At 44.1% G+C, this 72,089-nt stretch overlaps 1 protein-coding gene across 1 annotated transcript; it reads right to left on the bottom strand.

Moving 5' to 3' along the window:
• Window positions 1-46,591: 46,591 nt before the first annotated feature.
• Window positions 46,592-59,985, bottom strand: TNFSF15 (TNF superfamily member 15). The gene is made up of 4 exons (XM_085320015.1): window positions 59,614-59,985; window positions 52,871-52,922; window positions 52,225-52,272; window positions 46,592-47,190 (listed from the first exon to the last, which is right to left on the bottom strand). The coding sequence occupies exons 1-4, from the start codon at window positions 59,809-59,811 to the stop codon at window positions 46,763-46,765; spliced, it is 726 nt and encodes a 241-aa protein (XP_085176141.1). The 5' UTR covers window positions 59,812-59,985; the 3' UTR covers window positions 46,592-46,762.
• Between the last annotated feature and the right edge of the window lie 12,104 nt (window positions 59,986-72,089).

Below are 72,089 nucleotides of genomic sequence, written 5' to 3'. Positions count from 1 at the left end.
AGCAGCCGAATGCACCAGAGCAAGGAGCCTTGCAGGAGGTGCATTTGTGTGGGAGCTTGTGGTCAGGAAGGTCTCCTCTCCATCCCTTGCAATCAGCAGATGTCTGTGCCCGAAGTACCAGCTCAGCACTGATTGGGATCTTCTTTCCCAGCACTCCCATACCCTGCAGCATGTGTAGGCAGTGCAGCATCTGTGTTGCCTCAGGTCAAAATCCAGATGTGCTCAGCAGCTGGGAGTTCATTTCAGTCTCTGGCCGAGGAGCCTACTGTTAGTGATCCAGTGGGTCCCAGCCAAGATTCAACTGTCCCTTATGATGTCCCTTCTATTCTGAAGGCATTTTGGGTCAACACCAAGGATGGGCTGGGTAAATGGTCAAGTTACTGGACTGGCAAGATGCTCATTTTCAGTCTTTGACCTTACTTCCTTGGTACTAAACCCCAGTCATCCTTCTTTATATCAGAGATATTTACACTTCACAGAGGTGTGGAAAAGATACATTTATCAGCAATATTCACAAAGTCTGTGGCTATTTCTCCAATCAGTCAGATTTCTGTGAAAGGATGAATAATAGGTGCTAAGGACAGTGAGGAAAACAAAGCATCTTTGCAAAAATCCCCTCTATGTGCAAACAGAGACAGAACACACTAAATTATCCTGCAGAGACTTAGACTTAATCCTTTCTGTAACCAAGTGACTATTGTGCCCTTTGAGCAGAAAGGGACCTGATGGTGCTGAAGATAGGGCAGGGCCTGACTCGGAGATGTCTTCCAACGTAACACTGCAGAAAGAGCAAGAAAGAAAAGAAACCAGAACAAGTGACAAAGTGACTAATTTGCCCAGGAGGATGTTGCCTGAGTAAGCACAATCAGTCATTTCAGGATTCAGAACTCTGAAAAGCCTTTTCTCATGTGGTTATCTTGAAGGTCACAATGGCAGGATGTGCTGGGAAGAAGTCCCAAGGCTCAGCTATGAACTTAACCTCAGAACAACAAAAATTCATTGTTTGTTGAATTTCCCCTTTACCTATTTTTATGTTCCTAGCTAGGCTTTGGCCCCTGTACCTGTTCTCTGTGACGCCACTTGCAACCGAAGAAAGGATGGGGGACTTTTATGCGGACCACAAGGGTACAGATGACATTTCTACTCATTGTCATTGTTGTTGTTTGATTTTTTAATAAGAAAAAAACAACTAAATGAATGGAAAGATGGGGTGGAATTTTTTTTGTTGCTTAATATTTCCAGGCATTTTCTGAAATGATTTAATGGGTGACTACTGAAGTCATTTGTGGTAAATGGTAAAAGGCATCAGACTCAGAAACTCTCCAAATAGGTGGCTCTCCCAAGGTCCCTGTGCTACTATTTCTAGGGTCCCAGAAGCATAAATCAAGAGTCCTTGCACTGAGGTATCCCCTGGCACCATCTACAAAGCCTTGGCCATAGCACGTGCATTCCCATCTAGTGTGTGCAGAGCTGCCTGTTGGGAAAGTTTTCACTAAATGCAAGAAATTCTGATCTTGGCAGTTCCTAGAGGGGCATGTACTCGTTGGTGTTGGTATTGGCAGGTCTCAAAAGAAAAAAATCCTCTGCTGTGGAGAATGACAGCACAACTTTCACCTCCAAGGGAAGGACAGAGACCTCAGCCTTGCTGCCAGCTGATCAGTGCAGGGGCAAAGCTAGCTACTTCCCATAGGGCTGCAAAACTGACCTGACAGCAAAATGATGAGTAAAAAAATAGATGGGAGTCTGACTTCAGCAGCTTTGACTTTGGAAGCTTTCCTGCCCATGGTTATAAGTGATTTTTTTTTTTTCCTCCTCGGCTCAAAACTGATTAGAAAATAAGTAGAAGCTGGAGATATTTCAACATCCACATGTCATTGTAGCCTTATTCAATGTTTTCCTACTAGTGACCTGCACATCATGTTCTAGAGCAACAGGAAATTTCATGTTCACCCTGTTAGAGGCACCATAAGATATTGGATAATACTTTCTATTCTTGTGAGGTGTGAAATGCAATCACTTCTGCTAGACTTTCTAAGAGTGTAAAATTACCAATTCTCATGAAATCTCTGCACCAGGAGCTGAGCCCTACCTCCTCGTGCTGACAACACAGCCCACATAGACATGTTCTCGTTTATCTGTTAGAAATTTGCTTGTCACTTAATTGACTTGCTTCTTGCTCTCGTGTCACACAGTGCAGAGAAGTAACTTCTCAGCTCAGCAAACAGCATGTTAGAGAGCGGAAATCCTATCTTGTTTAGGCTCTTGTCTCTTAATTGCTCTCAATTTCAGAGCAGAAAGACCACATCCAAAATAGGAGGCAAGATTTGCTCAGTGTGCTTATTTCTGAGCTTGACTGTGTCTTTTAGACCAATTCAACCTCTTGGCCCAAGCTCTGAGTTCCTCTAAAGCATGGAAATGTCCTGGGAGCAGGGGTCTGAAGTCAGTCAGGTGTTCTGGRTGAGTTCAAGATACTTCTACATGCACAGATTCTACGTGAGTGAACAAAAGTTGTAAATGTTCCTCCTCTGGCCTCACACGAAGTCAGACAGGTATGCATGCTATCACTCAGCATGGAGATACTAGTAGAGTCCCTCTTTTACCCCATCCCCTTCAATGCAAAGCTGAGAAAACTAATTTATATTTCAGCTACTGCCTTTGCCCTGCAGCAGAGCAGGAGCAGTTAGGTACCCAGCCCTAAGCTCAGAAGTATTATCTAGTATCAGAATATTGGTGATTTCACCTTATTTTAGAAGGAAAGGAATGTAGATGCGTCCACCAAGCCAGGTAAGATTTAGGTTGTGGTTATTCAAGGTTTACAGCAATAAGTTACCACTAGGTTAGAAGTTATAAACCGCTGATTTATTTTACTAAACCACATCACACTGGATATTTGCCCTCAGCCCTTGGCACAAGGCCTCTGCAAATGCAACAATGCTCATGGGCAATTGCTGGAGCCGAGGGCAATGAACTGAGCCATGCTGATGCAGAGTAGCTGGAAAAGGAAGTCCCAATCACCTCTCCTTGGCTGTGTTCTTCACTCACCTGGTGAAGGTTGGAGAGGACGGGGTACAACCCTTCAAAGTTAAAGTGACGCAGGGTATTACGATGCCAGTAGAGATTTACTGTTAGCAGCACTCATAAACCTTCCTTTGCTCATGGTGGTGAGCTGTGGAAATGTGTATGGGCATCAGATGTTGCTGCAGTGGGGTAATTTTTCAATGGGAGCAGCTTCTGCAGTGTTCACTAGGAATGTGAAGCTTCCAAAAGGTCTGTCCGGAAGTGGCTCTGCAAGGGGTGTGTGTGTGTGTATGTGTGTGTAGCTCTCTGATACACTTCAGAGGTATGGAGATGTCCCTGAAGGACAGGGCAGGCAGGGTGTGCGGAGAAAGTTGGTCACAGGATGCTCAAAATTTAGGATCATACTCCTGCTCAGGGTCATACCTAGGCAGAAGTTTGGCTCACTTGTTTCTAAAATCCCTGAACTGGGACCCTGTTCCCTTTTCCCCTTAATCAGTGATGCAGCCAGCTCTAGAGCTAGCTCTAGTCAACTCTAAGCTTCTGATGGCAGGTTCCTGCGAATCAGGAAAACCAGCATGTTACCAGAGTGGGACTGCACCAGTCTCACCTGGGGCCTCTCAGGTATACACTGGTAGTGGTCACCTTGCAGGGCCCGTGACTGGGGAGCAGGAGCAGATGGGGAGGTTTTGGGGATGTGGACACCTGCCTGTAAGGAGCAAGGAGAAGTGCTGATGGCTGGCCAGCTCACTCGCTGATTTTTATTTCCTTGTTTTGGCTGTGACTGGAAGCCAAACTGCTTAAAAAGTAACATGGTGAAGGCCCCCCTCTGCCTGGTTGAACTCCACTGAGATCAAGGGGTTGCAATGAGCCTGGCCTAAAGTTTTACTTTATTTTTAGCCTGACTGGAAGCAGAAAGAAATAGAAATTTTGTAATTGAGCAATTTCCGGACTAGTTTTGCAAACTCTGGAAAATTCTGCGGCTCAGGTAAACATGTAAAGTGCCAGAAACTTCACACATCTCCATGGTTTCCTATCACTTCTGTCTACCTTTAGCCACAGTGAATAGAGGTGAAGGGCTAAGGCAGTAGTTTGTGATTTAGGAGACCTGAGTGCAAGTCAATGTTTTGGCACAGACTGTGTGTATACTGAGTCCAAGATCTTGTGACCTTCTGTCCCCTGGCGGTAGCCCCAGCTGAGGCCAGTATGCAGGGATAAACTCAAATTAGGAAGCTCTCAGGTACTTTAGAGGTGGTAGATGTGTAAATGCCAGCTATAAATAGCTATCGTGCTAACAGCATAAGCAAGACACGTTTTAGTCTTTACCGTGCGCATGCGGCTGTGGCTTGACAGTAAAGCTGACACATTGGGAAATAATTCTTCCAGTTACGTCAGAGCCAGGAAATTCTCACAATCAGAGAAACATCAGATGAGCCTTTCCATTACAGGACACCCCCACCGTTCACTTGGTTCAGCACTCTCCTCATCCAAGTGACTGTGCCAGGCTTTGCAAGCATTCGTTATGGCAGGCTTGAAATACATATATATATATWTTTTTCCTGGAGCTGGGATGCCCAGAGGCTGCGGGTAGTGAAATGCCAGTTGGCTTTTGGGGATGCTGCTTATAGACAGCTGTGAGGCTGCTTTGCTCTTCTGCTAACTTTGCTAGTTTGCAACTAGGTGCGGCAGCCACCAGCTTGAGAGGTCACTGTTTCCGTCAGCATCCCTGCTGACTGCGGTGTCGGTGCTAGACTGGGGCACGGCTTAGCACAAACGCAAAGCAAAAAGCTCCTCCTAATGAGTCTCAATGCTATTTATTGAGTCCTTGAAACTTTTTTCTTTTTAACTAATCTCCACCATGATTCAGAGCTTGTTGGATTTTTGCTGCACTTGCACCCTGGGGCTGCTCCCGATTTACACTGGTGCTGGTACAAGCAGAACTAAGCCCTTTGTTGTCTTAGTTTCTTTCCCCAGCCTGYTCCTCCAGTTGCCTCTCTGCAGAGTAGCAGCTTCTTCACTGCTCTGGGCTGGGCTGTCTTAAGGACACCCTCCTAGACGTGCTACGGGCCCTGCTCAACGGTAAGATGCTTCTTTCTCTCTCTGCAGCCCTGAAGGGAGTAGCCATGTCCTACCTCTATTTTGGCTGTCTGAATGGACATCTGGGACTGGGCTTTGAATACACTTTAAAGCTCCCTACCCTGTCATTCAGCTTTGTTAGTCTAAATTTCAGTGAGACTTTCTTTGCCCATTTCCCTTCTCCACTTCCCGTAAGCTGCTGTGTTCCCTGTGTTGCTGGCACTTCTACTTCAGCCAACCAGCCCACCTGCATTTTCTACCCATATTTTAATCATTTCTCAGTCTTCAGTAACCCCTGTTGTTAGCTGAGCCTGCAGAGCCTGGGTAGAAGGTGCTAACCAGCCCTGAGGGCAAGACCAGTGTCATCCTCTGTCACGTGGTGATGGGAACAGCCTGGTCATGACAAGAGCTGCTTGGCGCGTGGTACTCGCGCTGCCCTCTCTGCTTGGCCTCCCACACTATCATGTCTCCTAGTTCTTGTTCTTGGTGAAGCATATTTTTTTCTCCCCCCTCCCGCCTCGTCCTACTTTTTTTTTTCCCTTAGTCACTCCATAACTAAGCATAACTAAAGCAGCAGAGCTCTTGGGCTAGAACATACAGCTGGTGCTAACTGCTCTGCAGTTCCACCAACCGAAAACAAAGATGTTGAACTGGCTGCTTTTTGCTGGCAGTTGTCACATACCCAGAGTGGTGCAACCTTAAAAAAAAAACAGGTCTGGATGCCGCTGACAAAAATTTCCTTGGCTGTCTGGTGATGCTTCTGGTGATATTTCCTGCTGAGACCTTGCCAGCCTACAGGTGATTCCCCTTTCCACTAGGTACACACAGAACAATGAAAGTTGAACCCAGTCTGATCAATTTGATTAGATCCAAATATCTCAAATGGATGAATGAGATATTAACTATTGCCTGGAAACAGTGAYTTGGAATCTCAATTTGCAACATAGGCAATGGGAAGTATAACACCACTAAGCCCTAGGCTGAATTTTCTTCTTCTTTCATACTGAGCCATATGTTTATGGTTTTTAATATATACACATACACATATCTGTCAATGTGGTTTCCCAAGGAGAGACAACTCCCTTTTTCCCCTCACTTATTGGTCTCTCTATATAACTATAAATAAATTTATCTCTTTTCCAACTTTCTTCCTAAGGGAAGAGAGCTCCTTCAAATGTTAGCTCACTGTGCACTAACACCGAGCAGCAGTATAGGAGGGAGAAGGAAAGGTTTGCTAACACTTTCTTGTGAAATTCATTTTTCTGCCAAGAATAACACAAAGTGATTTTTTTGTGTTCCACACTAGTGTCTTTCCTATGCTTAAAAAGAAYGTAAGTCATCCAATGATCTTGAATTGCATTGCTGCACAAACTCTATCCACCTTATCACAAGTGAAAATAGCAGTTTCCTGTGATGGGGTTATCTGTTACTCACATGCATATGGATTACTGGAATACACCTGTGTGTTTTTGACATTACTTGCAGATTGGAAATGTTTCACAAATACTAGCACCAGCAGTTACTCACTTATCTACTTCACTGTGGCTTTTTTGCATGCTTTCAATCATTTATTCAAGGAGAAGAAAAACTTTATCACTCAGCCATCCGTGCCACACAAATAGCAAATCTTTGATGGAAACGACAAGAAGAAAAACTTTATCACTCAGACATTCATCCAAACAGACTTATAGGAATGAATAGGTCAGCTGGCATCTGGACTAATTGAGAGATAACTTGTTGATCCCCCAAATGAGAATTAAACCTGATTCTCTAGTGCTTTGCCCATCCGTCATGAAAGAGACCAGCAGAAAGTCAATAAAAACCACTTCCACTAGTGGAAGTGGAAAACTCTGATTTGATTCATTTCACACCTGTTTTGCACAGATGCATTTCTTCCAAAAGGCATACAGCAGTGCAAAACCTGTCTCAGTCCTTGATAACAAATTTTAGCTAACAGTACTTCCATAAAACCCATTAGATAAATGAGAACAGTAATATCACTGCAGGTTCCTTACACTGTTTCCCCTTGTGCTGTGAAGACAGAGTGAAGGTCTTCGGGACTTGATCTTTATTTCTATAATGACCCCTTCAGCATCTTGATTCTTGCCTTCACTTCTGAAGATACTTTGTCGCTGTTATCTCCACTTGTCCTTTCAATCCGGTAGTTGAACAGGACCGACTTCTCATTGCCCTGATCCCACAAATGTCCCACCACCTTCTCGTTGAAGCAACGGTGAATGAAGAGATGACAGGAAACCCAGAGACTTTCTCGGCTGGGCATGAGACCTTTTCTTGGTGGTTTCTCACCCTGCGGTGAAGACGGATGCAGACGTGGAGACTACTCACATGGCAGCAGRTGCTGGAGCGTGAGCTCCTAGGATCACTGTATGACTGATACAGTTAACTGCTTTGCTTTCCTTTCTCACCCACAAAAACAAGTGTGATTGTTGATTCTTTCACTTTTAAGCTCAGTGGCTGAATTTGTCAGCTTGAACAAGTACAAGGTGTTTGGCATTCACAATCTAGACTTCGCACTCTAAATCCTGGCTTTGAATACCTTTTATTGTTTAAAGTGAAGCATGATACAGATTTGATTATTGAGGCAGCAGTAGGGAAGATTTGCTTCCAACGGGGCAATTTTTTTCTTTGCAGTGGACTGCTTAGCAAATAACAGATCATTTGTAGACAAACAGGTGTACACACACATGCGCACACACACACGCGCACACACACACACACACAAACCAAACAAAACCCACTATGCTGGTGGTTTTCCAGCAGCAGGTACCACTGCTGGAATTTCTTTAATCATGAAGAACAAATCCAAATGGTTTCACAGGACTTTTGAGGTGTAAATGACTCACATCAGGTTTTACCACCCAATCCCAGTTCGTATGGCCCCTCTTTTCAACAGGGCCTCCAGGATGAGCATCATCTTGCCTACCTCATGCACCCGTTTAGAAGACAAATTGCTCTCTGAACAAGCTACTTGCTCTGGCTATACAAGGAACTGAAATTTATAAGGACAAGGCAGGCAAGTGCAGGATAGATGCCTAACTCCGAGCGGCTGTTCAGGGAGGATGAGTCATGTCCCCCATGCAGATCCCTGAGGAGCGTTGCTGCAGCCTGGGGATGGCCACAGTGCTGTGAGTCACTGAATCACAGAATGGGTAAGGTTGGAAGGGACCTCTGGAGATCATCTAGTCCAACCTCCCTGCTCAAGCAGGGTCACCTACAGCATGTTAGACAGGGTTGCATCCAGATGGGCTTTGAATATCTCCAGAGAAGGAGACTCCACAACCTCTCTGGGCAACCTGTTCCAGTGCTCTGTCACTCCCACAGTGAAGAAATTCCCCCTCACATTCAGGTGGAACTTCCTATGATTCAGTTTGTCCCCATTGCCTCTTATTCTTTTCACAGAATCACAGAATCACAGAATGGGTAAGGTTGGAAGGGACCTCTGGAGATCATCTAGTCCAACTGCCCCTGCTCAAGCAGGGTCACCTACAGTATGTTAGACAAGAGTCCAGTGGCTGCAAAACTGCAGAGCTTTCTCCCAGCTGCCGCTCCAGTTTCAGGGCTCAATGCCTGGAGCTGAGGTCTTGCTGGATCTGAAAGGGAAGGGCTGAAAGGTCTGTGCTGTTCACTGGAGAGCTCCTCTGCTCACACAAGCATTGCCTGTTGACTTCAGCAGTTACCTCCAATTTACTCTCATGGGTGGCCATTAGCTGAGGTGATTCTCCTCCTTTTTAACATGACAATACGTATTTAATTTATATTATATTATGAATAAATACAAAATGTAAAGCCAAACTACTCAAAGGGTGATTCGAGTAAATCCTCTGACAGACTCTCAGTCCCATTCAGTTTCTGAGCAGCTGGCAAAGGGCATGGGGGTTTCCTCTGCACAGCACATTGCCCTGCTCAAGGAAGTACCTGGCCTTACAACTGCCCCCAGCATGCTTGCAGAGAAAACAAAAATCTCTAATACAAACTCAAGCATCTTTCATCTGAACTCATTTTTTCATGTCTACRTGCATTACCTCAACAGTCTGAAATGTGAGTGGGGATAGGTTCATGCATTTCCTGGCACCTGAGTGCTTCCAGGGGCTGTGTGTGATTCACCTCTTTCACTCCTGCCCATCCCCAACTCTTTTCCTGAGGGAGATCCAATCTGGCTTATTGCCTAAATGTCCTTGTGATAAGGATCAATCTTTGGCTTTGCAGCAATTGGAGCAGATGCAAAGACTGAAGGGCTTCTACTACTTTCTTGTCCTGGGCAAGTGTGGGAGGGCTTAGCAATAGCTTGGGAGAAACACAGAGGGACTTTTGGGGCTGTCACGGGGCTGATCTAAATGGCCTCATGTCACACAAGCAAGCACCAGATACACCCGTGATAAGTAATATGGGGAATAACAGCCCCACGTTATTCCCCATAATAACGTACCTGCCCTAGTATTTCTGCATCCAGATTAGTTTAGTGAGAGGACGGAAACTGGAGAGGTGCCAGCATGTTAAGAAACACCTCCTTCCTGCCTTCAGGACAGTCATGTGTTACCTTGGATGGGTTGTCCTGCCTGTTTCATAGGGAGTTTCTCTAAGGAGAATACTGCCTTCTCACGAYGGCCCGGTCTTCATCTTCCTGCCGAGCTTGCCTTTTTTTTTTTTTAATTTAGATGAACTGGTTAACCAGGCCCTTCAGACACCTGTCCAGATGTCCTGAATGAAGCCACAGCTCCAGTGATGCCAACAGTGATGTTTCCAGTTGCATGATAGAGTCAAAATTTCCCCTTCCTGTTCCTAAATGAAGAGTGACTTGAGTTTGATTAGTTGGGTTTAATATAATTTACTTTATCTAAAGTAACATAGGTCTGATTAAATTTGGACGGTGTGCATGCATGCAAACTTCTCTGACTACTTAATTCAGTTGATGGCTACAGCTGAAGTTAGAGCAGTGCAACCCATGCTCTCTGAGGCTCTTTGCATCTTGAGATTCTCCCTCACCTTGAACATCCCTCCTTAAATAAAACATCCTGTGGTACTTAAGCAACCACTGCCAGCACTAAGGCTGCTTTTGGAACTGCAGTGCAAAGCCCTTGCCTAGATGGATGCATTGAATCTCTAYTGGAGCCAGTTAGACAATGTTGGCTCTGGTATTTTCACTTGCAAGGTCTTCTGTACTTAGATCTTCACGTGATTGCACGCACTGCTGTGTGTAAGCAATTTGTTAAAATGCTGGGCTTTGTTCTGTAAGTGTTTCTTTGTTCATTGATGCTTTGCTAATTCTGCTAGAATTTTTGTAGATGTTAAAAAAAACAACCGGAGGGAAAAGCTGTGGGCTTGTGCCCTCTCTTGCTTCTTTATCAGGTATGAAAAAGGCCTGAAAGGGCTTCTTAAAACTTTAGTTCTTGTCGGTTGTGGCAGCCTTCTCTTTTACTCTGGAAATGCAAAGACTGATGGAGAGTTAATGAAAGTGTGACATCTTGGCAAAGAGACTTCTGTCAGACTGTTTCAGGTTGTTTGCTTTAGTGGTTATTCTACCTGAAACATTTCACATTTTGTTCGGACTTCTAGGCTGCAGTTCTGTCAGCTGAGTCATGGTAACACTTAGTGCTAATTAAAACTAAGGAAGATGTTTTTTTATGAATATTTTATTCATTGAAATTCAAAATTCAGGTCAAACAAAACAATCTGTCAACTTCTGCATTTTTTTCTAAAGCCAAAGTACAACCTTTCAATATTTTTCAATATAAAATGTTTCAATGTTACATTTCAAAATGAGGCTTCAGTGTTAAATTTAGATATGTACTCATGTAAAATAAAAAAGTTTAATTCCCCTCAGAGCACTTTGACTGAAAACAGTTTTCCTGGCCTGCTTAGGACAAAACAAAGCAAAACAAAACAAACAAACAAAAAATTTACAATGGCTTTGACCTGAATTTTACATTAATCATAAAAAAAGAATTTATTTAGTAAGCCAAAAATGCAGTTTCTTCTTGCCACCTCTACCTGTAAAATAAAGTACATTCAGGTGCAAAAACTGAGACATTTTGATGTGGATGAGTAATTTGGGACAGCAAGTTTATTGCATCTCCCAGGATCTGCTTTGTGCATGTGATCTTGCCCTGAGTTGCGTGGGAAGCCCTATGTTTTAGAGATTTCTGCCTGATTTTTGTAATTCCAGCTAAAGTGCCCTAAGCTGGTTCCCAGAGGAGCAGGGAAGGGAGGAGGATTCCAGTGCAATGCYGGCAGGGAAAGAAGGGAGCAGAGGGATGGGGAGGCCCGTGTGGGAAGCCTCTTGGGTGTTCCCTGGGGGTTTTGGAGCAGCTCTGGCTTGGAGATGGAGGTTGCAGGTGTTGGTGTCCATTCGTGCCTGCTGCAGCTCTGACCCTGTGATGGGGAGTGCTGGCAGGGAGCTGAGCACAGTTCAGGTCACCAAAGTGGCTTTATCAGGGAGGAAAAGAGGGAAGAGCAAATGGATCCTCTTTTCCTTAGTGCAGTTAGACCCGAGATCTCAGCTGGTTCTCAATAGTGGTTATGTACGAACAGCCTTCAGTCCAATCCAGTTTCAAACAGAACTCCCAAATTTTGCTGTAGTCTCCTGCTACTTTCTGCAGCATTTTCACATTTTGCTGCTGTGAAGTTACGTGTATCTGTATCATATTTGCAGGAAGCACCACACACCTGGCCTCTCAAGATCTGATTCATCTGAATCTTAATCCTGGCCATCCCACTGTTGACAGACCTAAGCAAACCAGACCAGCTCTGCAGGCTAATGTTGCAGGACCCTGGGGTTACAGATAGGAGAGAAGCCTAGTRTTCATTCATGGCTATACAGAAGTAATTTAGGAAAGATATCCAGGTCTATCTCCAAAGTAGGCCAGCTTCGAGGGCTAAATCACTGTTGTCAATGGCCTTTAGCAAAAAAGCATCCACCTCCCCATCAGCCACAGGATTTGAATGCAGCAGAGCCACAGAGCATCAAACCGCACCGCCCTCGTCCCTTCCTCATTTCTGGTAAGCGGGAGCCTGGTTGCTACATTCTTCTCGGGTACAGGCTGCGTGAGTTGTGGAGAGGTTGAAAAGCAACAAGAAAACCCTCTGCCCTGCCGCACTGCTGAGCCCCACGGCGAGAGCAGCAGTGGCCCTGCGTACCCAGTGCTGTCTGTGCTTTGGCATTGACGTACCTGCTTCTTGTTCAGCAGGAACTGTTGTCCTGTCAACTGGGAAAGGAGAGGGGAAGGACAGTATAGAAGACCTTTGCAGGACTGGATCCTGCTAGTAAGGTTCTCCTGGAGGAAACAATAGTAGAGTATTTATGAGAAACTAATTCCATCTTCCCCACCATGCTTCTGCTGTCTCTAGTCTGCTCTTGCAGTCTGTCTACAGAGGGGGGAGCTGTGAGAGCTCCTCTGCCTCTGCCAGGGAAAAGAAAGACTTGCAGTAGAGCAAACTGGCTGAGAGGAACCCTCCTCTGACCCTTCCTGCAGCAAGGGCTCCTCAGTGTTCATTGAACCCTGGCCTAGACACAACAAATAGCAACCTGGGGATTTCACAGTCTCATAGGTATGTAAAAAGCCATGTCCCAGCCTGTGCAGGTACAGATTTTCTCTGTACAGAAGGCAGACAAGGCCTTGGGATGGAGGAGCAGCAGGGTGCTGGCTGCTTGTCCATGGGRTGTCTCAGCATCTTGGAGACTGCTGGTGATGGATTACTGTCTTGTAGCACTTGTGTAACTGGGTCACACTCCAGGCACTTGTTGTGGCTGTCTCTCTACAAGCCACAGCAGGAGGATGGTCATTTTTTCATAGAGTTGACATACTCCAGGTGTTTTCTCCATGTTCAGTGATCCAGCAGCAGAAGTTTTAACAGTTTTCTCCTCTTTAAACTGCATCAGGAACAGCATTAGGTTATGGTGTGTAGGCCTGCATGCTTGACTAGACCTTCAAATTTTAACATTTTTCTTTCTTGGTCTTCGCATGCTCAGATGTCTTCCAGACTAATCAGCCCAGAGCAGCAGTAGGATGCAGGGAAGAGCATAGTGGTACCCAGACGCTTGGAAACAACACCTACTGGTCAGAGAATCACAGAAAATGGGCTTGGAAGAGCAATTATGTCTTCTCTGGGAAGGATCAAGTAAACCAATATATTCCTAAGGGAAGTTTGTAAATCCTGATCTCAAAACCTGCCACGAGGAGGTCCACTCTGCCCACACAATCTATACCAACACATTTCTGTTCTTACCACCACAATGTTTTGTAGTGCCCAATTTCTCTTTCTTCCTTGCTACTGTTTAACCATGTCACTCTCTGGTACATCCCAAGAAGATGAACCAGGAGAATATGCCATTGGCAGGTTCCCACTCTGTATTAGCAAAACTCCCAGGAACTACAGAGAAAAAAAAAATCCGGTGAGGAACTAGACCAGGGGAATCACACCATAAGAGTGATGGTCTGACATGCCAGAGGAGTGACATCTTAGGTTGTCATCACTCATGCTTGTTGATGAGCCAAGGTTGTACAACTTGGCTTTATTCTCTGACTTTCCCAAAGAGCGGGTAGATCTCTGGGCTCCAGCATGGTCTCATGCTGCTGGTGAATGGGGCTAGCAGATACCTGGCCCTAGAACTCTTATAGAAAGATGGGGCCTTCTCATGTCAGTTATTGGCCCAAAAGAGAACCAACATTTCTCGGATGGACAACTGCTGTTTATTAACCCAGTCCCATCTCAGGTTAAGGGTCTGAATCCCAGAGGAGTGCCCCTCTAAACGCTCCTCTTGAACACAGTTGCCTCCTCCCTTTCTCCCCTTTGTCTTGATTCATTCTCCAGACCCCTGAGCTCCAYTTCCAGCCTATCCACCTACGTATTCTTCCCAGTCTTCTCATTTCCAAATACGTCTTTACTTGAACGAGTCTGGCAGCCTGATTTCTATCAATATTAATAGCTTTGGATTGCTTTTCCTCAGGCCTGGAACTTTGCTTTTACTAACAAAATTTATCTTCATGAGAAATATTGACAGACTGGAGATTCATCCGGWCATCTCTTGTAATTGCTTTTTCCCTTTTTGCTCAGTGGTAAGTAATGGGTTTGTTATCAGCAAAAGAGTAGCAGGATCAATGGGAAAGTTATATTTTCAATTTTTATTATTAAACTATTATTACAAACAATTTATAAACTGAGATGAGCATCAGGAGCAGAAGAAAGAGTTGCAGGAGCCCTCTGTTTTTCTTAGGCCATGTGGATTGTTTCCAAGGTATGGGCTGGGGTAAATCAGTCAAGAAATGGAGTATTATACCAGCCGAGAAGGATGTGCCCCCCGTCTCCGGGGCATGCAGTGTGAAATGCAAGTGCTCTCTGAGCGAATGCCAAGAGTTGTGCTAACCCTGAGCTCTGAGGTTCCCTGGAGCATTACAAATGCCTGAGAAAARAGATGGATAGATGAAGATCTCCAGGATTTACAGGGTACAGAGCATTGCAGTGTGGTTCTCCCTCTAGTGTCTGGCTGGAAACTACAGGCATATTTTTGAAGCTGGCTGATGTCTGGGCCAGGGAAGGCGAAAGACAGCTCAGCAGCTGTTAAGTCCCTGGTGGCTAGGGTGACACATTAGTCTTCTTRGGCCCACATGGCTAGCCTGCTTCTTTTAAAAGCAGAAATAGTTGTTTGTTCACCAAGATTTGATTTTCTGAGTRTAAGAGGAGACAGAATGGTTGACAGCTTCTTGGCTTGCTGTTTCAAGCTCCCTCAGCCCTCAAGCTCATTCTGTCTGCCAGGGCTGCAGGGTGAGGCTGACAGTGCTTCTTCAGGTTTCTGTTCTTCACTGTCTTCCTCTGATCCTTCCTCTTTGATTTTGAAGCCCTTTGAGCTGTCACGTCACAGGTGATATGAGGGTCTCCCCTCGCATGTATCTCTGTTCTGGGATTCGTGCCAGGGAGAGGTAGCTGCTGTTGTTTGATTCTCTGGTGTATAAAGAAGGTTTCAAAGAAAAGGCTGTGATGTAATTTCAGATAAAAGTGACTAAATCGATACAGTTTAATTTGACCCCCAAGAAAGAAGCACAACATTCGCCTTTCTTCCTTTCCTTCCCCACAGAAGGCATCTGTGGTACAATTACTCATGGCTAGAGGGTCTAACATGGACTCAATAGTTGTATGAGTTGTTTCTAATTTTATACCGATGTATAAGCTCCTTCTTTTGAGGGGGGGTGACTCTCCAAAGTTAACATGTTTTGCATTGCTGGTTCCTACAAGATTTGTTTTCTATTTTATTTCACCTAAGCAGAAGAGGCTTCTTTCAGCAGGTGTCTCAAGAAGGTCTGTTCTTCCCTCGAGATTTGCCCTTTGCAAGAAGCCTCTATGTTTGATTGCTTGGGGAAGCAAAGGGAGGCCAGGCCAGGAGCAGGCACAAGTCCCTGTAAACATCAAGGGACTCTCAGCTTTCCTGTTCTCACTACCGGGTTTTGTAATACACAAATAAATATTCTTTGTGAAACAGAAACAGAGCACTTTACCACCACATGTGAGCAAGTTTCTCAGAACTGGTTGTGCTCGGTACTCAAGGCAGAGCAGCTGTTTTGGAAAAATGTTGCATTTCCTTGAGCTGTTTCTGAGTTCAACACTGGGCCTAAGCAKGCCCATTGGTAGTACATGCTTCTTCTTGCAAGGCTGCAGCTTTGKCACTTGTACCTGCTAGGCATGACAGGTAAAGAGGGCGCTGGGCAACACCCCTACCACCAACCTTTTGAACATTTCCTAGCCTGTTTGACAGCAATTGCCTTAAACTGCCAGAGCTGTGGTACAGCTGCAGGGGGGATTTTACTCTGCCCTTTCCCAGAAACCTCCTCATGTTCTGAATCTCTTGGTCAAAACTGCTGTTAACATCCGACATGTCTTCCAGGACTGAGAGAGTCATTTGACATGTACCAAGATGACTTAATTTAATTTTCTGGAGTCTGCAGAGCACCCAGCTCCATTAGCTTTATCTTAGCATGAGAAAGMATGTCTTAGAGATGATGGGCAGCCACGCTGCACCTCCTTCCCAACCTCTTCCTCCATAATGGCTCCTGTCCCTTTGCTGCTGGTAACAGGGAGGGATCCTCTATTTCAAGCACATGTTGGACCAGTCTAGTAAAACTCAGATCACTCCTTCCCAGAAGGACCCCTTCAGACATCTGACTGCAAAATCTTCCAGACTCTCTTAGTTTTCATTCAAGCACCTAGTGCTGTGCAGGGGCAATTCTGGTAAGGATGGCTGCAGCTCAGCTTCCCTTCTTTCCCCTCTTTCTTTGTGGCATTTCTGAGTGTGCCTGGTCCATGCCCTGAGCCAGGTTCCCCTTTCTGTGCTGACTGCCTGGAAGATGCATTCAGGAAGCAAGCAGTTCTGCTGCAGGGGTTTTGCAACTCTGACTTCTGCTCCTTTCAACAGTTTCAGCTAATTTTGTCTTTCCTTTGTGGAAACTGGGACATGGTATGACTACTGAAGGAATACTGGTCACAAGAGTAGCTAGCACCAATGGTGTGGTTGGTCTCAACCTTCTCTGTAAAGCATTTTATACCTTAAAGCATTTACCCACAAATCATTCCTGGTCTTTGGCTACRGGAACTTTCCCAGGTCGGATGTGTAAGATGTCATTCCCTTCAGTGAAGAGTTACATGAAGCTGTAGACTATTATTAAACAGTATTTTCTGACTGTCTTGATTATTATTTTGATACAAATGTTTAGCAAAACCAAAATAACATCTGGAAACTTCTTGGAATTGCTGCATTTTCATCATCAGGGAAAGGGAGCTTTGAACACGTTTCCCCCCACCCCTGGCCCAGCTAGTTTGAATGGTAACGTCAATTAAGCAAACTTCAATTTTTTTTTATGCGTAATTACTCCCAAGTTGCAGACACAGGAAGTCATACCTGAGACAGTATAGGCTGTGTCATATATTGAYGGTAACATGTCCTAACAGCAGCAATGCCAACCCAGCCACACGGCCAGGTCCAAACACCCAGCCCTGGGCTGTAGTTTCCTCCCAGCCACCAGTACCAAGTATTCCTCACGTGAAGTTCTTACTGTTACCACAAAATTAATAGTGCGTAAATACTGACTCATGCCTTGGCAGTCTGTGAAATCGCCTACTCAGCTGTGCATTGGCCTGCTTGGAGGGGCAGCTTTTGTCCCAGGAGCAGCCTCAATACTTGGAGCTGGCAGTCTGTTAGGAGCAGGCTGGTGCAGCAAAGGATACCTTGTAAACAGTGTGTTTGGGATTTTCAAAGGAGACAGAAAGGAGTCAGGCTTCTAGGTCCCTCAGCACTATTTATTTGGTTCAAAAATGCCAGTTCCTTGCTTTCCTTAGCCAGCTGCATTATGATAGTCTTAGCCTTTAAATGGCAGTAGTTTTCTTTAGAATTTACAGTGGGAACTTTCTCTTTAATTTGCTTTTCTAGAGCTGAATACAAGTCATTTATCCACACAATGTTATATGCTATTTTTACTTGTTTTGCTCATGTCTCAAGGAAGATGTCGCAATCGGGTTCAGCTAAGTAGGGCATATTGTTTCCAGCAGTCATGGCTTAACACTCTTCAATTCCTTTGAAACTTTGTAAGCAAAACCCTTGGGACATATGTGACCCAAGTGAGGGAAGTCAGTGCTTCAGAGGGCTAATAACAGTGGAAATATCAGAGATGATGTTGATATCTCAGGGAGAACTATGTAAACATGGCAGAATAGTTCCTCGTGAAGTCCAGACAAATGTTGATTGATCTGAATTTCAGTAGAAGGGGAATGATGCCGCAGCTTGAAAGTGTTGAAACAGCTCGCAGCTTTTCAGGCCGTCTGCATAACACTCCCTGTCACTGGGACACTGAATTGGGATACTGGGACATCGGGACCATCACCAAGATGCCTGTGATGAGATTGGAGTCACTCTCTCAGCAATCCCCCAGAGCTTGGTGACAGCCTGCTTCTTGCCTGTGTGCTACCAGTCATGCCTGAGCAGGCTCAGGAGATTCAATCTTGTGATGATCTTAGGGATATTCCCATCTCTACAAGCCATGGAACCAGTCCAACATTAATTATTTTACAAGCCCCGGCATCCATTGAGCCCACTCAAGTTTTTCCCATCTGAGACTACTTGCTAATATGACTGTAGGTGTCTGCATTTGCTACTTATGCAAAAGCAGCACCTAGAAACCTAGAAACTAGCACACTAGTGTCTTTTGATCTGACACTTCCAAGCCAAGGTGAGGTTGTGTCTTCATTCTAGGAATGAATCATGCCAAGTAGTGGGGCCCTTTCTGGTCATCTCTTGCTTCCATACCATGAAGAAGATGACAGATGTGTACCACTGCCATATCAGCCGTATGTCAGACAAGTTACCCAGAGAAAAGTAGCTTCTTTCTTACCCCAGGGTGTCCTGTGATGCTTTGAGCTGGATACCAGTCTGGGAAACCACTGTGGGCCTTACACTGAGAGAGAACTGGTGGTGGTCAGGCTCTGATTCTTCTGGTGCTGCATGATGGAGGGTCTCTCTCCTGCATGGCAAATTCTTAGCACAAAACTGGAGCATGCTTGGACTCAGCCAAACATCATAGCCTGGCTTCCTCCTTCAGCTAGGATTAAAGGTTAAAAACCAGATGGATTCTTTTGTAATCCTGTTACAGTAATGAGCACAGTACACAAACGACCACTTCTGTCGTATTATGCTGCCTCCTTTCCTCTGATTCTTCACTRTGGGAAACCTCTGTCATGCTCAGAGGTTCTGCCCGGGGCAGGTAAAACTGCAGCTTTTATTACTCAGGGGTGTTACAGAAGCTGGATGCCTGTTAGARCCATCTCACCTCCAAAACCAGCCTTTGGCTGGAGAAATAAAAAAAGCATAGAAGGAACTGTGCTGTGGCCTAGAGCCAAATCACAGCCTCCCAGCTGGACCCCTCTGCTGTGCTCCATGGTCAGTGTGGACACACAACTTGCCTGTGTCAGGAGCACAGCAGATCTGTCTCCGCATGTTAATCCCAAGACTGTCTTTAGCTCAGGATTATTCATGAGGTTTCCAGACTCTATGTAGCAGTTGCTGATGGCAGATACTGGTGATGTGAGTTGTTGTCACATATACAGCATTGATGCAGAAAACAGCATCTGAAGGAATGTTGATTTAGGTACTAAGGCACGAAATGGGTCTCAAAAGCTCTCTGACACAGCTTCACTGAGAGATTTGCACAAGTCATTTAGGGATCCACAACATAAGAATTGACCTTGATCTCTCCTTTCTTTTCCCATGGTATATTAGTCTTTTGCACCTCAGGTGTTATGCTTGTTCTGTGGAGATAACATCAGTTATGCCACCTTGGGCAAATGGTGCAGGATAGGCTGCCTCTGGCTGAAGGGGATCAGATTCAAGTAGCCAGGTAGTCCCTGTAGTCCCACACTGGAGTTGGGGAGTCCTAGGCCCTGAAGTTTGGGAAGGGTCCCCAGAAAGACAGTCTGGGGCTGGGCTCTGGCCCAACACCACAGCATGTTTAATCATTGTGGTTTGGAAAACACTGGTTTATGCCTCCTCTCTTGGTCTTCATATCTCTGCATCACTTTTGATAAGGTACTCTGATTCCAAATGGCACCAAATGGAGCCTGAGATCCTGATAAATACAGCTATTGAACAGTTTCTCTATGACAGAAGGAATAAAATACACAATTTCTGACTTATCATATCATTTTGGAGAATATTCCTCAGTGCATTATACAGAACATAAAAGGAATTTAAATGGCACACTAAAAAGCCTCCTCATCTTAAATGTATACTTTCACTTCAGATTTTTCTTCTGCTTTTCCTGATTGATGAGGTCAAGCCCTTTTTTTTTCTCTGCTTATTCTTTTTATCACTCGTAATTTCGGGCATGTCTATCCAGTTCCAATTCTCCCCTCCCTAAACAAGTCTCAGTCTTTCCTTATGAGTAAGAACCTAAAATTTTCCATGAACTCTCTCCTGCAGTCTCAGCCCTGAGGATCAAAGTCACTGACTGATTGAAACATGGAATTTACAGCACTGGGTATGAATGTCGCTGGAGCACAGGAGGAGACGGGGTAGCTTGTTGATGGCGATGTAGTCGACTCTTTTGTTGATGCAGGCTTCTTCATTTACCATTTTTTTCTCCCTGGACCTGTCTCCTGGCCTCCCCTCCTCCCTGTCCTGCTGTGGAAAGTGTTTCTGGGAAGGTGAACCCTGCTTCCTACATCTCCCATCTGCTGCGGAAGAGCTGCTTGGGTTCCCCTGACAAGGGGATTCCTGGTGCTGCTGAGCTCATGTCTAAATTCCTCCCAAAGCTGCTTACAAAGGCAGCTTCAATATGAATGACATTTGCAGGCCTGGGAAAGCTACTCGTTGACWACTGCTGGCATTTGTAAAGCCTTTAAAGAACAGTAACTGAGTGTAGCTTGGTTTCCTTTTTGATATAGGACAGAAACAGGAACAGCTGTCTTCCTGACAGTGGGCTGATGTAAGGCACAAGCTGAGTTATTTGGTGCTTCTTTTCATTTAGTTACAAATAAGTTACAAATAAGTTCCCCAAGGACTGCTAGCAATTTGACATTCCGCCTTTCTGCCAAAGCAAAAGAGAGCTTGAAGTTGCATCCAGCACAGAGGGCAGGACCCATGAGGGACTGTCCCAAGGATTCAACCTCTTGGCCTGCTCTGTCCCACCTCAGTGGGAGATGACAGACTCCTTTTGAGCGCACTTCAGTTCCTGTAGGCACAATTTTCCCAGTTTCTTCATTATTAGAGAAAACCCACAGGTTATTTGCAAGTTTCCATAGGTGAAAAGCAGATTTCTTTCAAATTTTCTAACAGGATGGAATTAATAGTTGTTCTTGTAACACTTAAAGGTAGAAAACTGGAAGAAAGAAAACAATTCTATATCAGCTCTTMATTTTCAAAGTCAGTAACTTAAGAGAGCATGGACTTGCAGCCATTCTTCCATCTTTATCTCCTTTAAAAGCACGATGCAGGTCTTTAATAATGTTGGAACAGTTAAGTCTGTAACATATAAYACCATATATATTAGTTTCTCTTATATTGTAATCCTCCAAAAAAAGGGTGAATATCATTGTGGGATATTTTAAATCTATGTAATTATAATGAATAGTTTTAGGCACCAAGCTTGAAAACCAAGCTCGCTTTGACACCTAATTTAAAACAAAAGTAGTGTTTGCCACAGAGTATCTGATGATAGACTCAAAGCTATAGTGTAGAGGCCTGCTGCTRCCATAAACTGAAATCCTTTTTTTGGTTAATACATGTGTAAAAATACAGTTATTGGTTACACAGTTAGGAATAAAAACACCACAAAACCTCTGGGCTTGGGATGAGCCACAAAAACTGCATGCACTCGTCCTCAGACATCCTTGTCCCAAAGTCTTGAAGTAAAGTAAATGAATGGACCCAGCACAAGCAGGAATAGATAGAAATCCTAATGACATCATATACATACTGAATCATTGATTTACATTCTTAAAGAAAAGTCTTTAGTACTTTTGAATTGGCTTATTGGGTGTGTTCTGGAGAATATTGCATAATAGCAATAATGCAAGTGCCAGACCCAGCCAAAGGAAGCTGCTCATTATGAATGAGCTTGAGGGATGAGTAGACACAAATCTACTGTGAGAAATTCTTGATTCTCAATGATGTTTTGAAAATTAGCACGCCAACTGCAAATTAAAAATGGGACCAGCAAGAGGTTTTCTTTATGACAGGCCCCAATTTAGGTTATGGATGTAAGCAGAATTTACCTTTGGATTGGAATATGTATTTCTGGTCTTTGTGCTTTTGACTCCCCTTTACAGGTGAACCATTAAGAAAGCCTGACTGAGAATAGCGTTAACATTTGTATTCTCACTCCAGTTTGAGTGTTTATAGATGCTCTGGAATGAGATTTCGATTGTGAATTTGCTTTTACTTGATCCTTGTGGAAACTTCCCATGTGTTTTGTTTCARTGCAATTGGTCTGGAGATTTGTAAGAGCGTTTAGCTTGCTATAAGAGGCTGTTGGGAGTATTTGGATAAACTCTTTTCCTTCATCATCTCAAATAGCTTTTTTTCCAAATCACAAATGGAGCCCAGAATTTCATATATCATAAGAGCGATCACTTTTAACTTTTCAAAAATGTTCAAGTCAAGTTACATTTGAGTTTTAGGCGAAGAGTGTTTGGGGACATTGGAGGGCCCCTGATCCAAAATGATTTGTCTGAGACAAACTCCATCCAGGATCTGAATTGTAAACCTCAAATGCTGCCTGTATGTCTGTTCTGTTTCTCTTTAGCTTCCTGTTAAAACTGAGACTTGTGTAAAACTGAGGTCTAAGTTACTGACCAAAGGTTTGTCCAGTTGCCCACAAATACATCCTTATTTTTCAAATAGGACACAAAACTGAGTGATGTTTGATTTTGGATCTCAGCTTGTGGTCTGCTTCTCCTCTGGAAAATGTTTTTAGCGATCAGATTTCCAAAGATAGGAGACTCAATACATTGCTGGAACTATATTTCAATTTCTTATTCATACCTTTCTTTTGACTATGGTTTCCTGTCTTGTGTGCAAAGTCAAGTCTTGCTGGGATGCAAGTAAAAACRGCAAAAAAGTGCCATTGCTTCAGCTGTGTGTTTTGCCACTATAAAYGCCTATTAAAAATGGACAGCTGGAACAGCAACTGATTATATTTAACAAGAGAGTTCTCAGAAAGGGGAGTTTGTGCTAAAAAAAAGTCAGATCAGCTGGTGATCTGATTTTGTTGTTTATTCTATTCCTGTTTCTTTTCTAAGTATTGTTACTCTTAACTACTGAATGATCCTACTAAATGCCAGAGACTTTGAAAACAAATCAAATTGTCCTACAAAGTAAATCACAGTGAATTAATTTGTTTTGATGTGATTCAGCATCTTACCCCTAGGTGCCCTGAGGCTGTACTGGCTTGGATGGGAACAGCTCACACCAAATTACAGCCAATTCTTTYCCCCCTCTGCAAGATGCGTGATTTGGCTTAAACCAGAGAGCTCAGAGTCACACTAGCTGATAACCAGAACTTCACTGACTTCCAGGCTGATGTGTGTAGGCATGAACGGAACTGTTAGGAAGATGACTCAAGCTATGTCAAGAGTTCCCTGTTTTTTGATGAGATGGGATAGGTGCCAATAACTCTGCAATTGGTTGTACTATTTCTGAGGAATGATTAATCTCTCTGTGTGATGCTCTTTACAACAGGAAGGGAGAGGCTATGTGGTCTATTGACTGCAATTATARTATTCCTGTGGAAAAGGGAATGTTTCTGCATATAGTTTGTCTGAAGTAGTTTATACTATTGAGGAAACAGGACAGCCTACAGGGCAAATGTGTGCTTGCTGCTACCTGCGCAGCAGTATTTATAGTGGGGTGGTTAAAATGAACAATGTGTAAATGATACCATAATCTTTTTTGTTTCTAAAGCTAAGCGCATCTCTGAAATCACATGCATTGATTCAGCAGAATACTCAGCAGCTGCCAGATAGTGTAAGCTGGTCATTTTGAAGATAGGTGAGACTTTTGAAACAAGAGGGAAATGGATTGATTTTCCTGGCATTTTAATAGGGAATTGCATTAGGTTTCTTGGCAATTAGAATGTTGGGTCACTTGCTCCCATCTAGTTTTCAGCAGAACACTCGAGTGAAATCCAGTCTCTTCCTGGAAGTGATAGAGGACAAACTGCACATCTGTCTTTAGGCCTCTGACTGAAGATCAGAATAACCTCTGCTAATCACCTAATGGCATCTAAAAAATTGAAATGAGGGGAGGTCCAGGCAATTTGATAGCTAAGAAGGATTTTCTCACTTGTGTCACAGAAGACAGTGCTCTTTTGGTTAGCTTTGTCAGGCAACCTGAACATCATGGCCAGGAGATTCAACTCAGTCCAACCTTCCTAAGAATCTGATGGGATTCTCAGGAACACAGGTGCAGGATTGCACCTGATTCCTGCAAATCATTGTCCTGTTTCTGATATGGAGCCTGTCAATAAAAATGGAATGACAATAGGCATTGGGAGTATTTAAAATATTTTCGTCAGTCAAATTAACTGATTTATGAAAAAAATCACTAAMCCCAGAGTCCTCTTAAATCCCCTTCTCCATACTATGGTTGTTTCGGACCTTGTTCCCATGCCTAACTCTCTTCATGCTCAGCTGCTTATCTTGGGGCTGTGGATTGCACTCCAGCTGGCAGATAACCTTCTCAGTGCTGAACATTGTAGCTCGGGAATCCCTTAAGCRCGTTGATGTGGCAGGTTTTTAGGTCTCAGGTTTATGCAGGAGGTGGGAACCTCCTCAYGTGTAGGGTCTGTCCTACCCCTACCTATCATCACACTACATCTTTCTGGCTGCCAACCAGCCCTTACTGCTGAAGTTGCCTGGTGGGTACAAAGACTCCTCAGTACAGGGGCAGCTTTCACCATGCACAAGGACTGGTCCTGGAGCCAGCCCCCAAGATCCCTGAAGACAGGCAGGAACAGTCTGTCTCTCAACCATTCCCCATGCCAGAATCTGCCCAGCTGGAGATGATTTCAGGAGTTTTAGCTCCTTCTGAAGAGCAGCAGCAGCTTAGCCAGGTGGTTTTGACTCTGGCATCCTTTGATATCCCCAATCACAAACATTCTGATGCTGAGAAGTGCTTCTAGCACCCTGGAAGGTTTGATTTTGTTCTGGGAAGTTTTGAACTAGAAATTGGCTGCCAAAAGAAATATTAGACAGATGACCCTCTCTTTTTGTTCTTGTTAGACTTGAAACATGGTGGGGATCACTTTTCTACTTACTGCTGAGTGCTGCCAATTTAATAGCAGGTTTATATCACTGATTTAATATGGTGTTATGAATGGTTCTGGAAGGGCTGTTGGAAAGAATTGCTTTGGCCTCTTCTGGCCAAGAAAACATTTGTGATTTTTTTCTACACTGCTAAGGAAGGGATGTTGGCTTTACAGTATTGTCATGTTTCCACATAGATATGCGGTTTCCTTATTGCCTGCTTCTTCATTCTAGGCCAAAGCTGCTCATATTTTGCAACATTCCCAGAGCARTATTTAGCTAGTTGAAGCTGTTTGCCCTCACTTGTCTGTATCAGATCTTCTTGGGAGGCTCTTGAATAGCTTTTCYGTGATAGCAACCAGCTTTGTGGAAGCACAGCTCATCGCTGATGGAAGCAGAGTTCAGGGCCAGCTGCAGAAAGGCAGCACAGGGAAATTATAAAGGTTGAGGGGAAGATCTAGCATGGATCCTGTTTAGAGGAGAGGAACCACTCAGTCTCCTGTGGAAGGTAAACAGTGGAATCAGGAAGGGGGTGCAGCACTCCTGGGCAGTTGACCTTGCTTTACCTACTAGGCTGAGCTCCCCTTTTTAGCATCAGATTGGAGTGACCAAGGGCCCTGGAGGCTAATCCATGAGTCAGGAGCATTTTGCTAATCCAACTTTGGCACTGCTGAATTCTGTGATCACTTGCATCATTTCTGGTTTGGTTGCTTCTCATCTTTTTGACTTCTTAGGTTGTAAACAAGTGATTGTCATCAGGGATAAGTGAAGGAACTAATGAGACTCTGTAAATGAGGCTGAAAGTAAGCTGGAGTTGGATGTTTAGCATTTTCTGAAAGCCAGAAGCCAGACATCTATAGACATGTCATAGATGCAGCACCTAGCATTGGTAGCATCTTAATTTGCTGGTAGGTTTTGTAAGGTCTCCAGGGTACTCCTTGCCTCTCTGTTGCTGTAGCATACAATACAATGGAGACCTCTAAGTTCTCTGTTATCTCACATAGACAGTGAAAAACATGTGATTCTTGAATTTCTCTTCCAGCTAACTGCTAGAGAAATGATCTCTGTATGGCCAAGTCCTCTTCTCTGCTGTTATAATGTAATTCTTGACTCTCAAACCAAATAGCTTACTCTAGAAGTTATTTGATGTAAGAGGTTCGTGCACCAAAAATGATAGCTCTGCCAACAGATGATCTTGTTAACAAACTAGTGTCTGGGGTCAGTGCAGCGAGCTGTGAGGTGGCTCTCCRGCAGCTCACCCCCGTAGGAGAGCAGTGGCCCCCACTCTCTTAGTCTTCCTCTATAGCTCTGCAGGCAGAAGATGGGTCTGTACTCTTCTGGCTATGTGTCCTAAGAAATATGCTGCATGAGTATTCCCATCAGGTTTCCTCTGAGTGTCTTTGGGAAGCAAAYTGGTGTCACTCCCTTGCTGAGTACCCTGCCTGGAGCTGAGTCATGCCCTGGGCTGAAGCTACAAGAGCAAAATTACTGTGWCCAGGGCTCCATCGGGGGCTGTTCACAGCCCCGTTCCTCCAAGTTCCTGTGCTGCAGCTCACCCTGCCTGGTGYTGAGGCACTGCCCTGGGGGCATAAATCCCAAATCCCAGGAAGGGAGGTCTCGGGCAGGAGGCAAGTCGTTCTGTGGAAACCAGAGGCGTAGATCATGTACGGAGCGCCTAACACAGAAACACTGGAGGATGACCATGAAAAAATGTCARCAAAAATCCAAACAATACATCATGTCTTGGCTCTGATTAATTTTATGAGCCAAATGCATAATCTGATGATTTTTTTTTTTCAATTAGACTTCTTGTAAAGAAGTAGATTGCTGTTACACTACTCTATTTACTAGCTGTGAGGCTTCAGCTCAACATTTGCACTGCTTTGCACAGCACTGATATCCTTCCTGTTGCTCACTGGGCCATTCCATCCACTTCTCAATTTCTGAATACTACCACAACTCTCAGCTACGCAGCAGTTCCCTGATGTATTCTAGTTTATGTGTAATACCTGTCAGCAGCTGGAAACCTCTGCCAGATGCTTGAGTGTGAGCTGCACAAGCCCACTGCTTTAAATCATTTGAGAGATGTTACAGCTCTGTGTGTATAAGCGGGGGGTGACACCCCAAAAGACCTGCACTCCCATTTGAATTCCCTGCCTGTGTCTCGGTTTTGTGATCTGTGACACGAGAGTAGTCACTGCCTTCCTCTTTAATGCGCTTATGAATTCATAGCTGAGCAGTGATTGTTTTCATACCACAGGAAAATAAATAAAAAAACATTATTTTTCTCATCTTTGTGTGCTATAAATCCCAAGATAAAATGAGAATAAGRGTAAGGAACAAAAAATCCCAAACTTCCCAGGTTTCCCCTAGAGTCCCTCTTCCTACAGCTGACAGCAGGTCAGTGTTTCCACAGAAACACGTCACAGCAGTACACCGAGGAGAAAACTCAACCAGCAATAACAAAACAACCAAAATGTCCTTTGCAAGCCAAAGGCAATCAGGTTTACTGAAATGCAACATGCGATAAGGGAATTACTGATGGCTGTAAAAGGCTTCAGCCTAGGGAGCAGCTCTATCTGGCAGATGTCAAACGAACACAGAGAAAGGAAGAAGATGAGTTTGGTTGTGACGCTGGGTGCTCCCCGCAGGTGAGCAGACAGTCCTTTGTGGCTGTAGATGCTACTTGTTGAAGGTCAGAGAAGACATTTACATTGCTATTCACAAAGTGGGGGAAAACCACTCCTGATTTCATAGCCAGTTACAATAACTTGCTTGGAGTCAATCCAGATGCCACTGTTTGCATGTGTCTGCAATGTTTGCCTGACTTTTTTAACCAAAATTTTTACCTGTGGTATATTTACAGTTGTTAGCTGGTGTCACTTAATGCAAAACACGAACAAAGGGAAAACTGAGCAAACTTTGTGGTTGGCTTTCCCCTCTGCCCATTCGCTAGGGCGTTTTTCCTGTACTGTTTCAAAGGTTGCTTTGTCTTTTGGTCCTTTTTAATGACCTAAAAGATCTTCAGGGGGAAATTACCTTTTATTACTTTTTTAAAAAAATTTGTTGATATATTTCCCAATTCTTTCCCTTCTCCATTAGATTTCATTTTCATACATCCAGGATGCTCAGTTGTAAGTTTTTTCCTCTGACAAATAAAGTGAGTCATTTTCTGGCTTTATGTCAGCAGCAAAAGTATGCATAACGCTAACAAATAGCTACCTCATGATGTAATGCCGTTTTCTTCAAGGTTTGTGAGGTTTAATTCACTGGCATTCGATGTGAGCTGGATGCTCTGGTACTGAAGTATAGACATCTTCTTTTGAGGRTATCAAATCCATTCACAACAGAAATTTTATTTCTTCGGGGCATGTTAGGTGCTTCTGATTTTGGCTTAGAAATGTTTGTCAGAAGAAGGTCATTAACTAAGGTTCAAGACCTACTGTTGAACTTAACTTGAATAAAGCCTTTTTACACAGAAATATAAACTTAAAGATGCACTATGATACACTGAATTGATTTTTTTTTTTTTTTTGGAGAACATTGTATTTTAGCATAAAATTTCTTAAACTAAAATTTCTGGGTTAAAGCTAAGCRAATTAGTAATATATATATTTTTGGAGGAGGCATTCTGAACCATCAGCATTGGAAGTGAAATACATTTCTTTAGAAATTACTGAAATTCTTGTTTTAATTTGGTAAAAGAAAAAAATCTTGGACGGCTTTATTTGGTGAACTTGGYTTTAATGGTGAACTTTTGTATGTTTACTTTTTATCCAGCTTTAAGGCAGAAAAAGCAAATGTCAGAAACTACCCTGGGATGGAAGTTCTGGTTTTGAAAGAGGCAGAGCATTGCCTTAAGGTCACAACTTGCTCAGTGTTCCCGTCATTAAACTTGCTTATAAAAACACCTAATTTGTAAGAATTTGTCCTATTATTCACTCCTTGTTTAAATAGTTTTGCATGTTTGGARGTTAAATGTTTCCAAGCTGTGAGGATTTTTATATGAAGAGTAAATACAGAAAAAAGTATATATTTTGTTCCTGACTGTTTTTCCTATCCTTTTCATGGTTGTGTTTAAAACAGGACAAACAAACTGTGTAAGCTATAGACTCTACTGTATGGAGAAGACAGTCACTCTTGGGATTATATAATATTTTTAGAGGAGAAGAAAGGACGTGAGATTCAGTCTGCATGGGTGAACATTTCTTTCTTCCTAGGCTCAACTTCTGAAATGTCAGGTTGGAATCATAACTCCGAAGAGCTGCCCAGGAGAGTGTCAGGGAGGCCCCGAAGTWCTTCCCTGGAGGAGCAGCTGCTCTGTAACTCCCGTTGCACAATTCACCTGATCCAGTAGTTTCTGCTGTCAGAGGCCAGGAAACTGGGACAAATGACCTGTCTGCTGCTGCCTGACAGCTCCTCTGCTCCTGCGCAAACCTGTGACATGACAGCGTGTAGGTGAGCGCTGCTCTTGCCACTGCCAGCTTACAAGAGTGCTGCTGGGAAGAGCAAGGGATCTTGCCAGCCCTGCTGCCACGTGGGCTTTCCAGGGCCCCTTGTCCTTCTGCCCCTGGGAAGTCACAGGGTTCAGACTTCATATCTGTTCTGCAAGTCAGTCACATAAGAAAAGTCATCAAAGACATATGGATGTGCTTTGAAAGTTTGATGCACTACTTTTTTTTCTTTTTTTTTTTAGTTGAATGAATTTATCCATCTCAAGGAACTGAAAAAAAGTCCCCCAACATAACAAAAACAATGAAACTAAAACCCCCATTTACTCAAGGATGATGGTCTTGCAAGAGAAGCACCAGCTGGGATTCAGCTGCTGACTTTGTTGTATGTTTTTTGTAGGGTGGAGGCAGGTTTGACCTCTTTGCGTGGCCAATACATTACCTTCCTCCCACCAGTCTCCATGCACGCCTGTGCCGTGCCCAACCTCATCTCTCCTCTATCCTTGCTTTTGCCAGCACATCCCTTGACATGGTTATCTTGGCTCCCACTTTAGAAAAATCTGTATGCTCCATACAGCCCTTGTTTTTGTTTAAGTTGGTTTGGAGAAGGGGTTATGTTGGAAAGGACACACTGGGGTCCTGGGCAAGGGAAGTCCTGGTGATGTCTCCAGTGTGCTGTCACCGGGCTAACTGCCGGGAGTCTGCCTGCCTGTCTGTTTGCGCTCAGGGGACAGACTGCTGGGACCCCAACGTTTTCATGTCCTTGTTTCTGCACTTTGTTTAGCATGCTTTGTGCATTCAGCAACTCAGATTGAGTTAAACCRTAAGTGTCTTAGCCATTTATCCATAAAAATATTTAATTCTTTAAAAAAGAAATGGAGAAAAAGATCGATAGAGAGGAACCTGTTGCAGAGAGATCTTGTCCGAGAACAGCTGTGCATGAACACTTGCATTAATTTTGACTGAAACTGGAGGGAAAACAGGAATCTTTTCCACATCATTATATGGCTTCCAGCTTGATCAAAGCTCTGCAGACCCTGCATCTCTTTGCAAATCCATTTTTGCTGTTGAGGTTCATCCATACTCAGAAGAGCATCAAATGGACAGACTTCTTCTGTGGGCCCATCCTGCATACCCCCAGCAGAGCAGCTGGCAGGGCAAAGGCTAAAGCGGAGGCAGCAGTATGTGTGGTCGAGACCCAGCAATCGTGTCATTGTCCATCCGCCCTCTGGCAATCCTGCAGGGTTTATCCACAGCATCAGACAGCCTGTTCTGATGCAAATCTTGCCAAAAATTGATCCTCAGTCCAACATCCCCAAACCACAAAAGAATAACAACTTTAATATCATATAGAATACTGCAAGATTTATGGCTCTGTCAGACATTGTCTAGGTAGTTTCTTTTTTAAGAGAGACTGGTCAAAGAAAAAAAAGATCACCAAGGAAAAAACCTACTTTGTCACCTAAGTTCAAGGCTACCTATTAAAAAATAAGTTGGAAAATTCAAACACAGTATTGAGTCTCACAGGGAACAAGAGGTGAGCATGTCCTGTCACAAGTCCCAGCCAAGCTCTGAGGTCGGGCTGGCTCCTCTGTCGTGCATTCGCTTATCCTCTCCCTGACATGGCCCCAGAGCTGGCAGATGCTTTCTCCAGCTGGGTGTAGCAGGAGCAGAGAGGCTGTCCGCTGCCCRGAGGAGCGCCTGCTGTGTGGGATGTTCTCCCAAGAGCAGAGGCACTGTGTTTACGAGTGGCGTAATTAAAYGCAGACTTTCTGCTAGTTTTGGCAGACCGCAGGAGCTGAGGTGCTAGTTTAACTGTTCTTCAGGGTCTCTTGCGTGCAGGAGCTGCCAAGAATCACAGAGACAGCCAATTTCCAGCGCTGCCTACACTCAGCACATGAATGACAACATTTCTACTGCTGAGAGCTGTGTCTAATGGGTGGCTCCAAGGGCATATCCCAGTCATGCCTTGAGCTCATAGCCAAGTGAAGCTCAGCAATGAACAAACATTTGCTCAAAACTGTGGTGGTTTCCACGGATGGGCTGTGAGGACAGAAAATCGCTACAGCTGAAGTGTGCGTGTCCTGCTTAGCCAAGCGAGGGAGGCTCTGACCTGATGGGAAGTCTCCCGCAGCCAGCATGTAAACCTCCTTGCGTGTGCATGGGACTGCATGAGGCCTCAGGAAGGAGCACGATTCCTCTCCACCCGATGGTCATTTGTGTGCTCTGGCCTCCAGCATCCCTTACAGGAAAGATGTGATTAACCTACATGCAATACCTCACACTGCTGTCAGGAATGTTACTTGGGGGACTTCACAGCACTTTTCTGAACAGCTCCTGGTAATTATTTGCTAGCTTACACCTCTTCTATTTGTTGCAGCAGTTGATCAAGGTATTGCAAGCCAATAGTTTTCTTTTCAGAGTCGTGACACGGCATGACAATGTGGCCTGACATCTCCTTGGCTCTGCTGCTACTCCCAGCTCAGCCCCAGGAACCAGCAAGTTAGGTCACTAGGAGTAAACCAGTCCACTTCACTAGACAGTAAGTGCTTCTTAAAAATTTACTACCATCATAATATATCTGGAAACTGTGGCATACATTTGTTACTCTAAGAAACTGCAAGTGGGATTTCCTGCTGCCCTGTGACTTCAGTAGTTTTGTGGRAGGCTGGGGGAAACATCAGGGAATTCCTAACTTCTGAAATGCTCACGCTCTGCTCAGGCTTTTAGTGCTGTTTGGCTCCAAGTGCTACCACCTCCCTGAAGGCTGTCAAGGGGTATTCTTCCGTATTAGCTTAAACTGGCCCAAAGACGCTGTGGCCAGCTGACATCCTGATGTGTTCCTTTATGGTGACTTTCTGGAGTAAGACTGCAAACTGCAGTCTGTAATTATAGATTTCTGCCCTGCACAGATGATAATAAGTCCAGGAACAAAGATGGATGACAGTAATCAAGGACTGGATCAATAACTTTAATTCCAGAACCAGGACAGCCCATATTAATTCAAAGTAGAATCCTCTAAACTGAGAATTTAGGGGCTAGAAAAGAATTACTTTTTAGAACTTTTTTTCTTTTTTTCTAATGCAATGTTTCCAGCAGGGGATAGATTTCCTATATTAAAAGAGGAACATTGTCTTTGGATTCCCAGTAGAGACAGCCAACAAAATTAGACATTAATGTAGGAAGACAGGTGACAGACACTGCACCAGCACAAGGAGAAATGCCAGCAGAATGGAGCAGGCGAAGGCATGAACCCATCCCAGGTTCATGCTTTCCAAAGCATGGTCTCCACTGAGCATTGCTATGGGTGTTTGCATCTATTGCTGCAGAAGTGGGGAACTTCTGTGCTGCTGATTGCTAAATAGGGCTGATTGTCACATTCAGYGTGCTTCATATTAACGTCCTCCTCTGCTATCCTATAATAACCTCTGGTGATTACACATTTGTGGACTTTCTGCAGTTTTCCTGACTGCAGCATATTCCGCCCCCCTCCCCCAGCAGTGAGTATTTTCCAGTGATGACAGGCAATCCCAGGGGTATTCTGTCTAAGGACTCTGCATGCTCAAAAATCAGTGGCCCTGGWCCTGTCCTGGTGTCTGGGAGCAGGGGTGGAGAACCCAGCTCTGACGTAATTCAGCCATGATTCAGGATTTGTACCCCTGGGGTAACCACATCTAGGAGTCATACTCTTTATATCACAAGCTCCTAAAGCAGGATACATCCCAGAGAAACACCATGTGTATCTACATAGGGATAATCCCTTTGTAGTGAAAGAGGGACACTTATTTCCACTACATATTTCCAAATATATTTCCACTGCTGACAACTGACTACTGAGGAAAACCCAAGTTAACCTCAGTACCCTGGCTTGGGGGAGGATGAGCATGGCTTTCTAGATGTTCTTCACCCCTTTGTTTCTGCCAAAAGCATCACTTTTCCTCTGCTAGAGGAGATGGTAGGTGGGTGAATGCCACATGGTCTGAATTGCATGGGCATGACAGCAATGTCCATCATGGCCCCTGCTGCTTACTCAGCCTGTGTTGGAGGGGGAACTCCACACAATCACTGTGAGATTGGCTACAGGGGTGGAGGCTCTCTCTGTCTTCTGACCAGAAGCCTGTCTGGGAGGAGGAGGACAGAAAAGAGGTCAGAGAATGTGTGTGGGACCTGGAAAGACCTATTTGATTCCCCTTTTTYCCCCCACCACAGATTTCCTGTGTGACCTTAGATCAGTCACTTAGTGTCTCCATGGTTCCCTATTCGCAAAAATGGACTTTCCCTATCTCATAGGAATGATGTGAGATAAATACTTTAATGATCCTTGTATACACTCTTGGTGTAGGCCAACTGATGCAGTTAACTTAGTATCTCCTCTGTGTAAAAAGCTAGAAAAGATCCTGATTTTYTTTTTCTGGAAATACATCAGTAATAGATTAGATGTCAAGTATTACTTTAGAACACTTGGTGGTGTTTGGGAGCCATTCYTCACAACTACTTCCATTTTTTGTTTATAAAATACTGGAGTTTAGTTCCCTGAATACAAAATAGAAGGGCTATAAACACAGAGGAAACAGAGTAAACGACAACTAATATTTTCCAATGTAAATAAAAAACGTTCTTGTTCAGATTCTTGACACTTAACAAGAAACTCATCTATTGGGGAGAGACGTTTGTCATCTCATCATGGGGAACAGGGGATCATTTGCAAAAGGAGTACAGAAATCTAATAGTAGGTTCTTCTTCATCCCATCCAAGTCAGATCATTTGTAAATGAGGAAAACTAATGATAGGAATGGGAACCTCTCCAAGATTAGACACCTGGAGGCTGACTCCCCCATGCAGTGAGGGAGAGAGGTCCTAGAAATCTCAGAAGACTAAGAATCAAGTCAGCACTTGAGGGTTTTGGAAGGAACAGGTACAAAGCCCTTGGGCCTGGTTGTGTCCGCTGTTGTATTTTCCTGAGGAGAGAGTTGTTGACTTAAGGTCTGAAAATGCCTACGTGGTTCCACATAGTCCTGGGGAAAACAGAACATGTGGGCCATGAGGTCTGTAAATAACCAGTAAGGGAACAAGACAGGGTGGCAGAGCGTGAGTACTACGGAGGCCTGGACACAGGTGGGCTTRATATGGCAAGACTGATACGGAGCAATTCAGCTTGTGATGAGTTGGGGAAGTCCTCCCAGAGCACAGCAATGTTTGCAGGTGGGCCAACAAGATCACTAACACCTACATTGATCAAAGAGGAGTTAATTTCAGCTAATTAACTCCATTACCCTCAACCTGCTCTGCTTTTAGCAGGTATATGTGTTGGAGGGCAAAATAAAAGGGAGGAGTGAGAGAAGCAGATGATGGTTTGGTAGTAGGTTGTTGTATGTTAGGAGTTGTTTGCAGCAGGTGTTTTCAGATGTGCTGAAGGCAGCTGCTGGTCTCTGGAGGTATGGGGGGCGAAACTGGGCTGGAAAGATGTCTATGGGGAGGTGTAAGAGGAAAATGAGGGACCCAGCTTGTATTAATATAATAAACCTGTAGGTTTATTTGTATTTCTTTGAATCTGCCTTGTGGGCTCTGAAAGGTGCTCCTTTAACTACTAAAATGAAAAACAGTTAAGTAATGTGGTAGTTCAAGCCAATGCTTAATGGTATTTCCTGCTGTGTGTGACTGAGCTGAGTTAGTGCTTTGCACCTTTAGCCAAAATATTTTTTTGCTGCTTGTGCGTGTAAGTAAGCAATAGTGATGAGTAATGTGTGAGAGGAGATGTTATGTTACTATCTAAGCCTATTGGCAAGATTTCTGAAATTCCTTGTAAATCCCTATGTGCTTTGGCAGGTACCAGCCTTCTGCCATGCTCCTTCCTAATCCCTGGAGCACTGCTCTCAAAGAACTGCAGGATGATCTCCTAGGTCTCCTTGACTGTGTGGATGTGACTGCATGTCCCAAAATGAATAAGAAAAGAGGGGAAGAGAATGGGAAATACTTATCTTTGCCAAAGGCYTAGGTGGGAAAACTCATAAAGGGGAAAATGCTGTCAGGCCAGCAATAGCCTGRCTGATTTGTATTTCTGAGGTCTCAGACTAATGATATACAAGAATGAGAGGGGAAAGGCAGGATGAGAAGAAATAGTAAGTGCTCAGTAGTATCCGATGAATAGCAGATTCTGGAAGCTAGCTGAGACTAACTTAGTCCTGAGCCCTTTAACTAAGGTGTACACAGGATCCCAGTAGGGAGCTCTCAGTTCCCTGAAAGGTGGCCTGATATGGTGCAGTGAGTCTCTGGCTTGTTAGCATCCATGCTAATTTCTGGGGGTTCTAAGACTGATCTGGTAGTCAAGAAGACCCACAGGCTTGGCTCTATATCCCAATATCCACCATCTGGGAGAAGGAAAGGGTGTAATTGTGACTTCTGATGAGTGTTTTTGTATGTGGTACAGGGAGTTGGATGGAAAACAGGAAACAYGGATGTTGAAATATGTCATGTTCTGAAGCTTCTGCCAAAAAGGAGAACCTGTTCCAGGCTAGACTGTGATTTACTGTCTCCTGAGCTCCTGGTGAGTGGTGCAGCCCCAGGCTTAAGTACTGTTTTAACCTTCAGGTTGAAATAAGATAAGAGTGTTTTGACACAGTGGGTAAAGCATTTAAGGAGTCTGCCATAGGAAACTGCAGGGGCAGATAATACCAACGTCCTCGGGATGAGATTAGGGTGTTTATGGGCCTSTTGCCCATGACCTTAATAGTAAGGGAATAGCCATGGAGGTACTTTCTGAAACCATTGCCACAATGACTGTGGATGAGTTGGAAAAAATGGGGAGGGGGAAAAAAACAAATAATGCTCAGACTTGTATACATTTCCTAAATGGCATCTGTCAYTGTTGTTCAAGTACTGGCCTAGATGCATAACTGATTTGATGCTTCAGAATGTTTTTCAAGGGTCTTCAGTCTGACTTTTTAGGAGAATTCTCTGATGTGTAATTAGTGGGTAATGTCTCATGTAAATCCAAACAACTGTACCAGGAGACATGGGCATATCTAGACTGCTTGGCAAACGGGGTCATGGTGCACCCATGCACTCTAAGAGCATGGATAGAGCACCTTGTGATTTCTATCTAGTCCTTCTGCCTGTGCTTCCTTCCTGTGGAAACCAAGGAATGGGGCTGGTGGAGATGTGAAATGACTCCTTCCTGAGTCTTACTCTGATATATATTTCCAGCACTTGCCAGTCATCTGTAGACTTAGCAACTGTCTTGGCTCCTGTAGTTTTGAGGTAATGTAGAAAGATCCCACTCAATCAATTTCTAGTGGAAAGACCTTTGGAAGAAGGGTTGGAGACTCTTAACCTCTGAAGCATGGCAGACCCTTTTAGAAAGGGACCCCTGTGTCGGCAGCACCAGGTTTGAGGACATTGACTGTCTCAAAGCAATGTAGGGAAACAAAGCTTATCTTCAGGCTGATACACCTCACCCAAGGACTTCATTACAACTGGTATTTTCTCACAAAATTCCTGTTCCCCAATGTAGGGTTCTYGGTAATGAACGGATGGCCTTCAAACTCATTTATGGCTTGTCCTGGAGCAGAGCCATTTGCTCCCATGATTGACAGAAAGAAAGGGCAGCTTTGTTCAAAGCATGCATTTAGCCTTATTGCTGGCTTGATAAGAAATGCTAAGGAGGTCRAAGAGGCCATCTGGGTCTTTTTCCCCTTCCTCCTTTAACTGTAGTCTAAGAATGCCCTGGAGTCAATGTACAAGCATYCTGGGAAGCTCAGTATAGCAGGAGGAGACAGTCCTGAGTTGAGTGAAGCAGGGCACATGACAATAATATACTTGTAATGGGTTGAAGTGCACTTGGCTCCTTGGAGTGGCAGARTTGCTTACCTGAGACTTGAGGTAACCACTGAAGGTGGGGCCTTTGTAGGAGCTTGGGCAATAAATGCTGTAGGATTCCCTCAGCTTGTGCTTCACAAAACACACCCCTTGTTCTCACTGAAGTTGTTAATCTTCTACACATTTCTAAGCTAAGTAAACATAAGCTTAAGTGAATGAACCTTGATTGACTTCCTCCACCAGATCTGATAATAGATAGGCTTTGATGTAAAACAATTTTTTTCTCTTCAGCACATATAGTGTACCTAGTGTGGAAACAGGTGAGGGGAACAATTTGGGGTGGAGGATGTCCTTTCTGCTAAAGGTCTAAAGGTTTAGTACAGAGGAGTATATAGCAGAGACTATCTAGGAATCACAGCTTGAAATATCTGCAGAGGTGCATGTCCTATGTGGCCATCTCTCTTGTATTGCTTACCACTCTATTACAGCTAAGGTCTATTTTAGCCAATCTAATCTAAGCACCTGCACCCCAGCTTCTAAGGAAGCTTAGTTCAACACAGGAAGCTCTCAAACAGCTTCTGAGCTCACTTGAAGGTGGACATAAACTTTATGGATTTCGTAAGTTTTGGGTTAGCATTAGTATCAGAAGCTTTTTGGTCTAGTAATGTATATGCTTAATGGGAAGGTGGTCATGGGACTTGGAGGCAGACTGGAAGCCAAGATGCCACCTGTGCCCTGGGGTTACAGAAAGTGCAGTAAAATGCTTGCCTGCAGTGCAGGTGTGAGCAGTGTGCTACCTACTGGTAGGATATTGGCTGCATTGCTGTCACAGATGACTCACTCCAGCCATGCTCGTTCATGGCACATGTGCCTTCCTCTGGGATTTTCCATTAAGTATAAAGCAGGTCCTAGTGTAATATAATACTTCTCCATATCGCTTAAGAGATCCACCCTGTGATATAGTAAAAGTTTCTGGGAAGAAATGACATGGAAAATTCCTTGTAGCAAGTACAGTACTCTTCCTTAGGTGTGCCCAACATAACTGCTCTAAAAATAGTGGACTTYTTTCCCTTGGCTACCTCTTAGACTTTCCACAAGAATAAACAAACTAAGAATCATATTAAAGAACTGTTATCGTCGTCACRATTTTACTTGAGTAATGTCTGAAAGGATATTGTGTTTCATCCTTTACCCTGATGAGAATATGGACCTGYAGTGACCAAATACCTATTCTGCATGATTTAAAGGATGGTCACGTCTTGGCAGCTGTTGGCTTTATTGTATCTTAATAGGTTTCTACAKGAATAAATATGCCTCTATTTTGAGTCTGCAAGACTAGCTTGAATCTGTGGGTGATGTTTGTGCACCTCTGCAATAATCAGCTGTGTGGACCATCAGCAGGGAACAACAAAACTCTTCTCCTGTAGTATATGACAGTGCTCTCCTTGGTTAACTGTGTTTATCCTCTTAGAGGAAGAGGAGAAAGAGGCTTTTCTATCCCATTGATTTTTTTTTTTCTTTTTGAATGGAGAGAACCACCACATGGGCTGGTGCAGGAATCAGCCTTGGGCTCTGATTCTAGGAAATGCTGAGCAGCCTTTTCTATAGGCTACAAATAGAGYGGCTTGTCCAAACAAGATCTTTCAGTTCAGAGCTGAAGGCATTCAAGGTGTGGTTCTTACCACTTAATCTTATCTGTGCTGAAATGTTTCTAAGCTCTCTGCAGTCAAGAGCTGATGGCAAGGGAGATGTCCTCTAGGAGTGAGTCACCTCCTCTTTCCCTGTTTGACTCTAGAGTAAGCTAGACCAAACACCTGTCTTGCAGACAGCTAAAATTAGAGTTGGCTTCTACCAGCAGGAACCTATGAACTAACTGTATTACTGTAGAGAATAGAATTCTTCTGTAAAAATGCCAGTGAAAACAGTAATCTATGGGGCTGGTCAAATGTCTCCTATTGTGTAGATGAATTAAATTTCTACTTCTTGCAAAGTCCCTCTTTTCTGAATCACAAATGCAGTCCTGCTGAAATGTTTTGTAATTCTAAACAAAACTCAAAGTACAGTGTGGCTATTGCTAAATCTTATTTTTTTAACAGAAATCAATTAAATGTGAGGGATTTTTATTGCAAAGCAAGGTACACTTTCTTTAGGATGCAAAGACTTTTTTTTTTTTTTCTAGTAGTAAGAGGTAGGTACTCTTTAAAAATGAATGTGATATTCAGTTAGCTTTAACTAGCGGAAAGAAATGAGCAGTGAGATTATAATCTTGAATTCTACTCAGATGTACAATCATGTGCCATTAGAGTAAAAATTTCCAGTGTAAGACATTAAAATAAAAGCTCATGGTGAATGTGTGAAACTTCTGACCTTGGATGAATAGGGATAAAATTCACTGTCCATGGAATCTTAGAATCAAGAGTTTTCAGTATGTGTTGCTCATACATGAAATAGTTTCTCATGTGTACTTTTTTACGTATAAGCATGAGAGAGAGTAATGCATGGCATGGAAACACAGGATGTCAGTAACTTTGGCACAGACATTTGTTAGTATAAAGCACTTAGTGGACACTCATTAGAATAACAAGACTCTTGGATCAAGGTAAATCAATAATTTTATTTTTTGCTTTGAGACAAAGCAGCTTTTTAAGAACTGTTTCTAAACTTCATTGTCAGAAGGCATTAATGCCATCTACCAAAAGGAATAGCTATACAATAAATCTAAAGTTCACTCCATATTATTTTTATTTTACATAAAATTAAGACATCTATACATACAGCATCAATAAATATACAGCAAATACTTTCAGTGGCCTTCGTGATGTTTTAATATAAAACTCTTCAATCAAAGAAAGAGCATAGTTTGATTTGTGCAAAAATAAGAGCATCTGGCAAGCTAGTGTAGTTCATAATTCAGCAAAAAGATCAAATGCTTCTGACTTAAATGCATAATAAACAGATATAACTCTGTTGGCAATGCCTTTCATGCTATTCTACAGCACTTAGCAGTAATGTTTACAAAACTAAATGAATTTGAAACTATCACCATTGACAGACTTGGCTTCTGTTTGCACTTTTTAAGAGGTTCGTACCTAGGTTTTGTGCCATGTCTTCAAAAGAAATCAAGCAAGGGAATCATAATTTTCTTTGAAAATCTGGCAGATGCTGAGTGTTTTAGAAAAAGTTGTCCCGATTCAGCTGCCTGTTCAGCTGCCTAAGGAGACAAAGTCTCCATGCCCTGCCAGAGTGAACTCAGTGCTTTCCTGTGAATATGTCTGCTTTTAAGTGTGACATTGGCTTTGTACCCAGCCCTTGAAAAAGGGGTGGTCTTGCAAGATCAGACCTGGGGAGCAACAGATCCAGCTGTGATTGAGCATCCTGGCCAAAGGACCAGAGCTGAGAAAACTAAACTGGTGTAGGTAGTCTCTGTGGGGTGAATTCCATGGAAAAAGACAACTTCACTGTATGAATCTAAGGGTCTCCCTTCTCTCGGATATATATTTGTGTGTGTATGTATCAATATTAAGCACTATGGATATTCTGCCTGGACAGGAGCTGGATAACTTTATCAAACCTCTGAAAGTGAATACAGTGTTGGTTAGTAACTATTGAAGATGAGTATCCTTCACTGAATGCTGCAGTTATCTTGCTGTCATTTAAGTAGCAGAATATTGTATATCTAGCCTTAATCCAAGGGGTTTCAGCTTGGCTTGAGTTAAAGTAGAGAATAAAATAATTTGCCTTTGCTATTTTAACTTGAGGTAGCCATTGGATTAACAAATCTTTTAGACCACTTCTTTCTATATTACACCTGCACCTAATCTCTACACTCTGATTAGCTCCTGGCTGTTCTGCTGTTGGAGCTACCCACAACCTAGCAAAACATCTCAAGCATGTGTGAATGGATGAAAGCCAAGGCAAACATATCTCCTCTGCTAGAGTTCCTAAGCGTGTGGGTGGGGGGGCTTCTTTCAGCCAGAGCATAGAGTCCTTAACCAGAACTCTCTTCTGAAGCAATTTCAGAATTATACTCTTAGTTCAAAGCCAGTAAAACGACAGAAATTGTGAAAATAATATGCCTTCTGGGAGGATATTTTTCAATTTTGCTAATGGAAAGTAGGGGTTTTTTTTTGCATTCTTGGAGCTAGAGGACTTTCTGAGGCAAAGATAACATTACTTAGGAAATATAAATTTAATGGATGCTATTCTGCTGAAAGCCTAATGAAAGCAAAACTTGAGCTGGAACAGAACTAGGGCTGTCCAGAGCTCTGCTGCCTCCAGACGAGGCTCTGACCCTTCTTTTGCGAATCTTCCAGTTTTRTGCCTGGTAACTGGGAGCTGAGAAATTGGGAGCTCAAGCTCTCAGCTGCCAGGGTGCTTTTCTGTGAGGCTGTAGATGGGGCAAACATGGCTTTTTGGCCAGGTTACAATGTTCAAAGGTGCCTTGAATGGCCTGGTTTGCCTCTGTCTTGTGTGTCAAGTGAGATGTATCCATCCCTGCCTAGGTGGACTGAGAGTACAACTAGGATTCAGTTTCTGATGCTCACTGCTTTTTCATGGGAGTTTCTTTTCCAAAATAGACTAGATAGAATAGATAAGAAATAACAAAAAAGAATGGGGGGGAGAGAGAAATAAGCTTGTTTTCCACATTGCAAAGGGGAAAGGACTAGGGGAAGGGGGGGCAAACAAAAATTCTGTCCTTATTTTTTATCTTTTGAAATACAAGTCTCTGAAACCCACAGGGCAAGGGAAAAAAGCCTGAATCAGAGTTCACTCTGGTGGGGCACCTGCTTTTGTTTCTAAGTGCATGAAGCAAGGGCCATCTACTCATTAGCACAAAACAAAGTAGGTTTCTTTAACGTTACCATTGTCTGGCTGCATCTGATGATCACTGTTATTGCTGTGATTTGGTTAGCGCTTTTCGAGGGGGACCAGCATCAGAAGTCCTTGCATTAGTTAGCTTGCATTTTTATTATTATAAAACTTGGAAACAAGAAAGTCAGTTCTACTGGTAAAGATGCATATCAGTACAGAAGCACAAGACAATATACAATCACTTATATGAAAATACATAACAATAGCAAAATGCTATACTGGTGTCTAATACCCAGATCTGGGCAAAAATTCTTGAAATTGTCTGATTCTTCTAAAGAATGAATTTTCTCCTCATTTCTCATCTGAAATGATGGGCCACTCAGGAGATTAATAAAACGAAGCACAGAATGGTCAGTTATAGCATGCAGAGGTGAAAAATGAAATTTCTCCAAATTATTTAACCGTGTTTGTGAGAAAAACACTGAAAATCACAAGAGAATCCCTTAATCTAGTCTATGCTGGCCGTTCTGTGTAGCCGGGTAGTATCCCTTCATACTGGGGATTTGCTCAACCTAATATTCTCCAAATAGTTATGTCCAAAATCATCTCAACACCTTAATTTTCTCTTCACCATTTGAGATAAGTTTTGCTCAGGAATACGTCCTTTTGCTTTTCGCCCCTCGGCTCTAACTCAGTGAACATGCACGTGCTGCGCGTGGTGCAAACGAGCCCTCCTTTGGGTGGAGGGTTACTTCTATAACGGCATAGTCAAGGGTATACACAGGTGAAAGACATTTTATCCACTTTCAGCTTGAGCAATGAAGAATTGAGTCCTCACACACACCAAATAAGAAAGTTGACCCCCACTTTTTTTTTCTTTTCTTTTCTTTTTTTTTTTTTTAGCAATGACATCTCTATAGCCACATGCTTAAGGTTAAATATAGCACAAGTATATATTGGTAAGACTGGAGCTGCAATCATCTGTAGCTGAGTGATTTAAATATCTTAACATATCTATATAGAGAGAGTTGATTTTTATTTGCCAAACACATTTTCTAATTCAATGAAYGTGATGAATTTCTGGGAACTCTTCTGTCCATATTTAGTTTTGGAGAAATATGACAAGCAAGCTTGGGTTCAGACTACTTGACATATTCTCCTTTGAGTCGCGTCTCTGTCTYACCTAACTAGCTTTACTCTGACTTTGGGCCATTGACTTCTGTGGAGGAATCTCTGATTTACAGTGGGGTTAGAATCAGTCCCTATGTGTTTCTTTTAAACTTGTTGGTCATTGTCACTGTTACAGAAATACTATCAGCACTGAGCGGAGGGGAAAAAATTTCCACCGGGGTAGATGCGTGGGTTAATATCCTGCACCACTTTAAAACAAGTAATGCCAGAAATATTACTGCTATATACAGTGTGCTGGTGTGCTAAATGTGCTAGAAGCTGGCTTGTGTAATGCAGTATGAAAGCTTGAGCTAAATGGACTAAAATAAATAGTTGTTTGTGCTATGGACGATGGGCAATGGGACTAGAGAGTGACAGCTGCTGTTGAGCTGCAGCAGGCAGGTTTTTGGTTATGAAATTTTTCATCAATGTAAAGTGGACACAAATTACATGCCTTGTYGTAGAAAAAGCTTGCTATTACTTTAAGGTTTCCTAGGACTTGAACAGAATATATACCAATATATTTATGTGTGTATATACAAGTATATATCTCTTAGGACTCTTTCATTATATGCCAAATACTGTRTGTACCACTTCTCTCCCTCAGAACTCATTTTTTCCACAATTCAGTGTATCAGGCATTGTCATGATGACCCAAGAATAGATTTCATGTAAATCTGCTCTATAAACCTATCAGGACTGCATTATGGCCTCAGAAGAATGCTACAGCCTCTCATTATAGAAACAAAAAGATTTCTGAATTTCTGTAACTGTCTTGGGACAGCTAGAATTGGCACTCTAACTTTCTCCAAGAACAAATCAAATTCATCTTATATAACACCTCACAGAAGCTTTCCTACCTAGTAGCTTAGAATCACCTGTCCTGGACAAGTMACTTGTAGGTTCTCCCTGTATGAGCACTCTCAGGTTGCATGGTGTGCCAGACACCTAAAGCCTGGGGTAAGCTGCGAGACAAAACTAGCTAGCTGCTAATTTCATGTTTTCATTAGTTCAGCCTCTATTTTGGGCACTTAACTAGGGGTTCAGAAGTGCAAAAGGACTCAGAATATGGAGTGCTGAGGAAGCATTCTTGGAAATACGGTGAGATACAGAAAGTCTTAAGGTTTCTTAAAGAATATCCCCATTTTTTATGGCGAAGAGTAGAATTTCATTAGACTTTACAATGGCAGAGGGGACCAGCTGGGGCTTTTGAGCAGCAGAGACAGCTGAGCCAAGGAGGTGAGTGAGTCACTCGGACAAGATCGCATTTTCAGAGGTGTAACAAGACCACGCTGTGTGTGCTATGTGCTGGATGGATGCTTGGGGAATAGGTGTTTTTGTCTCAGAGAACCTGTTTCTGTTTAACAGAAAAGTCTGAAGAGATGAAGGAAACACAGGAATAAGGACTTAAAGACCACAGTGAATCTAGCTAATAAACAAGAAGACATTCTGGCCAAAAATGTTTGTGTGTACCAGCAGTAACACTACCTCTACTTTCTGCTTCCCTAATCTATTTTCAGGTGCTGGTTCTCTACATGGAGCAGGATGATTTTAAGAGAAGCTGCATGTAAAAAAAAATGTAGAATTAGAAAAAGACTTCTTTATGCCTAATGGAGAGGGGAGAAGAAGGCAGGAGGGTGTCTGGGAGAAATGGACCAACAGGACAGCTGAGATATTGGTGGGGAGAAAATGAAGGACAAGTCGAAGAATGAGAAGCTAAACTATAATGGTGTAATGCAGAGGTGTTGTCCAGGTTTCCTAGCTCAGCAGTGTTGCATAGTGAACAAGAACACAAGGACTCGAAAGGAGGAGCTGGAAGCAAGGAAGATGCCCACTGAAGAAAGAAGTGCAGGGCAAGATGAAAGTATCCTAGCTTTTGTGGCATGTTTAGTGCTATCTCAGTGTAGGTAATGCAGTGAGGGTTGACTGAGACCTATTATGGGATCTATGCACTGAAAACTGGGAAAGTATGGTCAGATAGCCTGCTTTTCCAAGATGGTTTACTACATAACAGATCTACTAGATTGAAGAGGAACAGTCATGTTGTCAACACGAAAGTGCTTGCACCCTGCTGTGAAGAGGCAGGAATTGTGGTGCTGCCTGGCAATCCCACCTCTCTCTGCTCCTAGTTTTCCGTGTCCTCAGCCTGCCTTGGCTTTTTCCTATGCTGTAGGTTCCAGTTGTGCTAGTGACTTCTTGTCYGCTCAAGCAGATCTTTTTGTTAGTATGGCAATATATTGTCCCCTGCTAGGAAGAGGTGTGCAGTGGACAGAACAGCCTGGCCCCGCTGCCTTCTGGACTGGGGTTGTTTCCTCCAGAGAATTTCTGTCTATTTGAACTGTTCAGCTACAACTCCCCATTCCCAGTCCTACATCCTCCCCAGCCTCAGTGCCTCTCTGCCACTAACTGTGTTTTTTGTACCGCCATGGCTCTGAATGAAAATGTTAAGCTGTCAAGCCTTGCTGACCCTTCTAGCCAAGGAGTGGAGAATGGAGGATGTGCARCAAGGCAAGGCAGGAAACAAAGCTGCAGAGAGTGAAGCTTGGCCATCAGCCAGATCCTGCAGATGGACAGGTTGGGGAGCACTGAAGTGTGACTGCTTGAGACCTCCTAGCACTTAGGAGTGTAAAGCTTGAATCTACTAAAACATTGTCAGTTATTTTTCTTGTGGGAAGAGAAGGAAATTTGGGGAGTTTCCCTGAGATATTGTAAGGTCTATGAAAGTAAGGAAGTGCAAGATGAAAASTGAAGCATTCCTGAGCTCTGAACCTGGCTGAAACATGCCATGATCTTTTCTTTGGATCTGTTGACCTTGTGCAGGGGCTACTGGTTGCCAGCCTTCACCCTGGAGAAGGCTAGGGAATCTTTTGTCTTTAGGGCACTGCGGTAGCAGTTTCCATTTTTTTGTTTCCTAATGTTAGGATTTGAAGGGGAGATGCATTATTGTGTTGAAACAGAGAATGTTTCTGCATGGTTCCCTAGAAATTCTGCATAAGGGTTTGGGGCTGTACATTGACTTAAACTGTAAACAATTTCCTGGAAAAAGTTCAGATAGTGTCTGAAAACCAGAGGGTATAATTTTAATCTACAGGGAAGTTGGAAAGGACTAATTAAGCAGTTAATAATTAAACTGGGCTTTATGTTAGTGCAAAGTATATTCAGAAGGAAATGATGAAAAGTAATTACCTTTTAGTACAGGGAACGTGAAGAAAGGCCATGAAAAATTATACTGGAAATGCTGGGGAAAGTTTAAAATACTTTTCTGAGGTGAGGAAATGGCTTATCGGAGGCAGAACTACTGATGTAACTTAGCWGTATTATTCAAGATCAATATTCATACCCCAGAGGTGTAAACTGTTCCTCCCTAGTTTACAAAATTTCAAAGAGCTCTCAGTTTTTGCATGCAAATACACTTTCTCCCTTCCCACCCACCCCTTTACTTCAATTTTTCTGAGGCTTTTTGGGTTGCTTCAATTCAGCCTGCAGCTTCAGCTTTCCCTACCCCTTAATTTAAGGATGCAGAGGGTGCTGGGCTGCAGGCAAGAGACAGTGCAGAGCAGCACCCTGAGGCATGCTGACAGMGTTGAGACCTAGGAGGAGAGCCCTGGCCAGCTGCTGCCTGAGCCCTACAGTAAAAAAGCACCAAAGAAAGTTTTATGCTCCTTAGTATAGTCAACCAGCTTGATGTCACTGACRTTGACCATTAGCTTGTCCCCTGCTTCTAAGGAAACAACGGCGCCGAGATAAATAGGCTGGAACCAGCTGTTTCCTTTTTCACTGAGGGTCTTGGTGCCAGTCAGCAGCTGCGTGGGCTCAGGGTAACTATCAGTGACTTTGGTGATGATCTCAGTAACAGAATTTGTTTTACTAGAACTTTCAATGGGCCCTCGGAAAGTAACCTGAGCATAGACATAGTAGTCCCCGGACAGGGGTATCACCAGTGCGTTGCTGAAATAACTCAGGTTGTTCTTGGTAAAGGCCAAGCCACGCTTGTCTTCCCACTGGAGAATTGGCAGCTGATTTCCCATGACGCTGGTGAGGTCTTGTTTCTTCACTGTGGAAGAAAGAGAGGAAGAGATCAGTTAGTTGGCTCTGGCTGAGGAGACAGTGCTGGCTATACCATGGGAGCTGTATGTGTTCAGAGCTGATCTCTACTCCAAATGGCAAGCAAGTTAAATAGTGAGGCAATCAAAATGCTAGGGGAGAAATGTTCCTGTGTTACAGGCAGAAAATTGAGGCAGAGCTGGCTGCAGGCTGGACTATCAAGCAACAACTGGCCTGGGCAAAGTCACGTGAAAGGGACTATTGTTAAGGAGGCTCTGGGCCACCACAGCAATCAGGAGCCAAAAATCTTGGGATGCTTTTAGAAGACCTTGGCTAGTGCRGGTTGACCGAGACTGTCCTTTCTAATGGCCACATTTCAAGGTTCTGTGGGAGTTCACCCTGCGGCTCTGGGATGCTATCTTACCTATTTACAGAGTATAAACCGTATCCTTAAGTGAAATTATCATTGGGACAGTTGCACAAATAGGGATGTGTCCACACCTGGTGTTTGAGGACAATAATAAAATACTTTGGAGCAACGTATTCTTCACTGGAGATGGATTGTAACTATGTTTGTCAGTGTAGTGCTAACAAAGAATAATAAACACTACTGTGCTTGCGGAAGTTTTGCAATGACCAGAAGGAAAGCAAGCTAGTCATCTTGAGCTATCAGTGAACGCTGAGACGTTTAAACTTTCTTCCTGCCAAGCTGCTTCTGAAGCACAGACATGGAGTTTGTAAGCCTTTGCATCAAACTTCTGACTCCATGTGCACCCAATGAAACCTCTTGCTCTGCAATTGCTTTTGGTTTACTGATGTCCTTTCACTTTATCAAAAACCCAGAAGAGCCTGCTGCGTTTCCAATTCCCAGAACAACACATTACATTCAAACCCAGTTAGTCCTTCAAGATATTTTAAAAGCTTTTATTTTTCATGAGCTTGAGTTAATATTTAGAGGTGATTTTCAGCCTGTATTTTGGCAGGTGCGCATGGGCAGGGAGGTAAACTGAATGCAGGTGAGGAAAAGCTTTGAAATGCTCTTGGCAACAAACATTAAGTCTATCCTGAGTGAAATGAGATTCAGAAAAACTAATGGACTTGACTACCAGCAATGTCCTTTTTCTCCCTCTTTTTTGGCAATAGCTAATCCATAAGGAGACCAAGAGCTGTTTGCAGAGCAGCATGTTCCCTGAGCAGCACAACACAGGAATGGCTTTTATCAGCTTGCCTGTCAGCGGGGCTGAAGTGTTRAATCTTTCTGATCTTTTGCCCGGGAGTCAAAGCACATGAGGAGAGTATTTCTGCATGGCTGAATGATAAGGATCGTGATAACAAGCCAAGCCGAATTAAAACTATTACAAGGACTACGATGCTTTGAGCCAATGAAGCTGTGCCTGAAAGAGAGGAATGAAAGAAAGCAAAAGTAATTGTGGTCTGATATTACCCTCATCTATGCCTCGGGTGTCTAGGGACTAGGCTGAGTCCTGGCTAAAGCTAAAGCAGCATTTGGGGCACTGTGAGGTTTATCACAACTTGCAGTAATATCTCTCAGAGATGAGATAGTAGCAGGGAAAAGCTGCTTTACCATGGAAAGGACCAGAAAAGATTATAAAATTTCCAGAGAATACCCTGGGCTCTTTTCCATCTTGGGAAGTTTGGGGAAAAATTGAGGAGAATCTGCATGTCAAGTGTTTTCTCTCTGTGGACAATGACGCATTTAAAATGTCAGTGGCACTCAATTCTTCAGTGTTTTCTTATAACTTACAAGCATCTCAGATGAAGTATGTGATTTCATAACCTCTAGAATTARGCAACTAAGTTCTATAACTATAACCTTCCTTTTAGGTTAGARCTCACTGTATTGATATGTGCTATTTTCAGATTATTTTTTCCATGTTTTAGAGACATGTTAAGAGGCAAAATGCATGTTCAAGTGCCTTTGGGACAATATTGTTCCTTCTCTAACAATATTAGTATTAGTCATGTATTTATTTCACAAATATATGCAGCAGTACTTCCTGCAAATACACATACTATGCTCATTCTTAAAAAGTAAATAAAATCTGTTTTTAATTAGAGGTTAATAGCTATGGTTACTTCAGCTTTTTCCTGTGTTTTTCACTTTTTGCATCCTTTACGTGTGAAATTTCTTTTCCTTCCTCCAAATCCCTTTTGGTTTAGTCCCCTGCTGGGGAATCCTTTTGCCTGGCAGCTTTTGGGGTTCTTTTTGATGTTGTATTGGCAAACTTCTGGGATCTTGCAATGCACTGCCCTCATCGGTGCAGGAGTCTGATGCTGAATGCAATCCTCTGAGGGCAGATTCCTGGTCTCCACAAGAGACTAGGGTCTGAATCTCCTATGTAGGAAAACTTTTACAACACATAATACAATGCCTAGTGGCCGAAAGRTCTCAGAGTTGTTCAGGATTGTGCCCTGGCAGTTTAATGACTGACTTTAAAAGGTCACTACATCCAGCCATGAAGTGGAAACAAAGTGATTTTCTGCCCAGATTTCGTGGAGAGCTCAGATACTATTGCAGTAGGATAAGTGTTAGGCAAATACTTGATGGAGTTCCTTGTGCTGCTACCAGCTACGATGGAGTTCATCCAGCTGGCTGATGGCAAGGAGGAATAGGCACTGGTTTGCATCCTGACTCGAACTGCAGCCAGGTAAGGGAGGGAACGACAGCGTGGCATGTTGCAGTCCGCGCTGGTAAATACAAAGCTGTGCACAGGGCAGAATAGGGATAGTCACCCACGCAGGAGGTTTTGGTGCTAGTGTGGATGAGTTCAAAACGCTCCATGTGTGCTGAAAAGCCCAAGAGCATGCAGAGGATTATTCGTAAAGGAACAGAAAACAAAACATCAAGTCATTCTACTGCTTAATTCAGGGGGCCATTCCCATATAAGTACTTTACTTAGTTCTCATTCTCCTCATTCCTCTGCTCTCATCTTCATAACATATTTTCTAAAACTAAAGAAGAATGGAGAGGAGCAGTCAGGAACCTGGAGGAGCCTTCCTATGGGGTGAGAGTATGTCACTCTACTACTTTCACTTTCAAAAAAGTGCCTGAAGTGGGGCATGTAACAAAGCTCTACAGATTAGTTATTCCCTTTTCACTTTCTATGCACTGTTCAGTTTCTGAGAATAGAAAAATAAGGTGGTACCCAAGAAATGATTATGCAACAAGTTTAAAGCAAAAAACAGGAAGTACTTTTTGATGTGTGATGCATCATTAAGCTGGGGAACTCATTGCTGCAGGATRCCATAGAAGCAAAAAATCTACTTGGGCTCAAGAAATAATTAGCTGAATTTGTGGAAGTTAGGTTTTCTGATAGCTATGTAATGCAGCAGTCTGGATGTTGTCTTCTGCTCAGACCCAAATTCCCCATTGTACAGAAAAGGAGTAAGAACATCCTAAGCACCTCCGCTTGGCTAAAGCTGCTGGATACAGGACACTGAGCTGGGTCAGACCAAGCTCCAGCACTCCTACAGTCAAGGCTTGGATATTTCCAGTATTATAGGAACCTTTCAAAATGCCACTAGCTTTTTCCTTTTCAGGCTCATTGCTCTGGCCAGCAATGACTGGGCCCGGGAGGATGCTGTGCTGCGGAGGTTGCTGAGGAAGGGACTGCTAAGTACCTTTTGCAAGTGGAGTGCCTGAGGAAATTTGAAGCAAACTGCTGGGTGCTTCCCAGAGGTAACTGGATTTTTCTGCAACCTAGGGAATTTCCCTACCAGCAGAGCAGTGCTTTGGCTGCTTTTCTGAGTCAACTGCACTGGAAACCTCTGGGTCAGTCTCTGTCATGTGAAAGTGGAAGTCTAAAAGACTTTTATTAGTAGACTTGGTCCTTTTGATCTTGCAAACTTGCATTTAAGCACAGATGGGTTTTGAGTAAGGATGAGTCAGTTTTGGGGTGCTGACAACCTGCATAGAAATGGGACAGGACCTAGGGTGTGTTAGCAATGAACTTGTGGACAAGAGAGAGACAGTCATGCTCTCTCAGAATCACCTCGGATGTACTGATCTGTTTAGCACTATTTGTAAATATAGGACAGCTTGGGGAAAACAGGAAGCTTCATGCGGCTTCTTGCAAGCTTGAAATTACTCCCCTGGAACATGACACAGCCTTTTGGAGGAGCCCTTGCAGTGAGCTGTATTTTTGGGAGCTATAAATTGCTTTATATAGGAGAAGTTCAGAGCACTCAGAGACGCTCAGCACTCAATCTCAGCCACATGAGAACCAACCATGCGCTTGTTCCTCTTCTCTGGTAATCCCTGAATTTTCCAAGAGGGTGGAGCTAGCTAAGATGGAGGATGGCTCAGGATAGTGTCTTTGGTGTAACACCAGCTGCGCTTTCAAGGTCGAGGTGCAGAGACAGCAGCCTTCCAAATGCTGTCTGTCCCTCAAAAAAATATGATTATTCCCCCTCTACAACGGTGCTGTGAGACATTGCCTTCCTCTTCCTGAGGTAGATAGGGGCTCAAAGAGGTTCAGCTAGGCCTAACTCTTCCCTTGCTTCCTCAGATATGGTTTAGAGGTGTCCTCACCAAAAACAGGAGGTCAGTTTGTGGGAATATGGTGCGTGTGAACTGAGTCAGGACTTGCAGGGAAAAAAAGGGCTGAAAACTGACCTTATATGACCTGATTTTGCTTCAAAACTGGTAATTCTTTTTGATTCACAGTAGTGAGAGGGTGCTTTTGAGGTTTTGCCATTGATTTTTCCAGCAGAGCTCTACAGATCACTAAAATACCAGGCACTTATTTAAGCTCAGTTGCAAGAGCTAGTCTGAGTGCTTGTTCAAGAAAACAGCCCAGAAAAGCAGCAATGTTTCAACTACTGGTTTCTGTAGACCATTTTACACAAACACAGACCCCAGTAAATCTGTTACAGTCAATAAAGCCAAGCCGATCACTCTTTTGCCTGTGTTTCCTGGCCTGCAACACCTGATCCTATCAGACTCATGTGAACTGAGATAATTTGCATTAAAAAATCTGCTGTAAAACCCAAGGGAAACGCTTCATTTTTGGACAAACGTTACCTGTGAGGTGTGCTCTTGGCTTTTCTGCACTGGAAAGCATACCTATACCTAAGACGGGAAAGAAGAAAAAGGTGTGAAAGGATGTTTGCTCTTCAAATCAATCGGATGTAAGCAGTGATCGTTCCCTAGAGGAAACGTGTGCAGCCTCTTTCCATTTCCGCATACGTCTGAGCAGTGATTTRTTTACTGTGACTGTTTATTGACATAGGCAGGCATCGGGGTAATAAAATGCCTTTGCAAATGACTGAGCTTGTCAGTCCCACTGTGGCACTAAATGTGAGGCTTCGACAGCACAAATTGCCGCAGCGTCTTAGTGTAAAGTGTTGGAAGGAGGAAAGTGGGGGGCTGAGCTTGCCCATGCTCGGAAGGGTATGTGGCATGCACAARCTCCCTTGCATCTGTGCTTTTGCTGTGCCCTCAGTTCAGAAATGCTTATCCTTTTCCTATGGCCTTGGTTATATCCTGTCTACCTGACTCTTGCGGCCCATTTTTTTTGCCCATGGTCTGCTGTGACTTGGGAGGAATTTGGGTGGTGAGAGCAAAGGGAGGATGGGAAGCTGTCTGCCCTCAGGTGTGTTGCAGCAGCGATTGCAAAACCTCAGTGAACAACAGTATTTGGGATAGTGGAAAGRATGGACAAACTTACCAGTAGCCAGTGCCCGCTGCTTCAGAAACCGAGCGTCCCTCTCTTCTGCAACCTGCAGGAGAGAATTGCAAGCAGTTAGCTGCCAGGACTTGAGTTCTTGAGTTCCAGACATGCACTAAATCCACAGAGAAGTCCTGTCTGAATTTTCCCAGGAAACAGCTTATGTTTCTGTAAAGGTTTCATGTAGAAGGATAAGCCCTCACAGAGCTTTGTTTCCTTGCGAGAACTTTCTGCTGTCAGCTTGAAACCGCCTACATCTCAAAAAAGGAGTGAAGGACAGGCCTGTGGTTGTTGCCACGTTCCACCCTGTCCTCGATCAGGGCTGGACAGGCCCTTGACATGACGGAGAAAGGCTTGGCATAACATGCTAGTGTAAAATAGCCCTCATGAGCCATCCTTTGGGATGGTGTTTCCCTCCAGCACAGCTGGAGCATTAGAGATCTGCTCTGGCYCCTGCTCCACGCAGTGGAGCAGCAAACAGAAGTCAGGGCACAGTAAAGTGAGCGATTCCTCTTGTCTGAAAGCTTGGGAGGGCTGAGCCTTAGCTGGTACTCAGTGCACTCAGTGCCAGTGAAGAGAGTTACTGAGGTGTATCAGCAGCAGAGCTGGTCTCTTGCTTGCTTTCCTTTATGTTGTTTCAGGCTGCAAGTCTATGTCTTGGGTCTTTCTTGAATTTTGGATAGCTTCCTAGGAAGATGGACAGGAGCTGAACAGGTTGGAGGCTGCAGCTGGCAGAGACCTGAGCCCCAAGCACTTAACCAAGGAACTGCAGGACTGGCTTGCATTTACTTGCTTCCTAAATTTTCCTCTAGAGCTGAGCACCACAACGTCATCACAGGACCCCACGTGAACACCGAGTTAAAAGGCAGAAACACATGGCCCTGGGCAGTGCCAGGCAGTAATGATGTTTATGTAGAGCGGCGCAAAGCAAAGCTGGGTTTGTTTATCATGCATCTGCCAGGGCTGGTCCTTCCTCAATCACCCTCTGACACAGCTAGTGGCTCCTTGCCAGGTACTAGTCCTCTTAACGCAGGCTGCAAATCAGCACAGCTCCTAACCGAAGGAATTAGGCTGCGTGAAGCCGAGTGTAGACCTGGCCTGCGCTAGGTGTGCAGAGCACTAAAGCAACAACGTCCCTTAGGCTTTCGCGGGGCACCGCTTATTGCGGGTCTGTGCCGACGGCCCGGTTGCCGAACGCGGGGAGATGGGGCAGTGCAGACAGCTCAGCCTGTGGGACCTGGGCTCTTGGGAAGCCCAGCCATGCAGCATGTCAGGAATGTGCTTGCAGCTTGTCAGGAACGTTCAGTGTTTTGTAGACAGCTGCGATAAATAGAGTAAACTGCCACTGAACAACTTGCAGTTAAGGATTTGATGCATATCAGCTAACACACAGGCTGAAATAATAAGAACGGGTAGATAACTAGCCTATCTCCTGGTGGCTGTCTCATGCAACTTCAAACATTACAAGTAAAGTAGAAAATAGAAAATTCATATTGGTTGGGGCAGGAAGATGTTGGGATGAGTTTGGGGACTGGTAGCTGCTCCAATGAACCAAAGAAATTTTTATGTCTCACTAACGGCAAACATCCACATGCACATCATCCTGCGGATAACTGTCCGTTCTAAAGTAATGACTCCAGCACGCAGGAGAAAAATGGGCAAGGAGAACAGCAGGGCAAATTCTTTTTCGCTTTCCCATCTGTCTGTGCATTTGCCCCAGGCACAGGAACGTGCTGTCCTGCAGGCAGCGTCAAGCAGAGGAGATGGGGTGGTGACAGTGCCTCTGTGTGTGGCTGACAGAGAGGAATGGTGTTGGGCTGTGGATGAGATGTCTGGGCCTTTCGTTATGACTAATGACTTTCTCTGAGGTCGTATCTGCTTGTGGCGGTGTCTAAACATGACTGTATTTTTGATGTGCCACAGAATCACAGCCAGGTGACTTTGTCCTCCTCCTAGTGGGAAGCTTGACACCACAGTGGAGGGTTTCTCTCCATCCCTCCCCCTCGCTCTGGGACAGCCGCACTTGCCTGAGTGTATTTATATACACTGTTATCTACGTGATGTTGCCTACATCTTTACCARGTTACATATTTTCTAGTGATGCTAAGTACAGTAATGAGCTACAAATCAATCACAGAACTATATTTAATCACRCAACTTCAGTGGGACTAATTATGTGTTTACAGCTAGCCTGTGCTTAAGTACTTTGTGTAATTCAGACTTTGCAATACAAGTAGAAGTGATGGGAAATTAGGAAGGATCTGGAGAAGTATCTTGCTTCTTTATAAAACACGCAGAATATATTTTGACTGAAAACTTGGAGGAAGCTTTCTATGCAACCTTAATTTACTTATTTCCAGGAAACTGGAAATAAGATGGAAACTTCAGCTACAGTAGCTGTATTTCTAGATGCTAAAGGATAGTATAATGCACTAGATAGAGCAGGTTACTGGCATGTCTGAAATTATTCTGATGCTTGGTAAAAACATGTTTTTTTCCCTAACTATACTGTTTGATAAGTATACAGGCATCCTAAACCTCCAATGTAAAACATTTGAGCATGTAAAAATGCTATGTAATGACAAGGTATTAGTAATATTTGTCCTGAATAGGCATGGAAATTGTACATGTTTGGTGTGGATGTGGGGGTATAAAGACTTTTCAGGAAGAAAGATGTGATGGAAAGCTAAACAGTATGAGACAGTAGAGAGAAATCATTTACTCAGTTAACATTTTTCTCTATTCTCCTTTCTTGTTTATCTGTGATTCTGAGAAGTTCACAGCAAGGCTTTGATTTTCCATTTGGTTATTGTGGAGAGACTGTTAACGAGGGCTGAGTGATTTTGAAAATCCCACCACAGAGCAGACTTGGAGACAAAGAACTCAAACGGCCAGCTCTGTGGTTTGCAAAACACTTCTAGGTTGTTTTGACACCAAGAATGTCCAAAAGCCTCAGTGCACTTAKATCCACATAACAGTAAAGGAAAAGAGAAGAGCTGTAACATCCCCTGCTCACCCTCCTTGTCTCTCGCACCTCAGGAAAGGACTGGAGGTGTCCAATAAAGAACGGCACCAGGAAAAGAGGCTTGGTAGAGAGGTTAAGCAAAACTACCCCCAGCAGCTCCACCACTTTTATCACAAGCCACAGTTTTACAGCCAGGGTCTGTGTAGTGCACCCATGGCATGATTTTGCTAGCTCCAGGGGTGCTGTATAGAGCCTAGGCTAGGCATATTAGGTAGCAGCTGATCTCATGCCAGTGAAAACTAACCGCAAGCGGAGCATTTCTGCTGTGCTCTGGCATGCAATGCAAAGAGCCTGCACGGGCATGTGCCCAGGGCAGATGTGTTTTGGTTTCCTCAGCTGCTTTGCCCTGTAGGACTGTATTCATCAAGCAGCAAAGGTAAGTCAAGAGTTTTACTGCCTTCRAGAGGGAAGTCTCGTGTTCCTGGACCTAGATGAAGCACTCGMTCCTCTTCCCCAGGCACTTATCCGTCCTTACACATCAATAAGCCACTTCAGCTTCTCTTTTGCATTAGAGTAGGCCATTCTGGCTCTGCAGGAATATGGTTCTTGCATTCCTTTTCTGAGCTCAGCTGTTGGTTTCTGGCTAGTRACAGGAAAGATCCTATTGATGTGGTAGAGAGATCCAGCCAGAGCTGTCAGGAGTTTAAAGTCTCTCCAGCCCTGCAGCAGTTCCCTTCTCCATTGCAAGACTGACACAGCATCCAGGCTTGTGTGCAATGCTTTGGGCTGGGCTTGGATTGCGGTTCTGCCGTGCAAACAGGCCCTAGTGTCCGCATGTGTGGGGTGGGATTTGATGGTCTGTTTTTGGCGTTAGCAGTGTGGGTTGCTGAGGCAGCCAGAGATGCTCTCCTGGCTGCTGTGTCGCTCCCCTCGGCAGATCTGCACACTCAGACTGTAGCTTGGCTCCCCTTTGGGGGAGGATGCACTGAAGTCTTAGCCCTTCCTCTGGAAGTACACAGCCAGAGCCACTTACAGATTTCCTGCTAATAATCTAAGACACCAGTTATTTGCCTAGTGAACCTTATTTTCTCATCTTGCTGTGTCAGAGCACAAAAGAAAGTGACTGCTATCTCCAAAAGGGAAGCAATGTAGCAAGCCTGGAAGGTGTCCAAGAAAACCAGCATCAGACTTGAATTATTCATGCAAGATAGGATATCACAAGAGAAAACAAGTGGTCCAAACATGTTGCTGTAACAACAGAACTTGCCCTGCTCTGTCCTGAATTGGCCATTTCTATAGAGGAAAAGGTGAGTTTATACCCACTCAGAGGCCGAATGTGACACCATGTGCACTCACACCAAAACAGTAATGAATAAACTGCCTCACCCCGCGGGCTAATCTAAGGCACACCCATGTTGCACARCCCTTTGCTGGCTCCCCACCGTCTCCTCCTCCTCGCTCCAGGAAGAACAGTCACAGGAATTTACTACTGCTTCTCGCTGCTGGGCTGTGCTAGTCCCTCTCTCCTCCCAGGACCAGCCCAGCTGCTCCGGCAAGCTGATATTCAAGTATTTGCAGGCTGAGCTTGGCCCTGGGGCAGTGAGAAGACTCCTCCTATTACTTTCTTCTTGCTGCTACAAGGGTCAGCAAGTGAACACACACATCTAGCGCAAACTGGTGCCTGCCCACCTGCTCCCAGCATGCCCAGGACATCCACAGTTCCCCAACCAGGACCACCGTAAGTGTCTGCTCTCAACCAAGTTATTCTGGCTCGGGATCTCAGCAGGGTATGTGAAGAAGACATCCTTTAACAATCCAGCTTAAACTCTTCAAGCACAGAAGGAAATGCATGTTGATAAGACTCTAGTTTTTCCCAAGAGCTTCTATACTCCAAAATGTTCCCCTTGCCTGATGACGCTATGGCAGTGAGTTGGAGCTGCAGGGCTGAAGGCCTTTGCTTAGCCTGTGACACTCTTTATGGGGTTAAAAGAAAGCAGCAGAGGAAGACAAAAATGCCCACATGTGCTCTGCTGCTGAAGAGCCCTGGCAATGCAGTAACTAATCAGTGGAATGAATGATGTGGAAAAAGCAGTATCCACTTTAATGGTAACAGGGTGCTCCACCCACTCAGCTTGGCACAAACACAGATGGCTGCAGGCCATCTGTGATAACTTTATCTTCCTCCTTGGGATTTGCAAAAGCTGTAACTCATCTGATCAGCTCATTATATCACTGGGGCAATACTATGCACTAATAATTCAGCGCGCATGCATAGAAATACATTCTCATGTCATCCAGACTAGGGCACATCTGAAGGGTTCGTATTGCACCTTCTCTCTTGCAAAGCCAAATCCATTCAGAAAAATACTTTTCTCCATTAATGCTGCCAGACAGAGTGAAGAGCTAAGAATGCATTAGTCCTATCAAATAGGCTAGCATTTTATTATCATATCTCTCCAAGATCCTTAGAAGAAATGAACTGAATCTCATAGGATGAAGATATGAAAAGAAAGAGTCCTGCAGCCGTGACTGTCAGAAGTGCTTTTTCACTCTGCACATAGTCTAGCTGGCCTGAATAGCAATAACAGGGACAGAGCAGTAACAAATACTTTCGTGTGTGCATGTAACCACCAAACGTGCCAGTCTAAGCTCCTGGGCAGGACTGTCACACCCCCTTTTAGCTAAGCACAAAGTTATAAACGGGAGACATGCAAGAGACTTGCTGCAGAAGTCTGCTTCAKTGCAAGGTGCCAGCTGTGCGGACAAGAGGTCCAGCTAGCCCTTCTCTACACATCTGCAGGTGCACGTGTGCACAGCTGTGGGCACAGCTGTCACCTGAAGCATCCGTAGAGAGAATGTTTGCTGGGATAAAAATTTGCCTTGGAGGCAACTTATTAACACCATTTTCTTTTGCTGTTTTGAAGTGAACATGCAACATTCAGGCTAGTTAATGAATTCCAGACCTGAAGCTAAAATCCCTTCAAGCCCTAATTCTTTGAACATATATGCATACTTCTTCCTTCAACCAGGGGCAGCCCTGGTTGAATTCAAAGGCTACRGAAGGAAAATTCACGTGTTTGCAGGCTGCGCTAGCAAACGCCCGTTGCTAGAAGCAAAGTGAGCTTAGCTGTCTGTCGGAGAAAAATAGCTGAGAAGATCYCTGCATCTAGAGAAAGTTTGGATGGGGGATAAAAAGGATTTTAACATCACACTTGGCAGTTGTCCCAAACCATAAGTCAGCAGAAGTTTGCATTAACGAAGCACCGCCGAGGACTCTGGCTGCCTCCCCTCGACGTGTGCTGAGTGTTTGACCCACTGACATCAGCAGCATCGTCAGCAGGTGCTTGCTGAAACAGTACGTTGGTAGGTGAGGTCTCAGAGTTAATCTGAGAATAGGGAGGGAAATGAGACATGCTGCCAAAATCTGGCTGAAATCAGTGGAGGACACTGATTTCCATCAACTAGCAATTTCTCTTAAGAGATTCCTGCAGTCCACCAAGAAAAAGATTTCAAGTTCTACCTTCTACTGTGACCTTAGTGAAATTAAAGAGAAGAGGAACAAAAACTGTTAGTTAAAAAGACCAAACAGAACAAGATTAATCCCTAGCAGATTGGCTCTGTGTGAGGAAGAAGGCATCTAATAGGAAGTTTCTCAAGTTCTCCTAAATCACTCGCTTGTTAGAGGGAAAAAAGAGCTAAACAAATTGAACTTGCGAGATATTGGAAGCCGCTCTCTCCTTGTTGCGGTGTGGTAGGACAGCAAACGGCAGTCTCTTACCTGGTTGGAGCATGTGCTGGGGATTCGGAGGCTTCCAGCCAGCAGATAGGCTGTGGGCAGCGCGAGGACCAGCACGGAGAGCAGGCACAGAAGCATGCCGCATCGTATTTTCCTCAGATCCTCCTTGAGGTGCATCCTGGAGGCTTGGTTGGTCAGAGCAGCCTCTTCCTCCAGGGCTATCTCCGTCACATGGACCATGCCGGTGCCTGACGTGGAAGCTGCTGTTCCCTGAATGGGAGCGGGGAACAGCAAAATCTCTTCTGGCTTCTGCCCTGCATGGAGACCCCCATTAAATAAGAGCTGCCTTGAGTGTGGGAAGGCACCGCGCACACACACCCTCCCTCCCAAGGAATGCACCGCCTACAATAGAAACCTAGCTCAGGGAAAGAGAGCACCGCTTTCCCCGCGCTCCCCGAGGTGACTGCTGCATATGCCGCCGTCTGCCTTTCCTCCCCCCCACCCCGCTGTGCAGAAGGAAGCTAGGAAAGTCCCAGTGGGTGGAACCAGGATAAACTCTGCCGCTGGGCTGGATAAGCTCGAAAGCTTTTCCGCATGGCAAAGAGAACATGAAACCAATGGGAGCAAAAGTGAGAAGCAGGGGGAGAGCAAGGGCAAGCGGCAGAGATGAGAGTGCGCCATGCAGCGTCCCGGAGCAGAGCGGTTTCGGTGCAGCCCGAGGAGGAAAGGGAATAGGATTTTAAGGAAGGCTAGGTTATTGCAAGCGACTTCATGAAGGGGTCTGAGTCTCATGAGTGTTGCTTCGTTCCTGGATTTTAGCAGGATTTGTAGTGAACCGGAGGCTGCTCAGTATATTTTGCAGCAAACAGTCCAGGATCAGGCCTAAAATAAGATGCTTTGCATTCCTGACGCTTTTGTTTTTCTCCTCTCTGGACTCATTTTTGTGTGGCTTCTGCAGGTGCCTGCTGTCACTGCCTCGAAAGGGAGAAGCTGTGATTGCTGCACTCGAGAAGGTTGTGTGTCACGTTATTTTACAAATAGCTGCTGTCAATGAAATCGGAAAGGCCTGTTGACCATCAGCAAAACCCCAGGAGCTGCTGCACTATTGATTTCAGAGGAACAAGCTTGGATGGCAGCTCTGGCTGGAGGGAGCTCCGTCCTCTGACAGCTAGCACACATGCTAATCCTGTGCCACACGGCAGCAGTCYACTAGCCTTCTGCTGTCCCTGGCAGGGTAGAGGAAGAGCTTGGCAGAAACCTTCAATGGAGATGTTGCCATTTAGACTTACCCATTTTTTTGAAAATTTTGAAATTTTTTTCCTAGGAAAGTATGGTCTCATCAAAACCGAAACTCTCTTTGATGTATACATGKGCATGCTTATGCCCATAAACTTCTCCTTTTTCACTGGGTAGAGAAACAGGCTGGAAATATTTTCCTTTTTCTTTTTCTTTTTTTTTTTCTGATTAGACAAAGAACTTTTGGTTTCCACTGCCTCATAACCTAAAAATAGTTCAGATATATATTATTGAAAAAGTTTATCAAAGACAGAAAGATGTCTRTTTGCTCATGTCCCAATCTCCTAGCTACTCCCAGTAATAGCAGAGGAAGAAGATAGCTGGTAAAGCTCCAAAGGATGTGTGCTGTAATCCAAGCCACATAGCTCCTGTGTGACCTTGAACAAGTTGACAACTTTATTTCCTTCTTTAATCCATTATTTGCCTTCATGTAGACTGTAAAATCTTGAGGACAAGGACTACACTCTGCTTTTGTAGCATCTGGACATGATTCCAAGGTCAGGGCAGGTGTGGCTCCATCTATCACAAAATTTAAAATGTGTATAAAAATGTATTGGCAAGATCARAGAATGCTCCAAGATGCTTAATGTACATTCGAGGTATATATATGCCTTGTAAGCAGTCACAGATGTCTTCAATCTGTACACCTGCAAGCCCCCCAAAGTAAATATTTGTTACCTTTTTTGTAACTCCTTGACTCTAGGGGAGTCAAGAGGACAGTCCTGAGTTAAAACAGCTCAAACAAGGGTGTATTGGTTTGAGGGCTCTTGCAGTGGTGCGTGACCTGGGAACGTCTGGTGGTAAGTGGATAAGCTGCAAGTGCTGCGGAGGGTAAGGGCTGGGCTCCTGAGCCAAGGCTGTGACACATTCACACTCTGTCTCTGGCACATTAAAAAAAGTTCATATTTTTTTCTCTTAAAAATTGCAGTAAAAAAAAAGACAAACTTTTTCTCCTAAGARCATAAGAGTGTTTGGCCCAGAACATGCCTTATTTTTTTACTAGTTGGTGACTTGCCAAAGATCGCTCATCAAGGCTACTTTAGGGTAACCAAAATAAAAACCGCATTGGCAGACCTCCTGTGTAGGTGCTGGCTGCCTGCAGCCCAGCTGAGGCCCGCCGTGCCCTACCATGCAAAATGCACTTCAGGTGTCTGCTCAGAGGGTTTACCAAGCAGCCCAAGGCCATCCTTGATGCAGAAGCTGGCATGACCCTGAACTTCTTGCCATTCGAGTGAGCAGAGCTGAGCCCAGGAAGGCAGGACCTTAACATGGGTAATCCGTCTCAGCCATCAGTCCTGCCTCTCCTGGAGTTTCTCATGCTGTTTCCCGTGTGCTTTCAGCTGTGACCATGATGTAAATTCCCTTGCTTGGGCCAGACGTGTCCTCACCAGTGATCCTTGACTACCTCATACTAGTTAGAAAAAGCTAACAGGGTTGCMAATACCCACCTCTGTATTTTAACAGAGTTGAAAAAGGGGAAGTGCGTTGCTATGGAGTTAAACATTTGGGATTTTTTTTATAAAGAGAAGAAAAACCTGGAATGAGGCTAGGTATTTATAAGAGGAGAAGGCAACAGCTTGTAATCAAGGAATGATAACTGCATGCTGTTTCATTTTGCTTTTCCTTCCGTAGCTCTTTTTGTCCTTTCTGCATGCTTGCAYATATTTTGTCTGAGGCCAAATAAGCTCAATTACACGTATAGTGAGGCTAACGTAGTATACGTAGGGCAATAGCATGTGTTCTGCATGGAAGATACTTAGCACGTTGCATGTTTATTCATTCCTTGTCTGCATTGGGTAACGGCTGTGTTTTCAGTTTTTAAGCTTGCAGTAAGTATGGAGAAAAAGTAATTGAGCGTTTAAAGCTCATTTCACACATTTTCTGAGAGTTTTCAAAGTGCTGTACTGTTTCCAGCTGAAACCCATGAGAATCCTCTGAGAAAGACAAAGCACAGAGCATCTGTTGGCTGGCAGGAAGGGGGAACCCGCACACGGGATTTGCTCCTCTTGATCTTGCTGTAGCCTCTTGCTCAGCCTTCTGCTAGATTGTCTGGAGTCGCCCATCAGAGACGCAGCATGGGTCGCTCATGCTGGGTGCTCACCTCACCAGTCACAACTTCCCCGGGTGGCATTTCACTCTTTCCTCTTGCTGTCAGTGCCTTGATGCCATGGCTGTGAGTTCCTGACATGYGTTCAGCAGTGGTTCCCTCCTCGTGCCTTGCTGTGCTTGGCCTGCACCCTCTGGCATGTAGGTTGCTGCAGCTGGGTTTGGGGGCTGCRTGGGGAGTGAGAAGCAATGTGCACTTCTGCCAGCCATGGCCTGAGCAGGGCATGGGAAAAAGTGAATGCACGGCGTGCTGATGGTGTGGACATTTCTACTACAGCAGGAACAGCCCACGTACATCCAACAAACTCGTGTTGCTGGTTACAGTTGTTATTTTTGAGAATAGTAGGAGTAGGAGGAAGGACAGAGACTGGATTTATGCTTACTGTGTCCAGCACAGCCTTGGAAGAGGAGYCGTGTCCTCTGTTGTCTCCAAGGGTCATAGGAGGGTTTTGCCATGGGCATGGCCAGGTRTGGATATGTGTTAGGGCCAGGTTTGCTCGGGAGGGGTTTTCACGTCAGTCATTACTCTTACGCCACCCTACTGCTGGCCAATAATGAGCAGAGGTAGGACGTAGCTGATCGCTGTGTGACTAGCTTGGATTTGTCACCAGACTGGAGACGGGTGCTTGCTCTTCATGCAGCCCCTTGTAGGGGGWTGATATATGACAGGATGGAGTAGGAGGATGCAAGATGGTTCCCTACCTCTGACCACCTCAGCTGCCAAAAGCCTCCCACTGTCATATAGCTCATGTCCTGTAAGCGTGTGTTTCTCTGCCACCCACACAAAGCAGAGCAACCAGCCACACAGTTCTCCTGACATGTCAGAAGGCATGAGAGAGGGAATGCCATGGCCCAAGGGGATGCCGCTCCCTGCATCCTTGGCGCTGGCCCATGACTGAGGATGGGATGGGAGCTGCCACTGTGGCTTCAAGGTGCTGTGCCTCCAGGACAGACTTTCAGGGCAAATCCTCATCTATCCCCACAAGTACGCTGTGGTAAATCACAGTGCTTGTTGGTGTGAGGTAGACAAGTTGTAATTTCTTTAATTTAAAGTGGATGTGCTAGTCATCACGTTTGTGACCGCGCTGAACTGTTTCACTTCCTATTACTGCTGCGAGGAGGTTTTCCCAGGAAAAAGTGTACACCGATGCATAGTGGGATGGCATAAGGGGAATGTAAGGGCACAAGATCTGCTGAAACAGTTTTGAAGCAATGTATTCAGTGAAAGAGCACTGCTCATGTTATCTGTGGGTTGTAGACCCTGGAACAAACCATCCTCTCTGTCCTGTGGATGGGTTTCTCACCAGAGGAACTACTTGGCTTGCCCAAGACCAGAGTCCAGGAGGGAAGTAACATGTACACCTTTTAGAGAACTAAGAGTCTGGAACTGTGGTGTGAAACAGGGGGAAAAAAACAGCTTAACTGGGAAGAGGACCTAGGCTTCTACCCAGGGTCTCTTGAAGCCAGAAGACATCATGTGCAGGGCTCCTTCATTCTCTGATTCAGCTTTCTATATCTAACCAAAGTATTTGTTGCCAGCACTTATTAAGAAATTGCAGCTCAGCAATGGTGAGCTATGGTGGTTTTCATTCTTGGAAATTAATTTCTAGTGATCTGAGACCCTTCACTGTCTTTGCTCTTTCTTAGGTGCAGCACACTCTGCTCTTCCTTATAGTTTTCCTCCCAATGAAACTCCCAAGGTCGCCTATGAATTTCACTATCAGAAAATAATCAGAGATGAGGAGGAAATATCAAGATTATAACCATCTGAAAATATTTTTTCTGTCAACCAAAAGAGAGTATTTACCATTTACTTTTTCAATAGCCCAGGCCGAACCAGTAAAAAAGCTGAGAAAAGCATTCCCAGCTAAACTTCAGCCAAAGTTTTAAGAAAGATTCTATTGGGCAGATKCTCTGCTTCTGACTATACAGATAAGTTGACATCAATGAATGAAACCTCTACATATCAGTTTAGGATTAACTTCCTCACTGTTGTATGGGTGAGATTCACATGATATACCTGGGTATGGAAGCAAAGTCTAAACTTGTCATTCAAGAGGCTGTGTAGGGAAGAGACAGGTGCAGCTGTGGTATCAGCAGGAAATAATGTAATCAGGCTGGGGTATAAGGTTTTTCTCCTGAACTGAGTACAAGATGTAGTGGTGGAGATGTTGCCCATTCATGCCTGTTGCTAGAGCAGCATTTTGCTCAAGATTTGCAAGGATGCGATTGTACTGTCAGGAACAGGCTAACCAGACATTTTCCCATCTCTGTCCATGTGTATACGGACACTGGCTCTGTAAGCATTCCCCTCATAATCCAGGGCTTTGTTTTTTCCCTTTCTGCTGACATTCCCTAGCTAATAAGCCAGTGAAGCAGAACTCTTCACAGCATAAAGAGCAGACAGCYGTTGCGTCAGCCTCCTTGCTGTGTGCACCTGTCAGTCCTTCAGAAGCAAACCACAGCTAGTGATCACTGTCTGCATAGCGAGACATTGCCGAGGATACGCAACACAGCATCAGTTATGCATAATTCCATGGTGTGAAAGCAAACAAATGAAGAAGTGATTACACAGCATAGTTCCTGGTTATTTTGTAGAAAGGATTATACGRTGTGAACAGGGGAAAAATGATTTATCATTGCTTTCCTTTCTCATGTGAGGACCACGCACAGCTGGATTCTTCCCTTTCTGTTGCCTTCTCTGGGAGCAATGCAGCCTAGAAAAGGTATGAAGCTTAAGCAAGGGGATCACACAGCTTGATTACTGCTTTTGGCATCCTGAGGACTGGCATTCCCTGTATTTCCCCAGGCTGAGCAGTTGTGACAGTCTCAAAACTGGCTCTTGGCCTATATTACCTGAATATGTCCTCAGAGCCTTGTGTCTCTGCTAAACTGTAATCTTGAGTGACATCTATTGCACTTTTGAGACGGCCCACGTTTTGTGTTATCACTGACATATGAAGTGCATGCCATAAAAACCTGGGGGGAAGTAGATCTTTTCTCCCTCTGTACGGCTGCCCCAAGGCTCTTCAAGCAAGGTCTGTTGCTCCTCTAGACAGCAAGTTAAAATAGCGCCAGACATGGCTGAAAAGTAGCATCTGGAATCTGCCTGGGGCAGGATGTTGCTGGTGTGCCAAGCCATCCTGGCTGCGTGCCCAGGCAAGTGGAGCCGCAGGTGAAGAGAGCAGCAGTCCTGTTTCCACAGCTGCTGTGGAACCTGCTCCCCCCTGAGCATGAGAGGCATTGCCAAACAGTGCAGGAGCATACCAGCAGAAGAGAAAATTTAGGAAGCAAAGCCCAAGCACCTTCAGACAAAGCCTGATGAGAAAGAGATGGTAGCACGATGAAGTAGTGGTTTAGGGAGGTATCTTCTAGATATGCTCTAAGCAAGTTCATGATACAAGTTTTGTGTCATTTTTATTGTATTTATGATTTAGCTTCAGCCTTTCTCAAATGTTGAAAAGCCTATTTGCAGAGGAAAAGGTTCTGACATCAAAACTGGCTCAGTGGAACCATAAACAAAGAGGTGGCTGTTGAGTCACAGAGGGAATAAGTCAGCTAAAGGTAGAGTTGTCTAGCTGAATAAGTGCAGAGATATTTAAATCCAGGCTCTTAATCCTTATACTTTGGGGAAGGAACAGGTCATTAGCTCAGATCAAAAGGAAGAATCACTTTATTTGGAATATTGTATCACATTGCATAAGTTCATAACCTCATCACAGGCATCAGGCCTAGGCCAAGGGCAGAGACAGGAAACAGAAGTCAGCACAACTCGACCTCACTATTTCCACGTCCCTCCACGGACATGGTAGCACAGCGAACATTAGCTTTTGCACCTGAGAAAAGTTAATGTTTCTCCTTGTGCCGACAACTTCCTGGTGCTGCTGGAATCCCCATGGAGCATCTGTTAATTTTTCACCTGAAATGAACAGCAGGATATTTTTGTTTCCCAGGTTGCCTCATTTGCACACCTCCAGCCACACTTTCGTTATCAAATGGTCATTTTGCCCTTTATGACGCTCGCTCTGTAAGCTCTCTAATTAGCTTTATAGCTTTACTTTAGCATGTCTTTATGGCTCATTTCCCTTCAATTCCCTCCTCTCCCACCAGGTAAATAAACAAACACAGGGCCAGAATCCCTCATTCACACTTACTTCGTAGCTCTGCTTCCCCAGCTGGTAAGTTAGATCCTGCTGCCCTAGGAGCTCTCCAGGGAGGAGTGTGACAGCAAATGGCCCCTCCACAGGATGAGAACTGGAGGGACTGTGCCAAAACAGGAGGTTTTTCCGGGAGAAGTAGCCAATTTCAGGAAAGGTTTGTGATACACTTAGCTGTGCTCTGTCACCATTTTAAAGTTGTTACTGGGTATCGTTATATACAGAAAGTGCTTGTTTAGATGGACAGAGGGTAATTATTAACTGTATGAGAGGAAACCCTAGTGAGGCCATTATCTGTCTTGTTTTGGGTAGGCTGCCCCATCTTCAACTGTCTGGAATTTGAGAAGTGCGATTACTGGTGTGAATGTCTACAACATCACAGCTTGATTCATGCTAGGATATATGTACATTATAGGAATCTGCATATATATTTAGAGTTTAGCCTTCACTGCCAGGTCTTTATGGCCATCACCACTTGAACCATTTATGTTAAAACTAGGATGAGTTTGCTAGCACTTACTGAAAATCCAAACCAGCAGGTGAGGTATTCAAGTGAAGTTAAGCTCTAGAACTCCTTCCTGTAGGATGTGGCTGACAAAAATTTACAYGGGCTTAAGTGGATACTAGATATGTTTTACAAGAGAAATTCTCTGAGGGTACTAAATACCAGAATCTGTACTGACCTTGGGAAATCCTCRGACCTCAGATCACTGACATTGGGGAAATGTTTTGAGGGGAGCATTGGATATGCTTGCCATGTTCCTCTGTGCTGGGGTTGGGGCAGATCTGGGGCATGCTCTGGAGACCAGAGTACACCAGAGTGTACTGAATGATAGGTCTCTGGCTGCRTGCAGCAGACAGTAGGCAGTGCTGGGGCACTTCTGGAAATGGCTYCATGGTGGCTTCCTGATACTGGTAACTTATTGCTGCTCCAGGGGCAAGGAATAGATGGAATTACTATGTCAGGTCTCAAGGCTGCCACTGCAGAGTGCTGTGGATACACCACCGTGACCCACAGCAGATGGGCACCCACATCGAAGGAGGCCCACGCTCTGGCTACTTCCTTCAGTATTAATTACACATTTCCTGAGCTGAGCTTTTCAGCCCACTTACTTGTCCTTTCCAGAAACTTGGGCATTTGAGTAATACCTCTATGTTTTCCCCAGGTGGGTTGCGGAAGAGTATCCCCAAGTGGGTTGCTGGCAGCTGTCTTGTGCATCGGGCGTGGGAGACTCCTCATTTGTGTTGCTCTTCCCCTCCCTCCGGCACACCCTTTATGTTGGCTGCAATTCTAAAGAACGTACTTGCCCACACAAAACTCGTCCCCTGTTTTAAGGAAATGCAAGAGCTAAGGATTAGGAAATCCAATGCACTTCATTAAAGGCCGGAGAGTCAGCTTACTAAAGGTTCTGAGTGCAGAGCTGATTGGACAGATTATCTCAGAAAAGATTACATGTTGTGAGAAATTTCGGGTTTCCAGGATGTAAATATCATGAGAAAGTTCTCAACTGCCATTTTTTACTTTTCTAACTCTAATCTGTGAAGCAGATACACATTTCAGAACCAAAGCAGGACGGAAAATGTGTGGAGATTGTATGTGGCTATTTAACGTGAATCTTGATTTTCCTCCTCCGCTCTCATTGAGGTCCTGTGTGTGCCTGCATGATCTCTTCACTGGCACAAGGGAGAATACTGCCATAACACTGAGATTACAAAACCAGCATAGGTACCTTGTTCTGCTAAGGTACTTACTAATCTGAAGTAAAAAAATTGTAGCTTTTATTCTGGCACTGCAGAAAGATGCTTGCACTAACACTGGCCACAGTTGAGTTCATATTACTTACCTTGCAGTGGGATGTTTCCTGATTCTTGATTCTCCTCCCATAAAAAATATGCTTAATTTTTAATGAAGGCAAATCTGTCATAGTGGTAGAGCCCAAATATTGCTTTGTAGAAATGAAAGCCACCAGACTGGTAGGCATACAACAAAGCACAGTGAATTTCTTTAAGCTTCAAAGCTTTCTGTTTCTCTCCCTCCTTTTGCTGAAGATGAATTAATAAATACTGTGATTGTTGCCATGTGTACTAGAGATATTTTGCTCTTACTASAAGAATAGTGTGCTCTTAGGCTCAGCCTTCTCGGATGTATATAGATATGCACTTAGAGGTGTGGACAACGATGTTTCTGTTTAACAAAACTGTCCTTAAAATTAGACTATATGGCCTGAAGTATGATCTGAGGCTAGTTGTCAGTCAGTTTTAAGGTTATTGTCTATCAATAAGAGACTGAKCTTGATTTTTGTCGCTGGAAATTGCAATGTATAAGCTGCTCTGTTGAACTAATACCTGATAAAGTTCATCGTGATTCGTATAGTTATTCCAGACTGGAACACAGAATGTGTAAATCAAAGCAGGAAACACCGTGGACTTTGGGCTGTAAGGTCTCAGGGGCCACTGCTCAGTGGACAAATTTCATTTATGATTAGCCAAAGAGAAATAAGCATCTCATCATACTAGGACTAGAGGTGATATGGGGCTAGCGAAAACAAAATTAAAAAGAGAGAGAGAATATTATTTTCATGTTGCACAAACTGTCACAGCTTCGAATGCAGAAGTGACACAAAGGGGAACTAGGAGGGACTGGCACGTTGTGACTCAAGCCTTCACTCACTTAAGCTTTGCTATATTTATTCTTGAAATAGATTCATGTTTCAGGATATTTATAAAGGTCTGAGAAAATCTGAGTAGAAGAGCAGAATTATCTAAGCTTTATAGGATCCCTGAAAAAATCAGATTAGCTTGATTCAATATTTATGTTGAGTGTTTACATGGCTTCCCACAATGAAGAAATATGTCTTAGTCGGTATTAAATCGCTGGGCCTCCCAACATCCATGAAATGTAGATATCATATGAACTATTTCTGAAATCTACTTTTTTTGGGACAGGTTTAACTATTTTTATTGGACAGATGCCCAAAAGAGTCGAGCAAAACTGCTGCTTCCCCAAAAGAAAAAATGGTCTATTCCTGAGATACACCGTTTGAATTGGAGTGAAGCTGGGGAAATCCACCTTCATTTGAGGTGACATATGTGCAGAGAGAAATCTCCTCTCAGGACTGCTATGTGCCTGCATGCATTTCTTTGACTGCAATTACTCTGAATTTTTTGCTTTGAGATTGCCCCATAGTGGACTCCTTGGAATACTATATCAAAGTGCAAAAGTTTGCCTATAACTGGCTAGTAACCAGTGGCGACATACTGCCACAAGCTAATGACACTAGCTGTGGGCTGACTGCTCAGATATTGACCAGGGAAAAATAATAATCTGCACCAAACCTAACTGCAGACTGCCCAATCGAAYGGCAGTAAAAGGGGACTCCTTGAGGGAACTGCCTTACTCCCAGGTCACCTCTGTAGAAGGGGCCACAAGCCTGGGGCCAGTTTGAAGGGAGCTGTGAGGCTCCTGTTACGAGCAGGGCTGCAGATCAGGAGAGTACTCAAAGTGGCCAGGAGGCAGACTTGAATCATGAACGTGTCTGGCTTTTGGGGTAGACAGGGCAGAAGCAGAATAAAGAGAACTGCCATCAGGGAAGACTTACGGAAAACTTGATGGCCAGATCTCATGCATTATGGACAACCTACACAGAAGGGCCAACCTGGTGGAGTTAGATAACTAGTTAGCCACAAGTACCTARGTTGAGTAGGCCTGAGGTGGGAGAGCGGATCTGTCACATCCAAGAAACTGGCTGAGAGCTGGCTGGAATGCACCCCAACAAAGTGTGCTTTAATACTGAGCAGGTTTTGGTGTAATTAGGATGAAACTGAATCTCTGAAGCCTACCTATTTAGGATGGTATAAGAGTGTGAGAGGAGGAAAGATTTGCCTCCTACCACAGAAGGCGGCTGCTTGGGAGTGGTTAGTTAGGCARTTCCCTGCAAGGCATTATTGCTCTTTCAGCTTCATAGGTTGAATTGCATATTGAGTGGATGAGGGAGACTTGCTGGAGCAACCCAACCTCRAATGAAAGCTCCTGATAATAGTCTCTGTGAGCCTAACATTTCTGGCTGCTTTCTGAGGTCAGAACTTTGCTGCTTTTCATCTGGCCCTTTCTGAGGCACAAGGAATTTAGGGAGTCAATTCCTGAAACTTGTCAACAAATCTGTAATCTTCATCTGTTCCGCTGGGATCTCTTGGCAGGATCTCAGCTGTGGGATGAGGAGCCTTCTGCATTCACCCTATTCCTAGTTTGTGGATGTGCTCTCAGCCCATGCCCCGGATGCAGGCTGGAGCAAGAGCTTGGACCACACCATCCCTGTATGCTCACAGGGGTGCAAATGTGGGCAAGCAAACAGGGAGGTAGAGCCATCATGTGCTCCAGTATGTCCATGAGCCTGGATGACTGAGGCAACAGCCCTCATCTCCCAGTTCTGTCACGTGGACACAGCCAGTACRTCAGTGACCTCTGGTAATCAGTTTTACTATGTTCATCTTCTAAAAATTTGCACTGGGAATTGGAACTGAGATTTCTGGTGTATGAAATAATGCAGCAGTGGGTCTTGGGAGGATTGCTCTATTTTGTCACAGGATGTGACTACACCACAAGTAAAACTTTGACTTCTGATATCAGATATCTTGACTATCTGATAAGACTAATAGGGTATAAATAAAGCTTTTTACTTTTACTAGTCTGAACTCTGAGCTAAAGCTGCTATAAGAAGTTATAGGTTAACCTATGCAGAAATGAAGCAGTAAAAGTTGTATTTTTAATAACCGTGATCAAAGAAATGTTTCAGAAAACAAAATTTGCTAACAGCTTGTTATTCTTTTCACACTTACAAGCTCTTTGGCATGGCAAAACAAAAGGACAATAGCAAATGTTAAAGGTATTGTAAGGGGAAAATGCTGAGAAATAGTTCCTCAACTAAATCACGTAATTTGTATCTTATCACAGTGTTATAC

Source organism: Rhea americana, unplaced genomic scaffold (genome assembly GCF_003343005.1).
Source record: "Rhea americana isolate MKP2758 unplaced genomic scaffold, rheAme1 scaffold_61, whole genome shotgun sequence".
In the NCBI taxonomy this organism is placed as follows: domain Eukaryota; kingdom Metazoa; phylum Chordata; class Aves; order Rheiformes; family Rheidae; genus Rhea; species Rhea americana.
The sequence above is the reverse complement of the archived record's forward strand: the minus strand, read 5'-3'. Positions and strand labels throughout refer to the sequence as shown.